Source organism: Colossoma macropomum, unplaced genomic scaffold, assembly GCF_904425465.1.
Source record: "Colossoma macropomum unplaced genomic scaffold, Colossoma_macropomum, whole genome shotgun sequence".
In the NCBI taxonomy this organism is placed as follows: Eukaryota; Metazoa; Chordata; class Actinopteri; order Characiformes; family Serrasalmidae; genus Colossoma; species Colossoma macropomum.
This window is the reverse complement of record NW_023494793.1, coordinates 19439702-19511790: the sequence shown is the minus strand read 5'-3', so window position 1 is coordinate 19511790 and position 72089 is coordinate 19439702. Positions and strand designations below refer to the sequence as shown.

Below are 72089 nucleotides of genomic sequence, written 5' to 3'. Positions count from 1 at the left end.
GAGAAGCATGGGGGGGCTAAATGATAGGTGACAGAAGATGAGAGGAAGAACGAGAACAAGCGGTGAACTGAATCAGTTTTATTTCCTTAAGTATGTTGTATATACAACAAATTTGTTTTGGTGAGAGCATTCATGAATGACGTAACGTAATAAGTATGCAAGATTATAAAAGGAGAAAATTTCTACATAATTAAATCACTGAGATGTAAACAAAGTCATTCCGATTGTATTAATGTGCCGTGGTTCATTGTAGAGAGACTTACTGACTGAGATGGGTTACAGTGGTGATGATAGGAACCAGGGGTCACGATGTGTACAGCTCCAATACAGACGTTTTATTTACTATCCAGAATGACCAGAATAACCTACTTATGTCTTCTGAGTTTTTATATGTGGTAAAACAGTGGTAAATTTTAGAAAAAGTTTTCTTTGGGTACTATTTTGCCTTAGAACACCCTGCATGTGCCTCTTTGCTCCATGCAAATATTAAAAAAGAAACCAGGCCAGAAGCTTAACTCAAAACAATGGTAAAACAATGTCTCAGGCATCAGACAACACACGTGTAACCATTTCATATTATAACTTTGTGTGAGGTAGGCTTTAGATCCCATGTGTCAAACACAAGGCCTATGGGATTTATCAGGCCCACCACACAATTCTATCCGGCCCACTAAAGTATTTTAATTTTCTATTAATATTACCCCATTTCACAATGTGCTGCACTACAGTCCCCAGTCTGCACTGCAACATAATGTGCTCCGACTCTCTTACCCCAACAACAGTCTATGAGACAGCGGTTACACCTCAATTCTACACAATTCTGTGCAATTCCACACCAGTCATATCACCAAAATGCATTTCAGCTGCAGTTCAACCAACATAAACATCTAACATTGGCTCAGCTGCTCAGAAATTGAGCCCAAGTCTAAATGAACCTGCAGCAAAGAAAGGATGCCAGGGGCTTACTTCAAGCAAATAGGTAGGTTTAAAGGACTGTTTTCTCTGGCCCACAGATGTGATCAGATTTTATAATATGACCGTTTTACTGGTTGAGTTTGACACCCCTGTTTTAGATGCATTAAGCTCCTCTGCTTCCTATCACCACCACTGTGAACATTTCTCTGAGACACAAAGTTTCTATAGAATTAAGCATTTCACATGAAGCCACTCTGAATGACTTTGTTGTAATTTAGTAAGATACAAGAAAATTCGCAAAACTGATGGAATTCCTTTTTAACAGATATTGACATAATGAGTTACAGGAAAATATAATAAAAATAAAAGTAAGAAAATGGGTATAATTGGCACTCAGTACTGCTATGTGTGTATTACAAGTGCTTCGGTAGCACAACAGAGGATCAGGTCTGATGGATGATAATAGGAAGTGTGTTTGTGTGTATGTGTATGTGTGTGTGTCTGTGTGTCTGTGTGTATGTTTCTTCTGCCTTTTTCCAGCTGGTAATAGTCTGGCAGAAGCCCCTCTCCCTTCCCCTCCCTCTGTCGCTCTTGTCCTCTCTGTCTCTCACTTAGAATAATCAGTGTGTGCGCCACCACTCAACACACTCAATGAAAAATAAACCACTTCAGACACACACATGCAGAGTCACGCACACACATGCAGACACTGTGATAAATACACCACTCCAAACTAACCTGTCACCCCTGAGGCTCTCAATGCACTGACCACTGTATTCATCTTGTTGAGAAATGGGAGAGAGAGAGAAAGAGAGAGAGAGAGAGAGAGAGAGTGTTGACTGCAGCCTGTACGTTTAACTGTTGAATGGTGATTTGATTGCCAAATGGCTCATCAAGATCTTTCAGCTGTGGCACATCAGATAAATGAACTCATTGTTCAGAAAATGTTCACAAACCTCATTTGCATCATCTGCACAGCACCATAGATTCTCATTTTAAATATAGCATGTTAAATAGGGACATGTTTTATTTAAGCAGTTTTCAAGTAAAACCATGGATGTGGGAAGATTAGAAACTCTCCAAGACAATAACTTTTCAGGAGAAGAAAAGGACATTTCTAACTTTAATATTAAAATACTTCAAAAGTTTACACTTATGAAATTCATTTCATATGTTTTTAAATAATTTCATTACAAGGTTTTAAAATACAGGCTCTGTAATCCAACTTCTAACTTCTCCTCAGCAAGAGGTCACAATGTCAAACTGAAATGCTACAAATGCAAAACTATAAATATCAGATGAAAAGAATGGTTAAGTAAGATATCACAGAATACATAAAGAGAACTTTAAATTATGTTTTCCATAAAAAGGTTGCTTTCTGAATTTCCATCAACTCCGTCAGACTTTTTTATAATCCTGAATAAATCAGTTGAGTAATCTCAACTATGACCCTGAGGACCCCTTTTCCATTTTCTCCATTTTGGTGGATGCAACAGTAGGACACATGGTCTGGTATTTTCTGATATTTTAATAAACAATCAATGTTAATATCCCTGCAGTTATAGCTTCAACATGTCAAAAGCTTTTTCCCGTTGTTATAATCGTAGCTAAGAATTGTGATACGTTTTTGTGGCGATGGTATATATATATATATGTGTGTGTGTGTGTGTGTGTGTGTGTGTGTGTATACTCACAAGTTACTTTATTAAGAGCTTCCTTTTCTCTTGGAACAGCATGAACCGAAGGTGCTGGAAACATCCCTTAGAGATTCTGGTCCATGTTGACAGGAATGTGTCACGTAATTGCTGCAGATTTATCAGCTGCACATTCATGCTGCAAAACTTCTGTTCTACCACATCCCAACGGTGCTTTATTGGATTCAGATCTGATGACTGGGGAGACCATTAAAGGGCACTGAACTCACTTGACTTGCGCTTTGTGATGCAGTGCATTACCATTCTGTACATAGCCATTAGAAGATGAGTAAACTGTGGCTATAAAAGGATGCACATACTCAGATATGCTGTATCATTCAAACAATACTTGATTGGCCCAAAGTGTGTAAACAAAGCATTCCCCACACCTTTACTGCATAACCACCAGCCTGACCTGTTGACATACACAAACATTTTGGGGGGCAGGGGCTCAAGGGGAAAAAGGACAACATGAACATGAATCACACTTCATAAACTAAAATTAATTTGATGTAAATGACAAAAATTTAAATCACTACGTCTGGCACCAGCAACCATGCCACAGTCAAAGTCACTTAGATCACATTTTCTCCATATGATGTTTCTGGTGTTTGATATGAACATTAAGATCTTGTATATATTACACTATTTCAAAATGCAAGCTCCTTTTACAATGTGTGTAATAATGTAGCGAAGTTAGAGACCACCCTTCATTTATTTAATATTCAGTCATAACAGCTAATAAGTAATTTTTTCAGAGTCAGGAAAACTAAATGTCCACTATTAACCTTTATTATAGCTTTCATTCTTTTCAGGAGTCTTGCTTTCAGTTTTCACAGAAATCTGCAGAGATGTTTTTTCAAAGTTCAGTCTTAGAAGTTGGTTACATTTTCTGCTTCCCACAGTCAAAGTTATTCCAAACACTTTCAATGATATTGAGTTCTGGACTCCAGAGTGGGTCAGTCCATTGTTCTGACAACACCAGCCGCTTCTTTATTTGATTTGCAATTTTTTATTCTTTTTTGTCTATTTTTGGACAGACAAAAAACACCTGTGGATCTTTCAGATTTGAAGCAAGAGTGGAGCTTGATTTTCTCCTCTCTTTCAAAGATGAAAGCTTTAAGTACTGTTTATCTGATGGGGGCAGTTATGGTGGACTATCGGGCCTAACACAATTGTTAGGAGACCCATTTTCTCTGTATTTTTACTTAAGGGCTGCTTTGACTGTAAATGAAATAAATAGTGGTGGTCTCTGACTTTTGCACAGTACTGTACATCTGGTATTATTTATGTCTGTAACCCCTTTATGTTCCATAACGTCCATCTGAAGTGTAAGGGAGTGACATAGAAGCAATCACAACTCTCTCTCTCTCTCTCTCTCTCTCTCTCTCTCTCTCTCTCTCTCTCTCTCTTTCTTTAATGTCAGCAGGGTCAGTGGTGAAATATGTGTATGCTTATGGATTTCACTCAGCTCTTTCAGCACTTTGCTACAGCATTGTTTCAGGAGCAGCTTATGGGCTTTCAGGCTTCTTGCCAACATAATGCATTCAAGCGCCAAAATAAAATATCAAGCCTAAAATGAATCTATGGCTATTGATGATGGATCTGGCAACCCGTGTTTTCACTTCAGGGAGTCACTTTGCAAGCCATCCAGAGCAGATATAAGTAAAAGGTCAGTCATTATGAGGGACTCGCCCAATTCTGCCCCAAACAATTATTCTCTCCCTCTCTCTGCACTCTCTCTCTCAGTTTTAGGACATTAAGGTCAGTCTCAGCTTCAGCCGAATTCATTGTAACTAGCTGACTTGTGTGTGTGCGTAGCCTTAGGCCATTATATTGCTGCAATATGAATAGCAGAGCAATTACTCAGGCCCAGATGGGTTGCCTTGCTCCTTAGAGAATGAGGCTATCCTGCCATAACCCTGTTTTGTTCACATACACTCATATACATATCACTACATGCACACCTGGGTGCATGCACAAGCAGTCATACATGTGTAGTGTTTGTGGTGAGAGAGGATTAATGCAAGAGAAATCAGATTAATATGATATTTCTGCAAAAGGCTCCATGTCCTTTAATGATGGGATGAACTCAGTACATGTAATTCATCATTTATAATAAACACACACACACACATAATTCTATTATTTATAATGATGCATGCAGCCCATTGTCTAATGTATAGAAACACTATACATGGCAAACACATACACATACAAATGGGTTTAACTATATTTCTGTGATCACGTTATTTATCTGTGCAGTAATTGTTTATTTGCTCAGAAAAGCATGACTATTATAATAAATGCAATTATATTAATAGAGTACTTGTTGATTTCATGTATGTCAATGTGTTTGTTTAACCATTTTCAAATCTCTCCTCATGGCAGCACAGTATTAATTGCAGTTATCATCCAAGGCTTTGGCAAATCAGTGTTTTATTAAGTTAAATAAAGTGTGCTGTTGGAGGAAGACATCCAGAGCCTCGTTCTTCTAACCAGCTCACATGATCTCAGTTTTGAAATTCTTGTAACTTTTTACTGTAGTTCTGTTTATTTGTAATTATTCTAAGGGTACATATAAGTTCTATTTAGTCTACTGTTATATAGTGTTTTTTTCTGGCAAAAACAATTTTTTGTTATGTAAAGCACAACATCTGATCGTCTGTAACAGTGTGCATTTTTCTTTTGAAAAGTCTATTCGATTTCTATCATTTCAATAGTACTAATTTCAGCTAACCCATCTCTTGGAGTCACTGTATGCACAATTGCATAATACTAGCAGCAGCCATCATACTTTACTAAGCAAAATTGAACGAGTCAATCAGATCATATGTACAACAAGCCAATGGAGCACATTCACCAAGGCAATCAGAGAAGGACTGCAAAATTTGATTGCCAGCAAGATTGCAGGAAGTAGCCAGTCACAGGACAGCATTCACATAGCCAATCAAAGTGCAGGATTCAAGTAGCACATCAAAGCACAGCAATCTAATTGCAGGATTCAGCTATCCACTCAAAGCACAGCATTCCAATTGCAGGGTCCATCTAAGTGCAGCATTTAAATAGCCAGTAGAATTGCAGCTTTCCAGGAGTCAATCAGAGCATAGCATTAAAACAGACAGTCAGATTCCAGTATTCAGCTAGCCAATCAGAGTCAAAACTTGCTTCGCCTTACATGTTATAATGTAAGTAGATATGTATGCACACGTACAGTCACATGCAAAAGTTTAGTGGGTAGGAACACACACATATATATATGTATGTGAATTACTTAGCAAATTTTAATGCACAATTACTTTTTATTTGCTGTATTTAACATATTGAAATAAAATACAGTGTGGCTTTTGCAAAAATTGTAAAGTATTTTATATTTTATGTTTTATTTTTTTCCCAAAAAGTTAAACTGAGCAAATACATAGTAGTTTTGCACTAAAGTTGTGCACCCTTTAGAGAATGTGTTAACTTATTTTCACTTACAAAAAATCACCAAAAAATGTCATTCGACCTGGGTGTTTGCTTAAGTCATTAGAAAATAAATAAATAAATAATAGATAAAGAAACTTAAATAAATAAACTTAAATAAATAAATAAACAAGCAAACAGAGCTGGTCTTCAGACAGCACTAGTGTTCACGAATAAGAGCTCAAATTACAGATGGAACTTTTAGCACACACTGTAGTTCTTGTTCTAGTCAGTTCTACAAGTCGCATAGACACGTCCCAGCCCAAGGGAAGCAGCCTGAACTCACTGACAAATTATTTTCTGATAAAAATATTCTTTTGCATCTGCATACCTCAGTGCTGCCAAACCCACTGAGAGAGCACAGACATACCAGAAATACAAGGCTATTTATACAGTGCATGAACGTCACCGTACAACATTTTCAGCTTGTCCCACAGTGATGTTTACTGTTCTAGTGAGGCAACACTTTTGAAACACATTTCCAAGTTTGGAGTAACAGAGATGATCCCTTAAAGAGGTTTACGGCTGCCAGATCAATAGAGAGTTGAAGGTAGTCTGAAAAGGAATGAAGAAAAAAAATGAGGAGGAGAGAAGATGAAGGTGTGCTTTGTGAGAAGTCTGGACAAGTGGTTAGTGTGCGTAAACCATATGAGACCAATATTAGGATATCTGCTAAAGGAGTGGACTTTAAGGAGTGGTCTTTCTCCTCAATGTCAGTTATTGCATTCTCCTCTTTAATAAGCCATGAAGTTAATTCCCAGTTGGAATTTGTTTTCTGCATCATTGAACTTGTAGCTGACAGCTGTTGAGCCTCTTATTATAAAGCCTAAAATAGTCCATTGTGACAAGCTCTCTGCAAACAACATCACCAAAAATAGAGATGAAAAGACAAGCTAAGCGATATTTTGTCTTACCTGACTGCACATGTTGGCACTAAACAATTTCTCTTTCATTTGTTGGCTCATGTTTTGCTATTTTGGCTGCTGAAGTATTTTAAACCTGTGTTTTAGGAACCTGTCAGAGTTCATAATGACAGATAATAAGACAGCCGCAAAGGAGAGCTGTGTTTTGTAACAGTCAGTTTTCACCAAGTGCCCCCAAGCAAGACTATTCATCGAGGAATTACAACAGATTAAAATGCGTACATTAAGAATCAACACATTAAGAGCATAATTTTGTAATGAAGAAACAATTAATGCAGATGGTTAAGAAAGTAATGGAAGAAGCAGTCCTCAGGCATGAGGCCCCAAATGTTTCTATCCAAAGCTGGGGCTGATTCAGTGATGAATAGAAGATGGAAAAAAAGAGCAAAAGAAGAGAAAGTGGGTACGATAGTGCCCTTCAGAGAGGCTCTAATGGAGCTTCTCAACGACTGCCAACAGACTCAGGACAGCAAGAACAAACAGTAAACACACACACATACACACAGACGCACACTGGACATATGGGATGGTTCTAATCGTCTGCCCAGTCATTTGCATTCGTCCATCCAGTCTGTCCAACGTGACCCCTCCCTCTCCCTACCCAAGCCGCATCCCCCTCTACTAGAACACCTGTTTGATTTCTCAGCGACAGATTAGCACTTTCCCTGACTGACGGAGAGAAACAGACAAAGGACTGTCATCCTCTTGCAGACATTCAGCACCACTTAAGCCCATCTCCACCATGGAGAAGCATTACTTAGATGGACTTAGTGGAGTTAGTAGACTTAGTCATTCAAACTGATCCAAGGCCAGTTAAGGAAAAAGAAATTGCATCAGAAATCAGTGCTGCAAGATCACCTGTCATTTGCATGTGCATAAAATATGTTACATTAACATCATTATTGCCAAAATAAGTCAAATGAAAAATATATTCATGTGGACATGATGCACATACTCAAACCAAGTAATTTCAATGCACCACTTTTTACAGTGAATCAGACATAAACTTAAGGGAAAAATAAAATAGAAGAGAATTGAATAAAGAAGGTGATGCAAATTTGGTCTGACAAGTGGGGACCACCCTTGAGAGGGTGTGGCCTACATAAAGAAATTTAAACATTAAAAATCTGAGAATTGATTATAAGTTGTTAATTTTTTTCATGAAATGTTTCTGAGGAGGCTACATGAACATAATCCACTTGCATTAGGAAAGAGAAAGTCAAAGGAAAGGAATTTCCAAAACTGGCGTTAAAAAAATGATTAAAAGATATAGAGAAAACGGGACTCCTAACAACTGTGCAAGGCCTGGTAGACTACCAAAACTGTCACCCTCAGAAAAACAGCAAAGCTTTCATCTTTGAGAGAGAGAAGAAAATCAAGCTCCACTCTTGATTCAGATCTGAAAAATCCACAGGTGTTTCTCTCCATCATTCTACTTTTTATTTGCTGTATTTAACATATTAAAAAATTACAGTGTGGCCTTTGCAAAAGTTGTGGAGTATTTTATATTTTATGTTTTATTTTTTTCCCAATAAGTTAAACTGAGCAAATACATAGGAGTTGTGCACTAAAGTTGAAAAAATCCACAGGTGTTTCTCTCTGTCCTTCTACTGTAAGAAGTCAATTCAACACCATGAGTCTGAAAGGATGTATAGCTGTCAAGAAACCATCACTGAGTAAACCATTTGCACTAAAACACCAAACCTGGACATCTGAGATGTGGACTAAGGTTTTATGGACTAATGAGTCTAAATTGTAATTGGGATTACTTGGATCGTGAGAAGCAGAAAACCAACCAACTCTAAGACATCCCTGCAGATTTCTTTGTAAAACAGTGATATCATTGGTATGAGAGATTTTTTAGAACAGTCATTCTCAGAAACGATATCAGTTCTATAACATATATACTTTTGTCAACAACCATCCCATGACCCCCCAAAATTCTGTTGAGTAATTTCAAGAAGTGAGAAGGACATGTCCCCCTCAACCCCCACCCCCCTCCAACCTTGTGCCAATGGAATTAGAAATAGAAAATTGATATATGAAATAAAGAAGAAGAAGAATGTACATCAATCTGAAGCACCTTTTTGTGATGCAAAGAACCCTTTAATCATGCAAAGGGTTTATTGAGTGTTTATTGTTCTGTATAGAACAATTTTCTTTACTAAAGAACCCTTGAAGAACCATGATTTTCAAGAGTGAATGTCAAGATTGTAACAATACAAGAACTGTTTTTGGTGCTATATAGAACCATTTTTTTTTCAAAAATGTTCCATATAGAACCATATACAACACATTCTCCATCAATCCAAAGAACAAATTCAACATGAAAAGAACGATTTAAACATGAAAAGGCTCTATATAGAATCCATATTTTAAACAGAACCATTCCTTTTACTAAAGAACCAACCTTTTTAAAGAGTGTACTAAAGGAGTGGAGAGTGCAGGTTTTTTGTTATTTGTTTTGCAAATAAAACAACAGAATGCAACAAATGTACATGACACAACAAGCTGAAACTTTATGAATCACAAAACGAAAGTTATGTATTACATCATAAAATCAAAACAAAAGTTTATCAGAAGTATTTGGTCAGGCACCCAATTCAAGTGGGTTTATAGTTGCTTCCCAAACACATAGAAATGAAAAGCTACAACCACTGAGCCCACCTCTATCCCTAACTTTATCCATCCCCACGTTTCATAAAAGTTGGCATTTGGGAGTTTTTACGAAATCCTTGCACCTCATTGTTTATAGCGGTTTCTCCCATAAGCCCATAAGCAGCACACATCAGTAGCTGAACTGTCTGAAAAGAATAGCATGTGTCACTTGGGGTTCGGTTGATCTCCTATAACCTCTAAGTTCCACATCACCACTTTAGCGTAAAGCTGCAGATTATTTGTGAGGAACATTATGACATACTTTTGCGCTGTTCTGAGTTTGAGTTTGTCACAGCCTCAGGGAACTTTACACAACAACTTCAGAATAACATTTTCATTCTCCTTCATGAGTTAAAGTGACCTGATTTTTTTTTTCCTTTCTCTCCGAGATGAAATGTTGTAAATCTTAATGAATATGCATGGCAGGGCTGAAAGTAAAAATGTTTAGCATATTCATGTTTATTCAAAGGTTCATTTTCCATTTGACTTCCTCTTCGAATGAATTTTTTACACAACAAGAAATTGAAACATTTTATGCACCATAATGTGAAATTTAAATACATTAATTAAATTACCATAGGTCTATGATACTCTACGTATCTTGGCCCCCACTAATCCTCTTGACTAATGTACACTGGCATTTCAACCAGGAAGAAAGCAGCTGGTGGAGCTTCTTGAGAGCACGCAGCCTCTTCTGTGTTGTTCAGTCTCTACAGTGGAGTATGATAAGTCGTATGCAAAAGTTTGACTGCCCTGGTCAGATTTCATGTTTTGCTGATGTTCTAAATGAAAATAAGTTAACACATCTTCTAATTTTCTGCAAATTTTAGTGCACAATGATTTTTTTTTGCAAAGTTTAACATACTGGCAACATAAAACCATACAATATAAAATGTGGCATAACGTTTGCAATTTTTAGCAAAAAGAATGCTGTAGGCTGATTTGCTGATTTGCTGGATGTATATAAATATGTTTATTTTTGTGACATCACAAAAACAAAGATGGTTCTTCAAGGGTTCTTTAGTAAAGAAAATGGTTCTATTTGGGACCATGAGTGGTTCTTTGCATGGTGAAATGGTTCTTCAGATTGATGGAGAAGGTTTTGTATAAAACAGGGTTCTGCTATTGTTACAACACCTATTAGTTTCATAATAGTTACTGAATAACATACAGTAGTTAAATCTTACAATTGATAACTGTATAATAAGCCTGCAGATTAATAGGTTCGGCTTGTAAACAATCTTACAAAATTACAGTACACAAGTATTGCAGTGTAGCGTGTTTACTTTCTAGTTGAGTATTCAGCGAGCTTCTGTCTCCTGCTTGTTTATGTGGTGATGCAGCTCCGCAGACAGGCTGAGTAACAGGTGTTTATAAATCTAGACCTCACAGGAAGCCTCGTCTCTGCCAGCTTCAGCGGGCCACTCAAGCAGAAAGCCAGCATGGTGGAAAATCGCTGTCTGGCGCTTCGCTACCTTCAAAGACCAGTCAGGATGTTCTCTTGTCACCAATAGCAACCATGAGGTACTTCTCTTCCCTCTTCCAGTGTTACTGTATAAATACTGTTAAAATACTGTAAATCTAAAATACACTGTAAATGCTCTGACAAATTATTATGCATAATGATGCTGTTATGAAAGTAATGTTTTGGAAGCTAAGGGCTCATAGGCTTTACTGTATAGCTGCCTTGACATATTTTACTAAAATCCATCACAAACTCCATTGTCTATAGGTACTTGTTCCAATTACACTCAGTCTAGGCTAAATTGGATCGGGCTGAGTGCATGACAGAATTACAGTACTGTGCAAAAGTAAAAGAGACAATCTTTCATATATATTTAAATTCAGGCAAAATGGCTACTGAATACAAGTTATTCATTGTTCACAGTCAGGAAAAAAAACAGAAAACATATATTACACATAAAATTCTAAACAAGACTGAACAACTAAAAATAACATGAGTTTTTCAGTATTTAATGTGTTCACATGCTTTCAGTTATGCAAAGGAAACTGCACCTCCAAAGTTCAGCCTTAGAATTTAGTTTCATTTTCTGCTACTCTGGGGTGGTCAGTCTATTTTTCTGATAACACAAACAGCATTTTTGTTTGATTTTCAAATTCCCTTTTCTCAGAAACAGCTTCTGGACAGTGCCTCTGAGAGAGGCCCATAGTGTTGAATTGTATTCTGACAGTGGAAGGATGGACAGAAACACCCGTGGATGCTTTCAGACCCAAAGCAGGAGTGGACTTTGATTTGTTCCTATCTCTCAAAGATGAAAGCTCTAAATACTGTTTATGTGGGGGTGACAGTTTTGGTGGTCTTCCAGGTCTTGGTTGTTAGGACTTCCATTTTTTCTATATTTTCTTTAGATTATTTTAACCTCAGTTTTGGAAACATTTCCATTGACTTTCTCCTTCTTTATGCAAGTGGATTGCCTTGTAAATGAAGGGTGGTCTTTGACTTTTGCACAGAAAACCATATTTTAATATACATAGGTTTGTATAGTATATATCAATATAGCTGTATACCACAGCCTACCCTAAAACAACCGGAGAGCTCCATATACTGTCAATGTGTGTGTGTGTGTGTGTGTGTGTGTGTGTGTGTGTATGTGTGTGTGTGTGTGTGTGTATATGTGTATGTGATGCTGTCTCTGAGAGAGAGCTTTTTGCTGCCAGCATTTTTCAGCTTTGTAACTATTGTGCATCATTTGGTTTGAAAGGGCTGCAGGCTACATTATTTATACAACCCACAGCACCAAAGAGACATCGCAGGCTTAACACGCAACCCCTCTCCCTCTCTCTCTCTCTCTCTCTCTCTCTCTCTCTCTCTCTCTCTCTCTCTCTCTTCCCTTGGAACCGGCTGTCTTTAACACTTTAACAAAAATCGCTTCATCAGTGTGGTCAGAGATAGAACATAATATCATTTAATCTGAGTAACTCAGCCCACAGAGGTACCCAGAACTCCTCTCTTATTTGCTGATCCTGAATCAATGATAAGGCAAGCTGCTCTGAGAAAACACAAAAACAGAGGTCGGCAATACAACAATTTAATTGTAATTGTCATAAATTATGTCATGATCAGGGACAAGTTACTGGCTGGGCCACTGGGGCCTTTGACTGCCAGGGCATTTGGGGATTCAGGGGGCTTCAGACCACATGGCTTGAGTGGGCTCAAACACTTGGGACAATCCACTGCAGATTGTATCAACACTATATTATAAACATTAGATGAATGAGTAGCTATTGAATACACAGAAATGACTAATACACGTAATAAATGAAGAAATCTTATCTGTTTTAAGGCCAGTTTTCAAATTTTAGTATTTACCTGTCCGCGTTAGTAAGTTTACTTCTGTTTTTGCATTATCACTTGGTTTGACTTGAAAGAAAATGAGAAGAAATGATACACAAAAACTGTTACGATGTAAACACAAACACAAACGTGAAATATTATTTAATCTTATATTTGGGTCTTTTGTTTTTTCTTTTGTGGATTGTTGGAGAGTGCAGGGGCCTCCAAAGACCCTTGTGCCAAGGGGCCTCGCAAGACCAGGATCGATCCCTTGTCACAATACACTTTTCTGAGTATATCTTGAGTATGGTCAGTACTTCTAGGACACTGAACAGTTGCATGTATCAAAGGAAAGAGATTAAGACCAAGTCTATAGAGCCTATAAACAACAACAACCAGTATAGAGTAATTGTAGTAACAAGTTTCTTATTAGGTGTTAGCTTTTTATGTCATATTTTCATAATTTATTCTATATGATTGTTTGATTTTTCCTCCAGCTTCTTCTTTTCATTCAAAAATCATTGTACTCATTCTATATTTAGTCTATCACAACTTGCAAAAGCAAATATTGTGCTTGCCTACCCTTAGTACCTCATAAATGTGGTATTAAGTATGTCCAGTAAGTACAGACACTGAAATAAATCCATTGTTAAAATGATGGTGAATGTGACCCTGAAGCAGGAAGGAAATGATGGAGGGGAAGGCAGGGGGTCTGGGTTGGCACCGGTCACATATGTTAATAAACACATCATATAGCTCGCTGACAGTAGAGGTGACTCCGCCCATGATATAAAACCCAAAAGGTGAAGCTACCTCTGAAAGTCACCATGGTGACGATGATGATGATGCACTGCATTCTGCTGGCTCTGATCCAAATGGACTCTCTCCATCCCGCCATTATTAAAAAGCACCCGGTGTCCTTTCCAGACGCCCGACTCTGAGAATAAATCAGAAAATATGGAAGAGACAAAGAGATGAAGGGATAGACAGAGAAGTAGAGGCTGGCCCCCTACTCCATGTCACCTTTTTGGGCTGAGTGGATTGATTTCCGGAAGAGTATTTTTTGTTGATATGCTCAATGTTTTCCACAAAACTCAGCAGATGAGCTCCTCCATTAATTTGACCTCTTATAAGCAGCACAATACTTACAAACTGAGTTGAGTTTATTTGGTTTGGCTCATTTTGAGTTTTTGTCACTTAATTTGGCTGTCCAGCAATAAATATGATGTACAGTCTCACAGTAAGAACCTTTATTGTTGGGTTTTACAGGGAAGACTGAGGTTATTCTCAATGGGTCTCTTGAGATTTCACCTGGACTTTTATAGTTTATAGTGTCCAGGGCCATGGGTTACACGAGAGGAGGCTTGTGTCAACCTTGGATGAAACATGGTTGTATTGCTTGGTTAAAGCCACAAACAGATTCACAATCTGTCATGCTGCATCTGGCACTCAGTAACATAAAGGAACAGATTTAAAAGCTCTGAAGGGTTGTTTTACGTATGCATTTTTGCAAACAGTGAAACAAAATCGCTACAAATTTAACTCACATTCGTGTGGCTGATGTAGGAAAATAAAGCATTTTGACAAAGAAGGAGCAGCACCAGGGAGCATACTGGAAAATGGTGTGCTTTTTATTTAGCAGCTTGCTCATTTTATAGTACTGTTGGAGTGCACTTGGTGGCTAGCCATAGAACTGGCCCACCCAGAAAACAGCAAGGGGGAGATAATTCCAGCTGAACACTCAATAAAACACTCCCAGTCTCACTGACTAGTTAAACAGACACACATACATCACCATGGTGCATAAAGTAAATGCTAACATGGGCTTAATTCAGCTAGATTATCGGTTGTAGACTATTACAGGGCTATGTACAGGCTTAAAGGGTACACAAGTGACCTGAACATACTAATTCACCACTCAACCACCACAGTATTTAACCTAGATGTATTATTGTTAGCATGATAATTTACATCACAATGCTTTTCTGATTATGTCATGGCTATCATCATTATTACTAAAAGATAGATTTAGACCAATAAGAGTTTCATATTTTATCCTTTTAATTTGACCAATTCATTGATTTTTCTTGTTTCTTCTTAAATATTGGATTTTTGCAAATGTTAAACAAACATATAATGTACGCTTGTTTTTTTCATGGCCTTTTTAAAATGTTTTACTGATGCATTTTGTTTGTTTCATCTTGTTCCCAAACTTTACACACACAAAAAAAAAACAAAATATATTGATACATATTGTATATTGTCTTCATGAATAATGATGTTAGTGGAAATATGTCATAAATGTGAAGTAAACAGGACTGGCTTCACAAATTCCTAATTGTTAGAAATCATTATTCACAAGCATGATTACTGAGAGTCATCTTACCCAGAATGATCTTACCAAGAACCGTGTTACACCATCTTACCCAGAACCACGACTGTATTCCAAGCAGTTGCATCACACCACTGAGTGTCTCCTTCCTTTCCCAGGGAGCGTTTGCATGTGCTCTGGCTTTCCCGCTTGACCTTTAAAGAAATTTGTGAAAATGTTCAATTCGTTGAAAGAGGACCTCGCTTCAGTGAATAAGTTGGCATGGCAAATCATTACTGCCGGCTTAAACTCTCTTCTGAGTTTTTTCAGTCAGTAACTAGGATTTGCTGGCCAGTAATCCATTGCTGTCTGTTCACATTCTGGCAAGATTAACCCACTTTCCCTCGTGCTTAGTTACCTAACATGCCTGTCATTATGTCATTAAAGAAAACAGTCCAACCAGCATGCAGTGAGGTATGACCCCAAACACAGTATCAAACCATGACTATTAGAGCTAGGCCTTCAGTTCTAACATTAAATGTCCAAACTAAAAAACACCTTCACAATAATGCTAATTTCTGCTAGCGCTCATAAGAGATTCTAGTGGTATGTGAGCACTGAGCAAATGCCAATACACGTGAACCTTTTTGTCTATTCTAGATTAAACATGGACATTTGAAACTTGGAAAAATACATTCTATGCTTTATATGAATCTCGCAACAGAAATCAGTTAAGTACATTTAACAGTTTTACAGTTACTCAATAAAGAGCTCTGGAACAGACTTGCCACTGTTTTCTATTTCTAACATCTGACAGAACCCCATTGGTAAGGCTACTACTTGTTTTCATAGTCAGTGACCCATCCAGGACTTCCAGTAGGCCTAGAGATGTTCTCACAAAACTGGTCCCACCCACTGTAAATCAAAACATGATTGGTTGATTCCACTGCCAGTTCCTAATTAGGTAAGAGTTAATGTGACACATCAGGCTTTCAGTGCAGCTCCTGAAGGCCTAACCAATGGGAAAGCTCATATGGTGTGCTTAAGCAGATACCACAGAGGAAAAACCCCTTTGTTTCCAAACAAAACTTAACAATGACGTAAGAGACATGACAATACTTTTCAATTGTAAATGTAAGTATAATGTTTCCATTAAATAATTAACAAAAATTACAGGCACGTGTTCTTAAGTTCCCAGGAATCACAAGGCCTTGTGGTTCCCCACAGCCTACATTAGTCTCTATTCTCCAAAAGCAAACCAAACAGCCCTGCTGGTGTTGACACTCAAATTGAGGTGAACTGGGAATGATAGCCATCTGTGTAGTGATGTAAGGTAACTTCAGAACCTTTTCATAATTCAGGTCACATACACACACACACACACACACACACACACACACACAGCCCACTAAATGTGCCTGAGCGAAGATGAACTCAATGAGAAAAGCACAGTGGTCAGCAGAAAGTGAATGGGCCTATGCTACGCTAATGCGCTTCGCTAACGCTAATGTTGCATTCTCCAGATGTGCCTGTCCTCAAGGTCGTCTCTACCTGCTAATAAAGCATGATTAGCATTCAGGCTGCCTCCGGCTAATGGCTAAGGAGAATCTTTCATGCTTGCTTTTTCTGAGAAACATGTTTGTACTAATTAGGGTGCACATTATGAAGGTACAGTGATGTGATTTCAGACTACTTAAAATGTTAGGCTTGCTATATGGTCCACATAGCATTAAGTAGGCTGTGTAGGTCAGCTAGCCTACTAGCTATTCACTGTTCTGCTCCATTCCTTTTCCACACACACAAAGCAGAATCTGTGGCCCTAAATTGTGGGCATTCACTCAGAAACTGCAGTAACAGCCTTCACCTCTCACCTCTGCAGTCTAGCACATAGCATACATTCACAATCAGGTATGAAATACAACCAGACAGCTGCTCACTTCCTCTGTTTCCTCATCATGCCTCTATTCTGTCTCTAATCCTTCACACTGGGAATGCTGTTAAGCACAACCATGAGCCTCAGGGTCTCTGCTGTTTATCTCACGTACACACACAAACACATAGGTACTCGAAAGGTAGCCTCCCCATGAACATTCGCAAACACAAACACAAAGCAGCAAGCTTCTGGCCACTTAAGGGACTAATTCTGGAATGAACTACTCCACCAGCATGACAGTAGCATGTTTTATTTAAGATGCCCAAGCCATAGCTCAGAGCAGACAGAAACGAGCTGTTCCTGGACCTCTTCTGCCTCCACACATTTCTAATCCCAGTCTTATTAACCCTGCATGCAGGCCAGAGGTTCACTTGGCCTCTTTACAAGCCCCTGCTCAGCTCGATAAGAAGTTACTGAATGAAACAGCCACATTCTTTCTCTTTCTCAGCTATTCTGTTTCCTTTTCTGTCTTTAACTGAATGTCCAGCATTTGAGGACATTCTAAAATGGCCCATATCCCACATTTTTCTTGTCCTTTATTTTTTTCTTTGTTTGTGTTTATGTACCACAACAATCATTTTACATGACCATTTTCTAACTTCTCTTTAGCTCTTAGAATAAAATAGATTATTTTTATTACTGTGCCTTTAGGATTGATATATGTAAATGATCTCTGTTCTGATTGGCAGTGCTGTATTGTGTCTCATTCAAAAAGCAGTCTGGGTTGAAACACTCCTTATAACATCAGCGTGAGTGGGTGGGGCTAAACTGCTGTAGGCTGAGCATTTGGATATATGTAAATGCATTATTTTTTGGGACATCACATACACAATTCATTCAAAATATATGGACTGGGGGATAAACGTTATGAAACTCTGACAATGTTTACATGCTACATCGAACTTTTTCATTTCAAAAAAGTGAGGAAAATTTGGTTACCCATGATACACTTTAAGCACTCAAGCTATTTCAAGAGTAAAAAAAGACCACATCCCATTTGGTAGAAGGTTTTGTGTGTTCTCACATGAAAATATCAAAGGAGAAACCTTTCTTGATTTTTTCGATGTGGGTATCATTGCCCTTCTGGCCAGTCATGCACATTCAGGTATAGATGTTTCAGTCTCTATAAAAACACCACAAATAATCTGGATAATCATTAAACAGATGAACTCCATGTAGACTTTGCAGTTGTTCAACAGAGTGCTGTTTCTCTGACGTTCTTGCTGAAAGCCCAACTGGAACAGTCTGGTCTCTGCACAACATAATGGAGTAATAATGAGCTCAATACAAAACCCTAACACAGTATCGCTCCCTCCCCTTCTGTGTCGCACCATAAGTGGTTCCCATATGTGGTACTGTAAACCTTCACAACATAAAGGTTCCCGGGGGAGCTGTGCTGACCTTTGCTGAACCTCTCCAGCACAATAGATGGGAGGAAATATTTACACACACCAAACTGAACTAACTACACTTTACAGGCAGAATCAAGAGCACCATGTTAAAGTGTTATTGATAAGTAACATTAACTTGGGCTGTTAAATCGGTAGTAACTGCAGTAAGTGCTATTTGTTGTAGCCTCATTTAGTGCAATTATGGTATACTTTACACCTATTTGTTCATATTTACTTACATGTTAGTTTTACTATATGTTTACAGATGTAGTAAATGATGCTGTGAAGTTTTCGTAAGTCAGTCAAATATACAATATCATACACACTGATTGTCAACCTCATTCACTGCCAGCTCAGTGTGTGCTCTGTGCACATACTCAATATCATCATTCTGAACCTCGTTGTCATTCGATTGTTCCACAGCCCAGACTGGGCCCAGACTTGTGGCCTATAATTTCATTTTATATGAAGATCGGTGAGTAGTTAGCAGAATCCATATTCCTCCCGACACTTTTCTCTCTTTCATTAAGCCACACTTAATTAATAAAAAAAGGGAAATTACATTTCTATTGACACTGAGCTGGACTGAGTGCATGGATCTGCATTAAAGGGTGGGGTGGGGGGGTGTTAGTGTTGTTGAGGTGTTGCTCAGAGCAGATGGGCCTCGCAGCAGCGTTTTTTGGGGGACCCCTCGCCCCTCGACAGGGCCGCTGGAGTCCCACACTAGCGGGCTGAGGGGAGCCAGGTGGCCACGGCCCCTCGGACCAGCTGGGAGAGTGATGGGCCATCTGACATTCAGGGAGAAAATGATACACTTTCCCCAACACACACTTTGCATGTCAATACCTCCACGGTACAATAAAACACAGAGAGAGAGAGGGAGGCCAATCAAGGAATAGAGCTAATTATCGTGGCAGTCTGCTCTTTTTTCTGTTTTTTTTTTTGTGCACTCGAGAGCACAGTGCCAAGAGGATAATGAGATAACAGACCCAAAATGTACACGAACAATGCCTGCAGTAAAATGCTATAGAGCAAATGGGGCATGTATACTGTCACCAAAGAAGAACAGCAGTTGAGCTTTGTTTGGGGAAAAAAAAACAAGTTTGTATACAGTGCTGTGCCATTAAATACGAGTTATTCATTATTTTTTAGCATTTTGAGAAACTTGCTTTCAGTTTCTGAAAGACATCTGCAGGGATATTTTCCCACACATTCAAAGTTAAATCTTTCTGCATCTCAGGATCCACGTAATCCCAAATATAGATTTAGACTCGTCAGTCCATAAAACCTTACTCCACATCCCAGATGCCGTTTCTGTGTTCAAGTGCAGATGTTCTTCTTTTTTGTCTATTTCCTTTTCTCAGTAATATCTTCTTGACAGCTACACATCCTTTCAGACCCATAGCACTGCGTTGTCTTCTCACACTGGAAAGATGGACAGAAACACCTGTGGATGTTTTCAGATCTGAAGTAAGAGTGGAGCTTGATTTTCTGTTCTCTCTCAAAGATGAAAGCTTTAAGTGCTGTTTATCTGATGGGGACAGTTAATCAGATGGTAACCAGGTCTTGCACGGTTGTTAGGAGTCCCATTTTCTCTGTATATTTTAATCATTTTTTGAACTCCAGTTTTGGAAACTTTTCAGACCTCATGAAAAATAAATAACTTTAACTCTGCACAATATCCCTTGACGCAGCATGTGTACTTTTTTCAGTTGTCAAATAAAATAAAATGTTTATTAATAGAGAGTTTGACTGGTGTCAGTTTGTGATGTAGTGTGATTGAGTATGTTGAGATTGAGTATGTTGAGATTGAGTATGTTGAGATTGAGGGGGGGGCGGACAGACACTCTTTTAGCTCGTTAGCCACGATGCAGCAGTGATTGTGGAAAAAGCTCAGTGCCTCCTGGGATCCAGCCTACAGTGAGAAAGAGGCATCTGCATGACCTTTTCACCTTTAAGATTACTGTGGGTCGGGGGTAATTGAGGCATCTCTTCTTTTTTCTCTCTTTTTAAACTCCACGTTAGGGTCAGCCAGGCGTTCCCGAGTGACCAAGAGCCAGGGTCAGCAGCTGACATCCTCTCTCTCTGCCTCTCTCTCTCTCTCCCTCATCTCTCTTGCATGGACCCCCTCCCACCTGTTATTTGAGAACACAATGGGTATGGATGAAAACACACGAAGGATCTGAAAATGACTCATTCACAAAGATCGCTGCTCTTGAATTGGTGTCAGCTATATTATTATGGGTTACTTGCGGCTTGTCAGGTTTTTGTTTGTTTGTCTGTTTTGTTTTGTTTTTTAGCAACACTTCAGTCCTATCAAGCATATTACCAGTAGTTTTTGTTGTAATATCTTATACATGCTGTCATAATTTCACTGCTGTCCAACATTCTATTTAACCCTTTTATACTGTTAAGTAACTGACATCATGGCATAATCATTCAGTTGTGCAAATGTCAGCATAACGTGTTTCATCTTAGATGAAGTTCACACAATATATAGCCTTTTCTGTTATTCTGTAAGTGCCATTAGGACATCATCACTCTTCAGGAACCTCTTTCTAACAGTTCTAGATAAACTAGACAGCACATTTTTTTTTGGAAAAGCACACATCTCCATCAAAATGTATTTTATCAACATAAAACAATTCATTGTGAGAAACTGAGGGAGATTTTTCTCAAATTTTGATCATAAAAAAATGTCAAAAATAAAAATATATTTATCTCAGCATATTTAGTCAGTTTGCATCCACTTGTGTAAACTAGCAATTTGAAGGCTTAGGCTTTTACAGGTTTATTCCCAACCTTACTCTGCAGGAAATTACAGAAGGATATTCTAGTAGACTGCTCATAGCTGAATTTATGATATATTTTGTAGTACAAAACAACTGTTTTATAATAACAGTGCATGATGATTTCTTTTTTTAAAAAATATCATTTCAGTAATCAGCTCTAGAAAATCTCTTCTGTTGTGCCTTCATGTTTTAATTCTGACATCCAAAAGCCAAATCTTTTCATTTTTGTTTTTTTTTATTTGCAAATGTATGCACCTCATTTGCATATCTAAAATGTATTTTTATGCAAAAAAATCAATACATAAAATACTTGTAAGAAGCAATCAGCTGGCAAAGATTCATTCAGATCTAACTGTTTTGTAGTGTTTTGCCTTAATGCAAAAGCACACTGACCAACAAACACAAAAGCTATGATGAGGTTGGATTGTCTGTTCTGGTCATTCTAAAGACATTCAAATTTGGGTGTTTGTTGCAGAATGTTTGGTCGGCGTGTTCTGGCCTTTACAGTTCCCTTTCCTCTCCTTCCACCCCCACTTGCCCTGAGTCAGTGGGGCCTCACGTCTTTGTCCATGTGGCTGGACTCAGCAGAGCAGAGGGGAAGGCGATGGAGAGCAGCTGCTGACTGGACACCTAAGAACAGTTCCCATCGAGGCCCGTCAGCAGGAACAGCAGTGATTGCTGTGGCATGCTAATGCCTAAAGCAGGGCAGTGAGAGATGGGGCCTGGGGGTGGACTAAGGAGAGGACCCTCAGCTACATGCACACATGCATGCACAAAAAATGGTATTCTGAATGGTTTAGGTTTGGCATTCAGATATTTGTGCTCATATTGACCTCGTTCACTGAAGCAGACTGTCCCCTCCACAGGCTGAAATTCCATTCACTGTCTCAGTGGTACTTCCTAGCATGCTAAAAGACACAAACCCAGCTAGGCCAAAACTGCATCCAGCTTGTCACGGCCTCACAGGCCATAAGACACTTGTAGAGTGCTTCTATAGACACTTCAGCTGGAAAACACTAGTTTTATATCACAGCCTTTGTACAGGTTTGTTAACAAGAATCTAACGTTGTGCAAAGTCTTCCACAGAAAGGTGATTTTTAGTTTTTATATATATTTTTATTTTTTAACAATTTAATAAAGTATTTAATAAATTAAATACTTGTCTGTAAATGTCATCTAGAAGCTGCCCCTGTAAAATAGCACAGTGCTCTAAGTATTAGACAGACCAAGTCTGTAATATGCCTACTTGTAAGATCAACAATACATGGAGAATTAAGTGATTATCTGTCGCCATCTAGTGGTAGTGTTTGTTCATTTGTTTAATAAATTCAGGGTCACCGCCGATGCAAAGGACTTACAATGCAGAATCAATGATTAAGTATAAGTGTTCATACTATCACATTCGTACTGAAGTGTTCAAAATAAATTACAGAGCTTCGAAATCATGTTAATCATTACTGCACTCTAAATATTATGATGCTCTAAATTGTAATGTCTGTAACAGAAGAGTGCTAATTGATCATGGACTCAGAATTGTGAAATGTGATAACATTACAATAAACAGACATAAGTGCAAAATAGTAATTATAAAAATGTAATTCTGGAATTTAAAAAAAAACAAAACAAAAAAAAACACATTAACAATAAAGCCCCCACAATGTAGTGCATTGCTAAATAAGAAATTCAGCAAGAGAAATCCAGAGAAAATCCAAAAACTTAGTATCATTCTGTTATTTACTGTCAAAATAACATTTTTCATTATGCTAACTTCAGTGTAGTGCAATTCAATTTCAGTACAATTCAGTATAGTCACACCAGCAGCCACTTTCATAAAACACTAAGTATTTTTACTTAAGTTAACTGCTTAAAAAGGTACATTTAAAAGCTACACATTTAAATTTAAATTTTGTAATTGTCAAAAAAACTTGTGCTTAAATGTGCTTAAAATAAACATCAGGTCTAAAACTTACAATTACATATTTTTTCACGTTCCATTTAAACATTTCCTTGGAAAGATTTTACGCAGCTCACTTAAGGTAAAGGGAAAACTTAAAGGGGAATTCCTTTTTTTGTTTTGGTTTTTTTTCCTGCACAGTTAAATGGTTAGGATACAAACCAAGTCATTCAGAGCAGTGTGATGTAAAACCTCCTTTCACAGTGTTCACAGTGATTGTGATATGAACCAGATGGCTCTAGAGCTCAATGTCTCTACAAACTCCCTCACAGAAAGTTATAACATGAAATGGTTATGAATGCACTGCCAGATGCCCGAGACATTGTTTTACAAGACTTTTGACAAGACTTTGGCCTAAAACATAGTTTTGAAAAATCCATTCATGGTGGAAAAGACAAAAAAAAGCAAAATACAACTTAAAGAAAGCTAATTTTCCAGATTTATCACTATTTTACCATTATCAACACAACATATAAAACTCAGAAGGCACATTTAGGCTCACTTGTCATACTGACTAAAAATATAATGGCTGTTTTTGTTATACACATCGCAACCCCTGGTTCCTATCACCACTGTAAAGAAATCTGAGACTGTGAGTTTCTCTACAAGGAGCCATTTTACATAAAATTTTGAAAAATTGTGGAATTCCCCTTTAAGGCTAAAATGTACTTGTTTTATCCAAGTGACTGCTAGTTCTACAAACATGTTTTTCATTTACACGGCAGCAAAAAGCAACATGTAGCCTACTGTCTAGTTGGGGATCAGCATACGTTATTCGAATGAATCTTAACATGATTCATAACTAGAGATGTGCTGATTTAGGGTTATTGGCTAAAACTTACTTTTTGTTTTCTAGACTGCATGTTTGCTTCAGCTGAGCTGAAATTTTAAAATTTGGATGTAGTATCAGAAGTCATTCTTTCACAACTGAGAACCTTGATGGAGATTCAAACTTCATGATCAGAAATGCTGGAAAGTCCATACATGTCCATACATGAATTTTGGATTCATGGCAAAGACATATGTTTTAATGCCAATACGGTAAAACAGGAGTGTACAAAGTGAAGTACTAGATTAGCATTGATCATTCATCGGCTGTACTTGTCCTTACCACATGGTGGCACTGTTCCTGACACCACATGAGTTGATCATAATGGGCACTTGGTGTTGCAGATATCCCCTGACTGAAACAGATGATAAATGTTGACCAGAGGAAACATTATGAGGGAGCCCACCAGCGAGCCAAGCTGCACTGCAGCTCCACACCACACGAGGGCATTGTGGCTCTGGTCCCTTAGAATGACACCCACCATCACCTTCACATACGACAGCAGACCGGTGAAGAAAACCCATGACAGCACCTAAGAGAGATGCAAGACATGTGCTTGGGTGATGCAGTGCTCACACACTACAATGTACAACGTTAACAGCAAAGAGCACTTTTTTAAGGCAGCAACAAAATGTATTTAGACCTCCCACTCAAATCATGCACAACTGACTAACCATGAACAGTCAGCCATCCCATATTTAGTTGTGAACGAGATCACCGCTACAGTGCAGCACTACTATGTTAAATTCCAGATTTTTGGGTTGGCTGTATCTTGATAGAGCTGTCTTAATAAAAAGTAAACCTACACAATGAGAATGGATTGATTTCTCACAAGATATTGTGAAGGTAATCCCTAAATAAGTTAGGACCAACAACACCCAGTGACTTACGATTATAGCTTCTCCAACTGGTGAACCTTGCAGTAATGGACAGGGACTCATGGCTGCCATGGCCATGTTGTACCCACCAAAGCCAGTACCCAGCAGGCACAGAATACCTAAGAACACCAGTGAGCTAAAAAAGAAAATCACATACATACATCATAGCAAATAGCTTTGTGTCAGTCAAATCCTTATCAGTTAAACGTAAGGGATTCCTACAGATGCTACACCGCAAAAAATACATCTAAATCTAGTCAATATATCATCACTGTCATTCAGAAACCTTGTATCTCCATTTTTGTTGCTTTTACTTTTTTGCATAATTTGAAAACTCTTACCCTTTACATCAGTGGTCTCCAACTCTGGTCCTGGAGATCTACCTTCCTGCAGGGCCTAGTTCCAACCACAATTTGCCACACCTGCTCCAGCTAATCAATCTCTTTCCAAGTCCCTGATTGGCTGGATCAGATGCAGTAGAGTTAAGTAATGGGTGGGGCAGCTTACTGGATAGAGGTTGGAACTAAACTCAGCAGGAAGGTAGCTCTCCAGGACCAGGGCTGGAGACCACTGCTTTACATTGTGTTAAGGTGTCATGATGAATGGACCAATAGAAATCTCTTTATGTTAACCTCCGTTATAAGTTGATGATGTTTTTTATTTGTCTTGTAAAGTTACCATTTTGGAAATAAGACATTTTGTTCTGACAGTGACAACACTTGCCAAGATATTTTCTAAACTGTAACTGGAATGTTTTTGTAATGTGTTTATGGTATACCGTTTGGGAGCGAACATGGCGATAATACAGGCCAAAGGGTTGGCAACTGATGCCAGAGCAGCTGACAGATGATAAGCCATATTTCCATAGGGCATGCAGGAGTATGTCTGCACTGATGGCAGCAGACCATTGGTTGCACCATTCACCCACACCACCATTAAGTAGATGAACGCCAGCTCGCAACGAGAGTAGAATGGCTTCACCACCAGTGGTCTAGACTGGTCTTTCAAGTCATCCTCTTGAGTCTTTGTCTTTGGATTTGGATTGCTCACTGCAGGGTTATCCAGACCCCCAGAGACTGAATCTACAGTGCCTGATTTGGGCACCAGACATTCAGTGGAAAGTTCATAGGTTCGGGGAACCCGGTTTAGCATTGCGAAAGCAACAAGGCTCACTACCATCATGACTACCAGAAAGGAGAAGAAGACTTCAGTGGAGAAGTTGGGAGGGAGATACTGAGTCTCCACTGCAAAGCTTTCATCCCCAGGCTGTGAGAGGTTACCCGATGTTTGAGAGACGTTGACACATTTGAACATCCCAGCCCCTTGTCCCAGAGCTACTAGCCCAGGCACAAAGCCACTCAGTCCTTCACCAATGAAGTAGGTGGTGATATATTTGGCAGGGAGCTGCATCATAAAGGGCAGGAAAGTGACGGAGGACGTGCAGTCCACCAGGGCGAGGAAGAACGTGAGGACGAAGAAGGCTGTGCTTCTCGGTGCCCCGAGGAACACAGTGGTGTTCCTCCAAAACACTGTCAGGAGGATGCATGCCACCACACCGATGGTCAGCACAACACAGATCGCCACATTCTCACGCAGTCGGCCTGGGCACAGCTTGTGAGCGATGGTCACCAGGAGGGGGCCGAGATTGGCCAGCTGAATTATGACTGTAAGGTAGGAGGGCAAGTCCCACGCTTCTGGCAGAACGTTTACAATTAGTGGTAACTCCACCCACAGTCCATTAATGGCCACCCAGGATCCCAGGCCGAAAGCACAGGCCAGTAGATGGATATACAAAGACATGGTGGATAACAGAGTCCAGTCCTAGTCAGACAGCAATGAGGTTTCAAGAATATCTGACCAATCCAGCGTAGAAGATCACTGTTTTGCCTCTGTCGTCCTTCCGTCCACCCTAGAGAAAGAACAGGGAAATAAATAATAAGAGCAACTCCTGGAGGATTTCGGCAAGAATAGAAACAATTGAAGAAGGAGAAAAAAGGATCCCTATGGACGCTGCGCAGATGCTTATGCTGCTGTTAATGCAGAGCAAGCTGAAGTAGAAACTGCTAAGCTTAGTGAAAAGAAAGAGATAGATGACTTCTATAATTAGAACAAGAAAGGCAGAGCTGGAGTTACTCTCAGCAGGTGTTATCTGCATGCAAGCTTATCTGTTTTTTGTAAGTTTACTAATGGTGAAACAGCCATAAAAAAGAACGTATGCAATAAAAGAGCCCTAGCAAAAATGTGTCTGGCACTGTTTGAACCTCTGTTGAAACTGTGAATTTGTTTTAGAGTAATAACTATTCTGATTAGTGCCATATTACAGTAAAGGGGTCTGTTGGTTTATTTTGTTCACCAGTTTCTAAAGAAGCTAGAGGACAGAGATGCCATTCTTTTTTAAAAACATTACAGCTGGGCTCATTCTTTGAGAGAACATTACTTGATCTTTGCACATATAAAACAAAGATGAGATAAAATAAAATAGTTTAAGCCATATAATAATCTCTGTTTATACACTACAATAAAAGGTGGAAAGGAGCCATTATATTTACAGTCCAGTGAATTTCATGTTTGTTTCTTTTCACTACTTTGTCTGCTGCCTGTTGGGACACATAATACCTCAATTAATTTTTAATTCATTTAGATGCATTGGATTTGTGCTCTGGGAAGATACAATGTGTCCTTGATGGTGTTATGTGCCAGTACTAAGACTAAGCAGTGCCTCTTGCTCCAAATAGATGATTAATCCTTGTTTAAAACAATTCAGTTCAGCAAATTTTAAGAACTCCAACCAGGGCCATGTCATCTGCTTCTTTGTAATATGTTCAAAACTAGGGGAAAGTTCGCAGGCCTCAGATGCCACATTACTGAAGTTAAAGGTGTCAAAAGTGTGTATTTTCCATGACTAATTAACCAGAGTCACTTTCTGCAGTGATGCAGTAAGAGTTCTAAAGAGCTGGGTACACTGTGTGTCTCAAAGTGAAGCAGTTAGTATGCAAGACAATAAAACATCAGGTGGTATTTTGTCTTAAAATGTGTTAATAACTTCTGTCATTTTGTGTTTGTGTGTATGTGACAGAGAGAGAGAGATCGTTATATAACAAAGTCCACAAAATTGTCAGACTGAGCAACTACAGTTTCCTTGTTTTTAAATACATGGTGGATGATGGGCCTTAAACCTGTACTGCACATTCTACATCCAGTGGCTGTTCATTTTACCTTCAAATTTGCCATTTTATTCAGAACTGACATATTTGATGGATTTGTACATTTAATTCTTTTTTGTGATTTTAACAATTTTGACCCTGTTCGTATGTAAGGGTAAATAGTAACTATTCCGTTAAATATAATTTCGATTATTCTTTAACTATTTTCAAATGTTACTACTTTTACTTGTATTGTTATTTGTATGTTTGTGAGGAAAATAATCTTACTCAATTTCAGTTTCTCACATTTAGTTTATACCTCTTTTTTGGGGGACTAATAAAATTGTGTTCTGTTGGCTTTGCACCTGAATTCCTTTGCTCATGATCATGCCTCCCACTTTAGATCTTTAGGTCTTTTTTATACATTTACAGTTACGTTTATGTGCTTGGCAGGTGCTTAATCATGTTGCAGAGGTAAGAAAATGTAGTGTTAGGAGTCTAGCCCAAGGACTCTTATGATATATACAACCCCATTTCCAAAAACCTTGTAAATAAAAACAAAATGCATTGATGTGCAAATCATTTAAACCTTATATTTCATTGAAAATAAGACTAAAACAACAAATCAAATGTTGAAACTGAGAAATTTTATTGTTTTTTGAAAAATATATGCCCATTTTGAATTTGATGCCAACAACACAGTCCAAAAAAGTTGGGACGGGGGCAAATGTTATGAGTGGGTGACAGGTCTGGACTGCAGCCAGGCCAGTTTAGCACCCAGACCCTTTTACTACAGAGCAATGCTGCTGTAATACATGCAGAATGTGGTTTTATATTGTCTTGCTGAAATAAGCAAGGCCTTCTCTGTGAAAGACATCATCAGGATGGCAGCATATATTGCCAAAACATGTATATATCATTCAACATTAATGGTGCCTTTACAGATGTGCACATCACCCATGCTATGCGCACTAATGCACCCCATACCATCAAGGACACTGACTTTTGAACTCTGCACTGATTACAAGCTGAGGGGTCTTTAGACCGGAGGACAAAGTGTCGAATGATTTCCAAAAATAATTTCAAATGTTGATTCATTAGACCACAGGACACTTTTTCACTTCATCTCAGTCCATTTTAAATGCGCTCAGGCCCAGAGAAGGTGGCAGCGTTTCTGGATCCTGTTTATATATGGTTTCTTCTTTGCGTTTTAGAGTTTTAACTTGCATTTGTGGATGCAGTGACGTACTGTTTTCACAGACAGTGGTTCTCAGAAGTGTTTCTGAGCCAATGCAGTGATTACCACTACAGAACCATGTCTGTTTTTAATGCAGTGCTGCCTGAGGACCCAAAGATCACAGCCAGCAAATACTCTTTTTTGGCCTTGTCCCTTGCATACAGAGATTTCTCCAGATTCTCTGAATCTTTTAATGATATTATGTAGCATTGATGATGAAAAGCAAAAGTTCTTTGCTATTTTACGTTGAGAAACGTTATTCTTGAATTGTTGCACTATTTGATCGTGCAGTCTTTCACAGAGTGGTGAAGCCCTCCTCATCTTTACTTCTGAAAGACTCAGCCTCAGAAACAAAACTGAACAGTGTCACTGGTGAGATTTGGTTAAGAAAGATAGTTTCCTTCTCAGTGATGTCAGCAAGAATCATTTTCAGTTAGACCAAAGGCCTTGAAGGCTCCTGAATGGTCACCTTTCACCCAATTATATGATGATGGAAGTACCAAGTCCTGCACCTTCAGCCATCACCATCAGCCTCTCTGGGATGCTTTTTTTATACCCAATCATCTTACTGACCTGTTGCCAATTAACCACCAGGTGGTTTTTTAGCATTACACAACTTTACCAGCCTTTTGTTGTTTCTGTCCCAACTTTTTTGGAACAAATTAAAAAATATTTTTTTCATACATTCATACATACATACATTTTTCAAAAACAACAATACAATTTTTTTCAGTTTCAACATTTGATTCGTTGTCTTTGTATTATTTTCAGTGAAATATAGGGTTTAAATGATTTGCACACCATTGGATTTTGGAACTTTTTTGGAAATGGGGTTTTATAATATACAATCTGTAGCATCCCACCACTGGCCGCACCGCTGTAGGAGTGCCGGATGCACGCCCACGTAAAGCAGCCACACATCGAGGCTTAACTACAAGAAAGTGACCTGTGCCTGCCATTCAGTAGCGCTGATCAGTGCTTTTCCTCTATAAAGTATTGCATATTTTTATACAGCAGGAGTGCATGTATAAGATAAAATTATATTTGGAAACTCATATTGGCTACGTTGGTATATGTTCACAGGAGATAGGCACCCTGTGGTCTCCTTCAGCAAGGTACTGGCCAGATAAGCCAAAAGCTTAAAAATTCCTTCAGGTACACATTAAATGAGTCACCAATTGATTTTTTTGGTCTTGGTCAGCTTGACTAGCCTGCCTCATGTCATTTGTTAAACCTAGTACAAATGTGACAGACAACAACCAGACAGTAAAAAACAATAGCACTGGTTTAAACATTGAAATCAGGTAAATTCTGTATTACCTACAGAAATGACCCTGGAAGTCTTTTGATTTTAATTTCTTTAAATATATGCTCAACAAGGTGATCAGCTTAGCTTCTAGTGCATTTTAGAAATATATCCAGAATCTGAATGTGAATCTTATAAGAGTAAAAGATCATACTCATATTCATTATAGTAAATTATGTGCTGATTGCATTTGGTTGTGACTAAACAAATATTAAAAGGAACAAAATAAAAACCACTTCCTTTCCCATGTGTGAGTTGTCTCGAGGCAGAACCCATGGTCATATTCAGGAGCATATCTGGCCTTTGTACACACTGATTTGTGAACCACTCATAACTTTTGTTCAAAGATAACCAAGCATGACATTGCTATTCAGAAGTTCAATAAGGCACAATGAAATTCCCACTACTACTCACGGTTTGAGTCAGTCAAGGGAAACAATCAATTTCACTTCCTCGCTCCACTCATCAGACACGTGTAGCCCAGGAGAGCTGAACAGAACTCAGCACGTCAGTGGCTCTAGCGGTTTCTGTGTGATATCACACAAAAGCTCACCTCTGTTGAACCTTAACTCCAGTAAGAGGGTGGTAACCAAAGGATCATAATGTAGCACCCGCATGACTCAAAATCAGGACTGAGCAGTGTCAAATTAACATCTTGGTGTTCTGCTTTGTTGACCCTGAGTGGTTCCAGTATGTTGGCTAAAATAGCTGATCCAACATTACAATTCAAATACATTATAATACAGACTTTTACGGGCTCGGAAACAAAACTGAACAGTGCCACTGGTGAGATTTGGTCAAGAAAGACAGTGTCCTTCTTAGTGACGTCAGCAAAAATCACTCTCATTCAGACCAAAGGTCCTGAAGGTTCCCAAATGGTCACTTTTCACCCAATGATATGATGATGAAAGTATCAAGTCCTGCACCTTCAGCCATCATCATGTCTAGGAGGACAGCTTGGCAATGGATAAAAAGTTCTTATATCACAGTGTCCTTCTCAAGGAACATGTCACAGGCCTCACAGAGACACAAAAGCCAAAGAGCTGTTATCCCAAGGGATAAGAAATATATTCTTAAGCTAAAATATTATATTTTAAAAATATTCAAATCTGAATATGGGGTATAATCCATATATCTTCACTGTGAATGTCTGACAAATACTGAACGTTCAACATCAGTCTAACTTTATATCAGTATACAGGTCATATCACTTTTTGCAGGTAAGGTATGATCATTGTTGTTACAACATAATTAATCAGATGTGTATGAACACTGTTTACAGAGCTATTGATTTTTTTCCATAGCTATATATATATTTTAAAGGGAAACGATAAAATATGTATTTAAAAACACCAAAATGGTTTGGAGGAAAACAAATGCATGTGCATAGATATAGGCACGGTCTAGAAGTGCATGCATTCCCATTGGAAGTTTGTTCTCTGTTTTCTGGTATTAATACAAAAAGAAAGGTATGTTATGTTACCCAAACCACAGAAGAAAAGCTATGCATCACTCTCTGTGGTCGTACTGTTGTGAATATGTAAGTCTTCAATGGCTAACATATGCCATTCAAGTTATTAGTGGTGAAAGGATGAATATAAAAAATAAATACTGTGGTGACTTCCCTTACATTAGCCTTGTGGCTCTACTGCAAAACCAAAGAAGCAAACTTAAGACACCAAACAGGTCTTGGCCAATTTGCCTAAGGAAAAAATTCCGTAATTTTAGTGAGCTTTTCTTTTAAAGTGCTTAAATTTTGTGTGGTGTGTGGTTTCCAGTAGACAGAGAGCATGCAGGGGTTTGAGTTACAGGAATGTTCCTGTACACAAGACCTAAGTCTGCCTCCTGGTGGACAGTCTACAGCTGTAAAGGAAATTGTTATGATGCACCTGAACTTTGACCATGTTGTTCGGTCATGTTGCTCTGTTGTCCATGGTTGACCAACAAATATACCAATCAAGCAGGGACCATAGTCACCCAGTCATCCACTGGAATTTAACACTAGCACAAGAACATGTGAAGACCAACAAGTAGAAAAAACTTCCCATCAATCTATAAATGCCATAGATCCTGCCATAGATAGATAATCTATATCCTGGTTGAACACAGTTCTTTATCTCAGTTAATAAACCTGGAGTAATAATAGCTCAGTGAACAAAGTACTAGAAATGTACCACTGGTCATGGTGTGATAACATGGTGTGTTTATCCAGGCACTGATGTTTCACGTGAATAAATGATGCTATCAGTGAACTGTTTTAAATTTGATGTAGTATGGAAACACTACCAGTCTTTATATGGAAACTAACCTTCACAAACAGCCCCTTTTCAATTTATTGTTTTTAAGATGTCCAAGCCCCCCACTTTAGCCCAATTTAGCTAACCCTTTCACACAGAAGATATAAGGATTGTTTCAGCCTGTATCAGGCAACCAATCAAAAGAGAGGTAATTTACATAATCAGTCCTAGAGACACAGGGACAAAAATAACTTGTTCAATTGTTTAAATGATAAAAAGAGGTTGGAAAATAGTCATGTAAAAACTAATCGTGACTGTTTTTGATATAAGAATCCCACACAAATGTCATAATTCATCTGGGAAAAAAAATGTAACAAGAAAAATGTACGAAATGGTCCCTTTAAATGTGCCCTACTACACCGTCAAGGTCAAAACAACCCTAAAATGTGTCATGTTGGAGTTGGATTACATCGCAATTAACCTCTCAGAGCCATTTAAAATGAGTGCAGAGGAACCTACAATAAGAAGATGAAAAAGAAAATTAGTTCATTCGAGTGCTTTTTGCAACTGTTTTTGTTGGTACAATACTGTGCAAAAGTCAGAGACCACCCTTCCTTTACAGTGAAAACAGCCATAAAAAGACATAAAAATTAATTTAACAGAAAGTTACACAGAAGTTTCAACAACTGAACATAATAGTGTGTCTACCCTTTGTCTTTATTACAGCTTCAATTGTTTTTGAGAGACCTTTTTCCAACCTTCCAAAGTTGGCTGCATTTTCTGCTCCTCATGATCCAGACAATCCCAAACACATTCAGTGATGTTGAGGTCTGGGTTGTCAGTCCACTGCTCTGAGAATGGCTTCTTTGTTTGATTTGCACTTTTTCATTGTTTTTGTTTCCTTTTCTCTTTAATGGCTTCTTGACAGCTACACATTCTTTCAGACCCATAGTGCTCAGTTGTCTTCCCACAGTGGAAGGAATGGAGAGAAGCTTGTGCATTTTTCAGGTCTAAAGAAAAAAAAATGTGCAGAACAATCAGCCTCCAGGAGCAGCAGGTCTTGCGCAGTTGTGTCTCATTTTCTCCCTGTACCTCATTTTCTTTCTGTATCTCTGTATCTTTTGTATTTTTTACACACCAGCTTTGGAAAATTCTGTTTTATTTTTCATTCATTTTCCTTTGAACTTCCCTTTCCTTATGCAAGTGGATTATTCTATATCTGAGCTCCTCAGAAGGATCTATTGAAAAATGAATACTTTGTACTTATTGGCCATTTTGACTGGAAATTAAATAAATCAGTGGTGGTATCTAACATTCACACAGTACTATACATCAGTACTATTCATTTAAAACTTAAAGACAAAATATTTCATTTTTTATTTTTGGCTTCTCTAAAGAGCTGATTGATTGAATTTCTTTTGTTTACATCCTGTGGACACTCGCAAATGGTGTTACCACTAGCCATAATGATTGGTGACTGATTCTGCTGCTAATTCTGAATGCAAATACCAAGACTTGACTATCAAACATCTATGATGACACTCCAAGGCTTAAAGCTGAACAAGGTCATTCTCCAGCCAGGTAAGACTTTTGATATGGAAATGACAAAACACACAAAACCACAGGGCACACGCAATAAGATTATTTATGTTATTGTACAATCTGAATTTGTAACAAACAATAATAAAAAAAAGATTAGTAGGATGTACAGTATTCAAATGACCTGATCTAAGACAAACCAGAGAAACAATCACTCATCTTCTGTGGTCCACTCAAGTTCAAAAAATGAGCAAATGGAGCCATAATGTGGCTTGAGCTGAGGCATGAGTTCTTTCCAGATGGTGTATGTATTTTAGAGAGAGAGGCAGAAAGAGAGAGAGAGAGAATAAGAATGAGAGAGAGAACAGAGAGGGTATGTGCATTAATGAATTCAAGGACGACAGAGATGACTAGAAGGTGAGCAGAGACAGGAATGAAAGAATGAATACAAATGAGAAGATAAAAAAAAATAGTGAAAGACGGACAGACGGAGGATGTGTGTGCATTTGCAGTACAGTACAGTCTCAGTTGGTGTATATTTGTCCCTCAGGCGGCTGCGGTAGCTTCATATTCTCTTTGCACATCATGAGCCGTCTAAGCTCCTGCAGCACCACTCGGATACTGTAGGAGTTCTGCCACTTTGCCAAGGACGACACCGCCCTCGTGTCCACCTAAACACACATAAAACATACAAGCATTTTACATTCATTCATGCACACTTCACATATTTACATGTTACCCTCAAGGAACAAACCAGTTTATTTACATACGGACCCTACAGACGACCAATCATTTATTTAATTTCCTGTCAAAACAGCTACTAAGGTATTCTCTATTTTTCCAGAAGATTTTTCAAACAGTCTGAAAGGATGTGTAGCTGTCAAGAAGTCATTAATGAGAAAAGGAAACAGACAAAAGGAAGAAAATTTGCAAAACAAACAAAGCTGCTGGTGTTTTCAGAACTGACCACCCCAGAGTCCAAATCTGAATCCGAATCACTGAATGTGTCGCAAATTTTCTTCCTTTGTCTGTTTCCTTTTCTCATGGGATTACTTGGATCATGAGAAGCAGAAAATACAACCAACTTCTAAGACTGACCTTTAAAAGTGTGGAAAAATGTCTCTGCAGATTTCTTTTAAAAATTGCAAGCAAGTCTTTCAATAAATATTGAAGCTGTAATGAAAGCAAAGGGTGGACACACTAGATACCGATAAATTTACTTTTAGCTGTTGAAGCTTCTGCGTAATTTTCTGTTAAATATTTATTTTCTCCTTTTTCTGACACTGAAAAATGAATAACTTAATGGCAGTTTTGACAGAAGTGTCATTGTTGCACAGTACTGCACATATTAAATAAATGAATTGTTGTCATTGATTCTTTGCACAGTCCGGCACATATTCTCTCTCTGAATTATCCCTTTACTGCAAATTTAATCAAACGGCAAGAATGTTTGCTGTTGGTTGTTTACATTGGAGCTACGAGACTAATGTAGCTAACAAGTAATGCAATCTTATCTAAACTGATTAGCATTGTGCAAATATGGACAAAAACATGCTGTACAGCTAAAACAGTCGTAGTAGTCATAAAGCCTTACTTTTTCTGTACTGTACAGAGTCAGAAACCACCTAAGCAAATCTTTCTGAAATATCTGAGGCAGGTATGTGATGATTCAGGATGCTAATTAGTGTACATAGGCATCCTTTATTTGATAGCTACATTACGTGGCCATAAGTATGTGGACACCCCTCCTAATTATTGAGTTCAGGTGTTTCCATCATACCAATTGTCATACTGAAAAGCTCAGTAACTAAGAACATGGCACAGTCATCAGATGCCACCATTGCCACAAGTCAGTGAAATTTGTGCACTGATCTGTTCCGGTCAACTGTAAGTGCGATTACTGTGAAATGGAAGCGTCTAGGAGCAACAACAGCTCAGGCCAGAGTGGTAGACCACCTGCATACAAGCCTATGATCACTAGGTGCAATGCCAAGCGTTGGAATGCTGTAAAGCACCCCACCACTGGACTCTCGAGCAGTGGAAACTGGAGTGATAAATCATGCTTCGCAGTGAAGAGATGTTAATGCTATAACATACAAAGACATTTTTACAGTGGCTGAGACGACCCAACAAACTTAAAATAAAAAAAACAAGCTGCAAAAGCAGAAAATGCTTTCATCAAAATGACTACCATGACACATGACCTTCAGAAGTGCAGCAGAGTAAGTCACACTGCAACGGAAATGTTTATGGAGTAGTAGTACAGCTATGACGCCTCACCTAACAAGCCAGACTTGTCAGCCTCCGCAGTCTTATCAAGCTTATCAAATTTTGTCAGTGATTTTCCATCACAGATATTCCATTTCCTTTCAGAATCTTCCAGAAAGTTTTCTGTTTGTTGCGTTGTGGCTCACTTCCGTTTTGTTGTGACTGTCTTTGTAGCGGTTGTGAAGTAGCATGTGTTTTCAATATTTGCAGCATGTTTGTGAAATGCAGTCCAGGTGTAGTCATGTTGATGAAAGTGTTTTCTGAATTTGCATTACGTTTATGCAACAAGGTTTAATTGTACTGTGCACTGGATTCTGTCAGCCATCATATTTTTTAGACAATTATATGCTTCCAACTTTGTGGCAGCAGTTTGGAGAAGGACTTGTCCTGTTGCAGCATGGCTGTGCCCCTCTGCACAAAGTGAGATCCATAAAGACATGGTTTGCTGAGTTGACGTGGAGGAACTCCAGTGGCCGGCACAGAGCCCTGACCTCAACCCACCTGAACACCTTTAGGATGAACTGGAACATCGACCGAGAGGCAGGCCTTCTCATCCAACATACATGCCAGACTTCACAAATGCTCTTTTTACAAAATGGGCACAAATTCCCACAGACACACTCCAAAATCTTGTGGAAAGCCTTCCCAGAAGCGTGGAGGCTGTTTTAGCTGAAAAATGGGGGAGGGGGGCAACTCCATATTAATGCTCATGGTTTTGAATAAGATGCCTACAAGCTCATATAGGTGTGAGGGTCAGGGGTACACACATCGTGGCCATATAGGGTACATCAGCCTTGTATTTCCAGTGCAAAATTACGCAAGCAAATGTCAGACCATATACTTGCTTATCAACTTTATTTGGAGTAAGGTGAAAATTGTTTACATATTATTTACATGTTTAACAAACTATTGCTTTGAACTGTCTGTCTAGAACTGCTCCAATATGTATGCTAATATTCTGTATGGCAACAATACCAACAACAGATGTTGTTGGTATAAGATGTTATTCTTAAGAAAGACACTAAGAGCTGTAAACTCACCACGCCATTGGAGTTGTGTACTCCATTCAAGTTTATCTTTGTCACGAATCGCACAAATGGAGGCGTTTCTGGATATCTGGGACCACATTCAACTCGCAGGCTGTACATCCTGTTCTCGTAGATGGTCTACCAATTAGAAAAGACAGATCAAGATTTAAATACAACACCAATAAGAGCAAATATACAGTTCGGAGAGTTAAGCTGTAAACACAGTGCTCCTATCAGAGAACCACATATGCTTACGCACTTCTCAATACATTTATTTTTGTTCTTTTTTTAATCCACCGTATTTCATTTTTATTAAAACAAGTTACTGACTTGTGATCTTTTATTGAAAGGCACACAAATACTTTTTACTCAAAAATGTTCACAAAACTATCTTGCCTTTGTGTTCAGACTTATTACAAAAGGTTTGATTTGGCAGATCAGACAGACAAAATAAATGCAGAAATATCAAAAGAAAGTTATAGATGACAGATAAAAAGCTAACATTTCCATTTTAAGCCTTCACAAAGACAAAACAGACATGTGCTTCCTTTGTCTAATCCAAGTCAGTTTGCTGTCGTACAATGACTTGGATTTTAACAGTTCTGGTCATGGCATACAGGAAATATCTGACTGACATAAAGGATGTGACTCATTCCTGAGAAAGCAGATGACACTGAGCATTCCTCTCACAAGCCTGTCTGATGAGTTTAATGTGTCAGAGGTCTGAGAGAACACAAAACACGACTGAAAATGGGCAAGAACTGTGAATTCTTCGTTTAATAAACAGTTCAGTGTTAAGTAGGTGTATGCGTATGGCTGGGTGCTGTTAAGATTTTTCAGTATAAATATCTGTACCAATACCTTGACTTCGATATCAATTCCTAAATTATACTTTTTTGATACCTTCTTTTAAATAACAGAGTAAAAAGAGTGGGTGTGTCTTAAAGCAGACTAATCAAAGGTACTGAACTCCGACTCTCAGTCCTACACGTGAGTGGCTGAAATAAGTCAAGACCTCAACATAATGAAATATCTAAGGATGCTTTCACACCTACCTTGTCTGGTGTGGACTTTTTCTTTAATTCGGTTTGTTTTGACAGATGTGAACACTCCACCCGTACTTGGGTGCACCTTAAACCACATAACGGTGGTCCGCCAAAAACGGCAGGTCTCAATCCGCTTACAAGTGAACCCTGATGTGTGTGTTGCCTGTGGTGGCCTGATGATAACGCCTCTCACAATGATCGAGCAATAGTGCATATAGACATAGAGATACATACATTTTGTATTAGCCCTCATCTGGCCCATCATCATCATCAAAGGTCTATTAGAAATTTTTGGGTGGTGCACCACTCTCAATCTAGCAGCAACACTGACGTGTGTAAAACAATCAATTCTGCTGTACTTAATAAACTTGTACAGTGCCACACACTACCACGTCAACATCACTGCTGTGTTGAGAAATGACAAATAATAAGGTCAAACAGTGGAAATTATGCAAATTACGCATGACAACAAATGGACCACGCGTTCTAATCGTATACCTATATAGAGTACTGTGCAAAAGTCAGAGACCACCCTTTCATTTATTTTAATTCCAATTATTAAGTACAAGTTATTCATTTTTCAGTGTCAGAAAAAAGTAGAAGACATACAGTTAACAGAAAATTTAGTGTTTCCACCCTAAATATATCTACTTCATGGCTGTTTTAATGGCTGTTTTGACTCGGAATAAAATAAATGAAGGGTGGTCTCTGAGTTGTGCACAAAACTACTGGAATATAAAGTGACTTTATAAGGTAGGTGGACCTCATAAAGTGGACATAGAGTGGAAGTGCAAGGTGTTTACAATATAGTGTGTGTGTTACCCGTGGTGGGCCAATGATCATGCCTCTCCAGCGTGTGAGGGTCATGTCTTCGTCATCCTCCAGCCCCCAGCTCACCGTTCCATCACCCACTCCCTTCTGGCCCTCCTCCAACTCCTCCAGCAGACGGAAGTTCCGTGGCACCTTCACGCCTGGGCACACAAAACCACATACAACCACAACACTGTAGGTTACGCCCTTGCTGACAATACATAACATACACAAAATACTCACATGCACAAATCCAGCCAATATTATCAAACAACTTCTGCTCTCTCAAGAGGTCCACCCCAGTTCAGAGATCCACTTCATCAATACACAGATTAACAGTCAACCAGCACCCACAGGTTCACTGGCGCACAGATTCAGACTGAGATTCTAAGATGACTATCTTAGATGAAAATTACAATCCTGGTTAGCAGGGTTCAGGTTTTAGCAGGCAGTGTTTCCTGTTCTTGGCAGTTAAAGGCCATCTAGTTGCAATTCAACTGTTCAAGAAGGCTTAACCTGTGACATTCACCGGTATCATTTCAAAACTGGCCACAGCTTGTGACCATCACATTCAGGATGAGGATGCACCCATCAGTTATCAATCTGATGCACAGAGGCCTGGTCGTGGGCTTAAAATATGACTACAGGCTAATGCAGAATCTCTCCTAACAGTGTAGGTTAGTATGAACTGAGTGACTCCAAGAATTATTAAATCAGCTGATGATTTTGCATTTGCTTCATGCAGATTTTTAAGTCCAGTGCTAAAATGCTTGATGAGTTGGCTCCATTATTGAATGCATACAGGCAAGAAATGCTGAGTAAGACTGTGAAACAGAGTGGCCTGTAAGAAATCGCTGAGTCACACTATATTAACAGAATCACTGAACTAAGTTTAGGATTTTTTCTCTCCCATTACAATGTGAACCCCATTATAAACAAACATCTGGAAGATCTGAGGTTTAATAAAAATCTTGGAAGCTAAATGTTTCAAGTGAGGCTTTTGACTAGCGCTTCTGCAGTAAATACCACTGTTATTTAAAAAGACACTCCAGCCAATATGAAAAATTTAACCATTGCTACATCTGTTGTAAATGTGTATATTTGCATGCTATGTAGTGCCGCAATAGTCTCTAGAGTGAGGATTTTCCATGTTAAAGTTTAGGAAAACAAACTTCTGATGATGTATCTTGAAGGTGGGAGGAACTTGTGCTTTGAGGTGTATGGATGAGGGTGGACTGTTTACATTAGTTTTTCAATGGCTGGCTAACATAGAAGGAAGCCAGATAGCTAATGTTTCTGCTAGGAAGTTGAATATCATGACTGTATTTTTAGCCTATACATCTGGTATGTTAGCAGTCAGGATTTCTGTATGGCATTAGGGAACTCTCAATGGTCGTATGATGTATTTGTGTAATGCATGCTGGGTATTGTAGTGAAAGAAAATGAACAGCCAGAAATACAAAAAGGATGCACAGCCTGAATTCTGTCTAGTCAGTGAGGCTCGGGAATGCAAGGCTGCGCTACAGAATATTGCATAACATGACAAATGACATATTAAATGCTAGTAGTAGGCCGGAATGCCACTTTTACTGAAAACTTCATTCATTTACAACATACAACCTCATGGCATCCAAATAATCTTTTAAAACACGTGCTGCAAATTCAGAAAGGATTTAAAATACACCAGTCGTCTGTCTGGATGTAATACTACCCCCAATAATAACACAGACAGCGTGGTCTTTGTCTTCGATTATTTACACTGCCTGAATGATGCTGCAGCGACGGTATAATGTGCAGCTATAGCGTGTTATTAGTTAACGAAAAATACTTGTTATCACACGAGAGAAAACGGTAAATGAATCACAAAAACATCGAATATATCGTACAGCAGCACAGTCTGAGAGCAGCCGGGTTGGGCTTTATTTTGTCTATCAGCAATGCATAGGTGACAAAGCAGCTGGCAGCTCAATACATCCACCAGTCTGACTGAGCCACGCTTACACAGCCGTTCAAACTACATAACTGCATTGCAGCCACCGAGCTGAGGTAAATTTCTTATTTAATCCTTTCTGGAAATGCCTTTTCATACGATGTCAGTTAAATAATCTCAGACTCAGTATGCCGAGAGCTACTTCAACATGCTGCGGTAGCCGGTAGCACAGCGGTGTGCTGGCCAGCTGAACTGCCCTTAACTTAAGCCTTAAAACTTGGCTGAACTGATAGGCAGCTATAGCCTCCGAGTCCTGATCGGCAACTGTTGAACAAACTCATAAAATGCTTAAAAAGCTAGCTGTAAAACGAGGGAGATGACTTACCTGATCCGGCGGCGACCGCCATCTTGTGAGTAAACAGTGAATTAGCGACGTCCGACTCGTGAATCGTTCTTTTGAACCGGTTCTTTTTAAATCAATCGGTCGAACCGACTTACGAGTCCAACTGAACTTTTTGTAGCGTTACTTAATGTTTACATCCGTGTTTGAGGCCGAAAACGTCGAAAAGATATTTTAAATTCATTTTAAAATGAAACCTCATAAATTTATAGCATAAAAGACTAGCTTGTGACATATTAAGAACACCCTCTCTTTGAATCGCTTCACATTTTGTCTTTGTAGGGTGTAGCTGTTTTGTCTTCCTGTTTCATGCTACGTGTATTCTAGCCCTGCGCTCAGAAAAACGGGTTCAACCCCTTTAGTCAGTAGAAAAGGCGAGTGAAATCAGACCAATTCACTGAAAGCCGTGCCACTGAATATGAGTAGAAAAGAACTGACTTAAATTGTAAATAAATGAATCGCTGAATCGAACGTCCGATTAATTGAAACTTTATGTTCAAAAGAATCGGTTCTAGAAATTGAATCGATCTTCACTACAGAGAATGTGTGTGTGCACGACAAAGGGTTAGTTTACTCAGATTGTGGAGATTTAAAATATATAGATTTAATGCAATTTATTAGATTTTTGTCAAAGTATTGAGCATTGAATGGTCTAAAAACACTATTATAAAATTACGTCATCCTTAATTTATTTGCACCTACCAATCACCAGTCTTACTCCACAGTAAATTTAACCACATCAGACCATGAGAGTTCTGATAGTTTATTAATTTCATTATAAATATAATATATACATGGTAACATTAAAGTCTTCCTAATGGGAGACAACAGAAAGGCATCGAGGCATTGTTTTTGATATTTAAGTAGACCACCACAAAATCCACTCCCACCAAACCCATATGAGAAATGTCAACCCAGAACAAAAGTTAATCTACGTTAACTTGATCTGAGACTTTGAGGTGTGAGGCAACGTCAAATAAGACAGTGCTGAAGACGTACAGAGCCTGCAGTTAACTTCTGCTCTCTGTGATTCAACTTGAGAGACAACACAACGTTCGACAGGCCATGTACAATCAAATGGCCGATTAATGCTGCTGCAACAATTCAGCACAATCGATTCAGAAGCAGACAATTTATGTATGAATAATGTTATCCCAAGGGACTAGATGGAGAAAGACACTATCCCACTGCAGAGTGTTCCATTTAAATAAGCATGAGTCTGAAAGCCTGAGCACCGTCACCTAATCAATCACCCAACACACCTAAAGCCACATTCAGTGATAAAATTAGCCCCTTTAGTACACCATAATAACAATAGTAACATAGTAACAGTGTTCCTCAAACGTGTACACAATGTTATGACACTTCATAAGCAAATTCCTAAAGTCCTTACAGGTTAAAAGTCCCACACGAGAGCTTTACAGTCTACCAGACTGCAGCACAAAAGGTCACAAATCGTTTATGCACCAACACGACTGAAGGAGGGTTCCATCTACTACAGGTAAAGAGAAAAAATGCAAGTGTAATGTTTGATTTGTCCACTGTTTTAAAAAATTGGGAGCTTATGGAGCATAGATTGTGTCCGGACCATCACTGATGATGGCCTAAAGCCTAGGAATGCAGTAGCACTGGTTAAACCATAATTAAAAGTCAGCTTTATTACTGTAATTAACAAGCTGCAAAAATCAGTAAAGCTGTTGATCCTCCTTTCAAGGGAAATTCTACCGATTTGTCAAAATGTCTGCATAATTAAATGGTCAAGATGTATACAAAGTCATTTAAAGTTGTTTGATATGAAATGTGCCATTCTAGAGAAACTTACAGAGCCAGAATTGATAATGATAGGAACCAGACATCTGAAGGGTTTGATGCTTTTAAAAGCTACCTCAAAGAATGCTATGACATTAAATGGTTACCAATGTTGTCTGATGCCTGAGGCATTGTTTTATAATGATTTTACCAATTAATTTTGGCCTCAAATGTATTTTTAAAAGCAGAGAGGTATATGCAAGGTACTGTAAGGCAAAATAGTTACCATTACTAACATTACACATAAAAACTCAAACACATTTAAGTTCACTTGTCAATTTGGATAGCAAATAAAATGGTTACAGTTTTGTTCAAGATGTCACAATCTCTTGTTCCCATCACCACCACTGTAAAGAAATTTGACTTGGCAAGCTTGTCTACAATGAACCATTTCACATTAAGATGCACTGATGTAGCTTACATCTTGAGGATTGAATTATACAGAAATTGTTAAAAATTGGCAGAATTCCCCCTGTAAGCGTGGAGAACAAAATGAGGGATGTCTCAGAGAGGTACGTAATCTAGGAATCTTACACTGGAGCTGAAACAAATGTTTAATTACACTGATTACAAAATGGAGCTCCAGATTACCACAGATTTAGACATATTTTATGTACACTGAGAATATTCCTTTTTTCTTTAAGAAACAAATATATTTCTGTGAGAATCATGGAATTCCACCTCCTTCAGCTCTCCTTGGCTTAAAGAAATATTAGCCTAAATACACTACAGCATGACAAGTAGGTTAAATCATCTCAAATCAGCATCAAATTATGAAAGGCCACACTTTATCAACCTTAATTTACAAACTCACATTCCACTCAAACACTCATTAGGAAACATGACCCAAAAATGTAAAAGGAACAAAAGAGCATATCTCAGGATTCAATGTACACATCATATCATATCACAAATCATTTTTCTTTAAGTGGTAAAGAAATTAAAAAATGTAAAAATAGAAACTGTTGGCAATTGTTCTTACGCCTTGTGTGATTTGACACATTTGGAGTAAAGAATGACCTTTAAAAGTATTGACCTAAGACATGTCCTAATACTTTTCTATGTTGACCTATAACTGAAAAAAAAACTGCAACATTTCCTTATTTCCTTTTACAGTGCTTTAGAAGCTTATGACATAATATTTCACTCCCGCCTTAATCCCTGTTTTGGTCATTTTGGATTGACCGTAGTTGTTTTACGTTTTGGCTTCCCAGGGGTAAAGACAAAAAAAACATTAAGTGAGGAAAAGACTGGATTTCCAAAAGGCTAGACACAACTTGGTAAGGCTACTCCACATAGAACATTCCGTTTAAGTACAGGATTTACAGCTGGCAGGAAGGATAAATGGCACATTTAACAACAAGGTATAAAAAAAGCAATCAGTTCTAGAAATTTAAGTACAAAATCTTTTTCATGTAACATAGTTAGATATCTTTCTATACACAAATCACTTGCTATAGATCTTCCGACCTCTTTCAAGTAATGATCATTGTGAGGATCGTGTTAAGGAGGATTTATCAGCATGGCCACCACTAGCTAATAATATATGTACACAAATCTCTGGAAAAATACTAGATTTATCTGTAGGTTTAAACTTTTCTAATTCAAGCAAAGCAATGTGGTCTCTTCATGGTAAATACTACCCTATCAGAGACATTTGTTTTGTGCACAGGTTATACAACTTACTTCTTATTCTGATAGGCAAACATATTGTGGCTCTTAAAGTTTTAAATAATCTAAACATAATCAGTGGAATAAGATGAGTAACTATTTATCTTGATTGATTTTGATGACATTCAGTAAGACATAGTAATTACAACATAATAACGTGACATGATTAGTATTCTCATGGTCGTTTTATACACATTCAGCAGTTACAAAGCCGTTATTAATGACTTTATAACTGGCTGTCTGGTTTGTTATGACAAATGGTACGCAGCTTTAGAGTTACTGAAAACCTTAAATGCTGTTATAACAGCTTGTGACTAAACATGCTCAAACTGACCTAAACGTCTGTATTCCTCAAAAAGAGTCATTAGTAATGCATCTACACACAGTACTGTGCACCCTGCATTTATTTCATTTCCAGTCAAAATGGCCATTAAGTACAAGTAATTAATTTTTAGGAGATATATCTGAGGAGATATAAGATAATCCACTTCCATACAGGGACAATCAAAGGAAAATAAGTGAAAGTTTCCAAAACTAGAAGACCTGATTGACCAATTAATTGCAACCAACCTTTAAAACTGAATTTCAGAGGTATGGAAAAATCTCCCTATAGATTTCTTTAAAAAACTCCCAAAATAAATGGAAGCTGTATTTAAGGAAAAGGAGTGGATGCACGAAATACTGAAAAATATGACATTAAATTTAGTGTTTTCTACTTTTTCTTTTTACTTTGACCCTGAAAATGAATAATTCCTACTTAATTGTCATTTTGACTGGAAATTAAATAAACCGTTGCACAGTATTGTATATGTCTGGGCACCTAAAAAACTAGTAAAGCTATGAAAAAAAAAAATTAAATTAAAACGTAACTGACCAGCCATGCTTAGCTATGTGTAGCAATTCAAGACAAAAACATCTCTTTATACAACTGAGCCTGCAAAAGTCTTTCCTAAGCATTAACCTAAGCTATGAATTGTTTTTCACTGTCTTTTTAGTTTCGAGTACAGCTAAGACCACTAGTTCCTACCATGATGCACAGATGGCTAAATCAAATTCCAGCCTAGACCACAAGTAACAAGTTTCACTTTGTCTTTTTCATGTTTGGTTGTTTTTACAGCACCTATGAATAGGTAGAACAGCCAGAACGTTAGTGATGGAGAAAGTGGTTGTGCAAAAAAAGCGCTTCCTTAATGATTGATACTTGCTTCGGATGTGGATGTGTGTGTATGTCCTGTGTGTAACCATGAGGCAAAACGTATTGTAACATGTAACAGAAAAGTGTGTGATTAGAAGGCATAGGCCAAAAGGCTTTGTATGGAGTGTATGTGGAGTGTAAAGTGTAGTTTGTGAAGTGTATTGTGTAAATAATGGAGTGCAAAGTGCACAATGTGGAGTGTATGTGTGAGCAAAATGTTTCTTCTGCATGTACTGCATAAGTAAGGCGGACCTAGGAAAAGACTGCATATGCGACTGCTATGTCCGTTCAGACACCAGCGACAGGTGAAGACACTAAGTTCCAGCCCTCTTTCAGAACGAGCCATGATGTCCTTACAAAGAGACCTATAGTGTTTGGGGGAGAAAAAAAGAGGCAGATTGCTCCCCTTTGCTTGAAGTTTGTGTAGACAGGCCCAGTCCCACAGTTTACCAACCGACAGAGCTTGTTAGCAATGAGACCAGCCAGTCTGCAGAGATGTGTGAGCAGTTTTAAAAAAAAACCCAACAAACCCCCCCCCCAAAACAAAGGCATCCATTTGAACTGGAGCTCACTTCTGTTCAAGTATTTCAATTTGGATTTTTCCATTTTTTGCGCTTTGAGAAAGTTATATACATTTTTGTTGCAGGGTCAAGTTTTTCAACAGGGCTTTTTTTTGGACGCTTTATACCCCTAAGGGGGTAAAATGGCTTCATGGTTTCTCTGTGCAGGAAAAGGGTGAAAACGGGTAAATATAAAACAGATTGGAGAGCAAACCGCTGTTGCTGGATAAGAAGTGCGGAGCAGTATTGCTTTCAAACCTTCTGTTAATTTTTCTCTCTTCCTTTCATCTCTCTGTGGGCTTGGAGCTTTTCTGTTGTTTATTGGTGTTCACTCAGTCCCCAGCAAGGGTGGCAAGTTCTTATCTCCTCCACTGCTCAGGGAGACAGATGGGAGCTAAATGAAGAGGAGATGGAGGCTGGTCCCCTGTGCAGAGGTGTGAGGTAGGAGAGGGGTCTGGCACCAGTTAGAGAGAGGTTACTGGGTTTTCTGAGCCCATTTCAGATCATCCGATCTGGGTTTCTCTCCTGTCAGGCCCTGGATGATGTCCTCCAGATTCCTCCAGAAACCAAACTTCTCCAGTGGATAGTTTAACCAGCCTGCACATACACACAAACAACATAATTTAAGGGACAACCCAACAGTGTGGTTTACATCATAAGGCTGAATTTTTTTAAATTCTGATTCTTTTTGTTCATGACAAGTCAGTCATGGACAATTCCACCCATTCACTAGGTCACCCATCACTGTGTGTGTGGTACTAACCGATGCTACCGAGCTGGAAGGGTGAAAGCACATGAAATGTCACAGAATCTTTCCAAAGTGCCACTAATGCATAGTAATTGGACAGCTCAACACACTTGGAGCAGAATGCCAACTGCCACTTCTGTTACACCAGCTAACAGACATCCGAATTGGCTTGTTTAAAAATGAATCGTTTTTCATTGAAACTGCAATTTGAAGTAGTGCAATTTTTAATTTTAGCTTCTATTAGCTTAGCTTACATAATTATTGTCTTTTTAACCCAATAACGCAGAGCTTGTGAACAGTGTCTGTGTCTGTAGATAAATTGACCTATCAGAAGCAACCAAACACACAAGTACTGTTTACAAGACCACACAACAACAACAAACTGACAGTGTGACACACTATGTTCAACGTTCAGGCCACAAGCAAGAAAAAGCGGATTTACTGGTCTTCTTGGCCAAAATAACAGGCCTAGACCTTCATTTATAGAAAATAATTGCCTTTAAATTGCACTTACAACAAAAAATAACTCAATTAGATATTTTCCTCAAATTATTCAGCTCTACTTGCAAACAGTGAGTGAAGGTGCAAGGAGGAGGGCCATCCTACCCACTCAGAGAGAGCAAGGCCAACTATGCTGTCTTGGACAGCATCACCAGGGACCAAACTCACATTCGATGATAAGGCCAATGCTTAGATGGCTGCAAAACTCAGAAATCATTTTTTTTCATTCAAATTTGATCCTTTAACCATTATATTTCACATTCGTGTCTAAGATGCTGTTTACACTTTGCATGTTTTTTGTGACTGCAATTGACCACATGAAAAGCCAGGTGTAAACACACTCAGGAATTTCGGAGGTGGTCAGAGACGGATCTTGACCACATTAAACTTAAGTTTAATTACATAACCTCTCTTATGTAACTTAGAAACCATGTTTTCAGTAGTTTACCGGAAGTAAAACTGAAATAACGTATGTACTGATGTAAGCACAGTAAAGTAAATTCAGATCTCATCTGGTCACACCATGTACGCATTTCAGTGAAGTGTTATGCTCTGCTGTTTGGGTGTTTGACTGGGATGTAAAAAGTGTAATGGAATCCAAACAAAGTACATACAGACATGACCTAGGCATAAAACACATGTTAATGCAAGGTGCAAGCAAGCTATAAGTGAACTGAATTTTTAAATCTGTCTAAAAATGTCCACATGGGAAGATGCAGCACAACAGTGATATCTGCATGCAGTGAAGAGTGATGTTTAACAAAAAATACAAACAAACATGAATTTCTGTCATGCAATCTAGGATGACATATAAAAGTGGTTCAAATCTGATTTGAAAAGGTCTGTTTCACATTTACAGATCTATGCCACTTCAACCCTGTGATGTAAACACAGTCTAAAGCTACATCGTTTGCAAGGCAGAATGAAACTGTGAGGATGCATAGGTGTGCAAGTGTTATGTACCTGTGGTAATGCAGAAGTAGGTCTCATGAGGTGATACGTGGTGAACTCGGTGGTGTTTGCGAGGGAGGATGATGTGGCAGTCCTGGAGTAACGTGACCCAGCGTGGCAGGCCAAAATAAGTATGAGACCACTTATGGATCTGATTAGTCAACGTCACAAAGATGGCCAGCGCATACACATAGCAGTACCAGGGGTAGATATGATAAATCTCCACTGGAAAGAGTGAGAGATAGATGAAAACATTAGGAGTTAATTCAAGTAAGTCTCTGATTAAAATGTCACAAGTTAAGAAATATGTTCTTTTCAACAAACACTTAAAAGTTATAGTTTTAGCCAGTTAAAAAAAGGATGTTGTAATTTCATTGGAATCACTTCTCACTGTTCTACTGAAAGTGTGGATTCTAATCTTTCCATCTAAAGCAAATGTTTTAATTAGATACAGAATATATTTAGGATAAACCTACTGTTGTGCATACCAAACCAAACTGAAAAAGTCAAAAGTGCACACTTAAACCTGTTGATGCATAATGTCAACTGAATAAATGTAATTATGTAATTAATGATGTAATTACACTTAAATAGTATAGCAATATGACAGTGAATGACAAGGCTTGGAACAGGTGTCTCACGGTTGCTCTGCTGTCTTACCTGGTGTTAGCGTGTGAAAGTTGAAGGCCATGTTGGCCAGAGGGACGATAGTCAGCATACAGTTATCACCATTTGTCTCAATGAAATCGTGCCGCGTGATAGCTGTGGGATCAATGTGGTGTTCCCTAAATGGCCGGATAAATGCCTTGGGGAGGAGAGGAAAGGCAGTGTCAGCACACAGAGACCTGCAAACCTGCTCCCCAAAGCCCACACAGCATCTCACTAACACAAACACTAGACCGTCTCTCTCCACTCCTCCAGCCAAAGGCTCAGCACTAAGATTAACTGTATGAACTGAGAATTTAGCAGTTGTTGTTTTATTTTTTAAAAGCTTAGTTTACAGCTGTCATTACATTTCCCATGTGCGATCCTAGCAATGTAGAGGTGAGTTGATAATGTGGGGGGAGAAAAGTAAAGTCATGTCAGTGCAAACCATACCTTTCCAAAGATGGGCAGATCCACAGATCCCCATGTGTCAGCCCCCCAGTGGACCAGTCCAGATGCAAAGTCTGCAGTTAAGATTCCGCCCACTGTGTGCACACAATGCATAAATACTGAAATTAATACAGATACACATGAATGCAATAAATAAATAAATAAATAAATAAATAAATACATGAAAATAACATCCAATCACAAGGATCTTTTTGATAAAAGCACCTGATCCTCAATCTTTTATATAAGAGCATCCCTTTAAGAGAGGTTGATCTAATGTCCATTTATGACAGACTGCTGTTTTGTCTATATTTAAAATGGCTATAAATAGGATAAGTTTAATCAGATTCTTTTTATATACACATAATTTTAACACTGTTGTGAATTTAGTCCAGCTGTACAAACGCACAGCAGTAAAACATTTACACATCATATAAATAGAACTACTGCATATTTCATCAATGCAAAATTATGTCAAAAATGCACAACCTTAACTCCCACCAAACAAATCTCTCATACTATGAAGACAGCTGAGGCTCTGACTGAAAACTCTAAATATAAACCCAACTCGAGTTTCAGTCTGCTTGCTTATATGCACACACACATTTGCTGAGTCATAGCTGGTCATCAATACAGAACAGACTAGCTGTTTGTTTGTCCATTGTGTGTGTGTGTGTGTGTGTGGTACTAACCGATTCCCAGGAGGATGTACCAGACATGGCCCAGGTGGAAGTAGGCGAGGAGGTAAAAGAAATTAAAGGCCATGAGCGTAAAACAGAGAACAACACTGATCCATTCCTGACACCTCTTACCTAATAGGAGGAGAGAGAGAAAGAGAGAAGAAAGTAAAACAGTTATCTCTGTATCACAAAGTCAGCAAAATTGATCCATTCTCCCGCAACAATCGTGTTGTTTTGAATCAGCTGTTGCTAGGGTTGGACAGGCTTTACAGAGTGCTAGCAAAAATTTCACTCAGCCTGAAGAGAAATTGTAGCACACAACTCAGTTTTTTTGCCAAAATACCTACGTTTGTGCAAAAAAAATCACTGTTAGGACAGATCAGGTATATATTTTTTTTTGTCATATAATCAAACTAACTTTGGCATGGCCACAAACTTGCCACTGCCATTGTACAACATTGTCTGGTTCAGTAGCGTAGCATTGCATTTTATACTGGAAACTAGTGATGGCACAATCATTTTATTTCCTGGTACCAAGATTAGTGGTATAATGGTTCGGTGCCAAATTATCCCCAACATTTTACTGTGTTTAAGCAATAACAAAGGCAATAGGTTGCGTATAGCTGCAAGCAGCAATCTGGTGGGTTCAAGAACACATCAGCACTATGAGCCCTTAAGCAGTTTGATCCAACAATGCCTAACAAGCCCTAATGCAATCTGGGCCTTATTTACAGAGAGTTGAAAAATGCACGGAAGTCAGAATTTATCAAAAGGCCTTAAAATGCCATAATTGTTGAGATGTGGTCTTTAAATATGATGCATGCTTAATTTCATATGTACTGATGTACTGAGCTTTGCAGAACATAGCAAAGACTGTCAACACAGATGTCAAAAATACATGACTAATGTTCAAATTTCTGACATACTTGTTTTTGCAAAGTGGTTTCATTCCCAAAGTTTAATTTTTTGATATGCATGCCATAATGAGGCCAGTGCTCCCATAAGGGGCCTTCTTGGCATAAAGGAGCTAATTGAAAGGGAGTCAGAATTTGTCAAAAGGTCTCCATATGTTATGATTACTGATCAGGAGCCTGCAACAAAGAGGTTCATTGAGTTTTGTTCAGATTGTCCTTTTGACCTTTGTATAATAGGCTGCAGTCTTTGTATGAATTAGTCAAAATACCAGACAAGGAGTCCAATTTCTGAAATAACATGCAATTACAAAGTTATTCAGGGCACAGAACTGAATCAAATGACACTAACTGTTTATCTGTAGACTGCAAAATAAAACATTGTAATAACATTCTATTGAGTTTTAAGGCCCTTAAGGAAAATTTGGACCAAAATTTAAACACTTCATTAGAGTCTGTATACTTGTGTTTCAAATTTTGAAATGATCAGACCAACTCCTGATGAGTTATTGCAATTTAAGTTAGAAATGCCACAGCCACAATAATTAATTGATAAAGAAAGATTATGACGAGTAAAAAAAGGCAAAAAAGTTTCAGTAATTATTTACCTAGGCCATGGAGTATTTCAAGACCAATTTTAAACAGCTGGGATCAAAACCCAGTAACTAGTTCGAAAAGTATAATTTTTAAAGGGTTATCAATAGCAAAACATTTGTAGCCAAATTATTTGAAACTTCACTGGTTGTTAGAAAATGCCTACAAAGACTCACCACTCAAGTTTCATGATGATTGGTTAATGTTAAATCTGTCAAATGCCTGCTGAAAGCTAACTGGCTGATGGTGGCCATAAATCTGACTGCATCAAGTTGTCCTTGAATATTCACTTAGTTAGTTAGTCTGTCTCAGAGATGTGCCTGCAAAATTCCAGCTTGATAGGGTGTACGGCTGCTAAGAAACAGCATTCTCGAGTTATACAATTTTAAAGTAATTATGAATTATTCCAGTTAATTAGAATATGGCAGTCATATTGCTTACAAAAGTCAACATGTTTATCATAATTATTGAGGTTCAGGATCTTGAGATTATTTTATAGCAGTTACATGAGGATTGACCTAGGACTAGTTTGCAAAAGTAGCTTTTGCATATTATGCAAAAGGCGGAGCTAAATTGTCCAAATTGCTAATTAGTTTGTCTTGAGCCAAGGAATCGGGGAATAAATATTCTGTCTCTAAAAATTTTGCTATAGAAGTTATGAGGCAAAATACATTTGGCGTTACTTCACTTGATGTTTGATACCTCTACCTCTTGATATTTACATTTTTATTCCAGTTGATGTTTTGTTCTACTTGCTGATGTTTCCATTTATTTGACCTGTTTTTGTTTTTACAATGTCTTGCAATAATTTTGTAAAAGAGGAACTTTTATTTAGTAACTCTGAACAAAAGACTGCTACATTTCCTTATTAGTTCAAATAGGATTTTAGACAATGTTCTATAAAGGTCATCCAACCTAGAGATAGTTGCTGCAAAATTAAGTGCTTGTGTTTAGAGCACTATGTCTATTTTCCTATTGCAAAATATATCATGAATAGTGGAGGGAGACAGAGACAGAGAGAGAGAGAGGGAGACTTACTCACACCCAAAAGCCAGCTTAAATGTCCTTCCTTTGTGTTTGCATCAGCATATTTCGCTAACAAGTTTACATACAAACACGTGCCTCATATTCATGTAAGCATAGCTCTTCATGAGTGTGAGGAAAGGGCGTGTGCTATGCGTGTGTGTGTGTGTGTCTGATGGGCCAATAACTTGCCCTCAGACTCTATAATTAAATTTCTGTGGCATTTCTTTCCTTTTCCCCACTCAGATCACTAAATAAGAGGGTTATTTGCATCTACTGTAGATGTACAAAGAGCCATTCACAACCAAACAGCGAAAACACTCTGAGGTCACTGTGTGTGTGTCCCACTGGTGCTCTCAAGCCAACTGAGAGTATATTAATCAATACATTAATCAAATGTCATACATCAACCATGTCTTTGTTGATTGACTGCATCTGGGGTAACTGATAAAATGTGTTAATTCGATTTTTTTACTAATACATAATGTTTAACCAATGCTTTTGGTTGAAAAGGCTAATATAATTTCTGATAAGTAATTTTACATTCAATTTGAGCATCGTTTATGAATTGTATGCATGAGAGCACAAAAGTGAAGCTTGTACCGGGTTTTTTGGAGTCGACTCTCGACTCCTACCGCTGGAGTCAATGGAGCTGACTTCTCGACTCCACTTAATTTTAATCAATAGCGCCAGAGCTGTTGATAAAGGGATACAGCAGATAATAAACCATCCTAAATGTAGTTTACTGCATTATCACAACTAGGATATTCAGTCACATGACACTGTGCTACGTTAGGCTACAAAAGCCTCTCTTTTTAAAGGTCATGTTAAGCGTAGCCTCAAACTATAACCTACAAATGTGTTTATTAGCTGTTAGCCTATGCCGTTTACTTGTTAGTCCCATGACAAAAAAGCTTAACATGTGTACGCTACCGTCTTTATGTTTATTGTTTTTTAAACTAAAGCTAGTGCCAGTTAAGCCCCATATGTTTGTTAACTGGGGCTACCAATATGTGGTAAATGTAAGCAGATCACGTTACTAACATATCTATTATGTCAGGCTTTCCTTTTTTGTCATTCATTATAAAATGCAGAGCTATATATGACGTCTTTATGCATCACGTTTGTGATTATAGGTTTATTGGTTGATGCTTAATCACAGATATAATTGTCAGTTATCAGTCAAAGGAATTTGCCATAATTCATGCTCCTATTCAAAGGAAAAGAATGAAAAACAAAGCTTTTGCCCTTGCATTCCAGGGTTGGAAACACATTGCTTCTCACTACCTCCAGGCATACACCTTTGCATGACAACTCACATCTTCTGCATCAGGACGCCTGGCAACCGAACATACAACAAAACAGGCTTATGAAAGATTATGCTGCTTAAGTGGTGGTTTGATGTTTCACCTTCAGACAGTGCTGTTGAACAGCCAAGATATGTTTGCTTCGTCAGGTTTGCACTGTAGCTATGAAGCTAATATGGCTAAGGTGTGGAAGCTTATAACCACATCAAAGAGCACTTTGTAAACTGCATCATCACACACTTGCCCCAAACTGTGTTGAGCTGTTAGGTAATCCCAAACAGACTAAAAAAATTGGAAATTCACACGTCAACATAGCTAATGGTTTCAGGTTTGTGACATGCTTCATTCCACTTTTATAGATAAAAGTATGACATACAGTGTCAGAAACCATTTGAGATTACTTAACAAACTGAGGCAAGTGTAAGGATATATGCATGCTGTTTGAACAATGCTAAATGGTGGTGTTTATGCTTGTATTTGCTAGTGAGCTGTCTTAGCCTTTTAACTCCAGTGCAAAACTAAAGAAGCAAACTTTGGTCACCAAAGATATATTGGCTAACTCGCTACTTTTGAGATTAGAGAGGCACCGGAATAAGGCCATTTAAATTTTTTGACTGAAAATGGTCAAAAATGGCACTTCCAGTTTTCAGTGCATTCCTAATCCCAAGTATAGCCAGTCAGACAAGATATAAGAGCTCATGAACAGCTTAAAAGACCTTGCCTTTGAATGTTAATGAAAATGAGAAACTACTGGCACTTAAACACAGTATCGATATCGCTAATGGGGATGCCGATACCTATGACTGACACCACGAAGGAATTTATGACGCATGCACACGCGCCAGAAGACAGAACTTCACAACACGGCGTAATGATAGCCTTAGCTCAATTTAGCCTTTAGCATAGCTGCCTGCTAGCCGGGCCTCTTCGTGAACCTCTGCCGGTCAGATGTATGACTCACGTCTTGCCGTTTCAACCAAGCTAGAAAAGCGCTTAAAATCACTGATACTGACAGCGTGAATGACAGTGATATTTACTGAACTGACACTCAGAGATGCAGCACGAGTGAACAAGACACACATGTGAGACAAATGACTTGAAAAATCTGGATGTGAAACAACATTAAGCTCTGTTTTTCAGTCAGAGAAGCTGCTGTGTGCTGATGTGTAAACACCACAGGTTAATCTGTGTACGGTTTAGTTCTGTTTTTAACTGTTTTGCACAGTAAAGAAATTTTACATTTTACAAGTTGTTAGAAGCAGAAAGTCGGCGCGAGCATGCCAACGCCATCTGTAGACTTAGTTTCTGATATGATGAGAGAAATTCACAAACGACAGAGCCAATGCACAAACTGTAACTAAAAATGAAATTCAATACCTTAAGTGACAAACCATTCTCTGTTGTCATGGTCAATGGATTTTGTGGTACATACAGTGGCCAACATACTGTAATACTTTTAGAAAGTTTATTTTATGTAAACAGTTTTATTTACTGACATTTTTTTCAGTTTCAGCCAAGTGTGAATATCTCAGCCTGTTGTGCTGTATAAGGGCTGAAGTTAAATTTTGCAGATTTTTTCCCCTGATAACACTGGTCTAATGTTTCAAGGATGTGTTCCACTTGGAAGAGAGCATATGCTGCATTACTATGTATGAGGAAGAATGAGTAATGTGTATCTGCCAAAAAAAAAAACAAAGATTTTCCACAAATAAAGATGGCACGATATCACTTTTTCCGTTTCGATAATGATACCGATATAGAAACCTTCAGTAAAGGCTGATTTTATTTATTTCTTTATTTACTTACTCACTCACTCACTCACTCACTTAAAACTACTAAATTTCCACAGCTGTGACATTACATTCTCTGCACACAAAAGAATGTAATGTAAATGTAGTTACATCTGATAACTAGTTGGGCCTGTCACATTATTGCCTGATCGCAATTGTTTGAGCTGATAACAATTATTTTACCTGATTGCAGTCATTTTCCACAGCTGTTAGCCTTCACAGTTGTATGTTTTTACATTGCAGCAAACAAAACATAAATTAGGTTCATGCTCATCATTTGTGATACAAATGCATGTAAATAAAAGAGAGTAGAAAATGTATTTCTTGAGATGCATTGTGGGTCTTACAAAAACCAAAAAAGTTCTATCTTCTGACTAATAGTAGACCACCTTCAGGAGGCAGCTGTGAGTACTGTTTGTTTATTTGTGTTTGTCTTCATTTGGGAGCTACTAAGTATCAACAGCTGTCTGAAACAGAAGTTCTTAGGACTGAAGTGCTTTTGAGTACTAAACAATGCATTGTAACCAGTAATTCATAAAGACGTACACAGTGGCAGGCTAGCACAGAGAAGCTTGGCCTACTTCATGGGACTACAGCTAAGCTCCACACTTCATACCTCAGCTACGTAGTCACAGTGCTTGCTTTGTCTTGTCCAGTAATTTACATATAATATTAATATTATTATTATTTCATTTATACACTGTTTACTCTCAGTAGTAATCTTAGTCCACCATACAACCTCAGTGCTGTACTCTTATACTGCAACTGAGCGCCAGTTACTCCTCTACAAATGGATTACTCTTTTTCGTTTGTCATATGTTTAGGACAAAGACGTCTATTCATTAGATGCCACACTGCACAGATGCCAAAGTTTAAACTGAACCACTTTCTTCATCATCACTGACACTACTGCATAGGACAGGAACTTAAGTCACCTGGTGCAAGATGTGTGCTGCAATACCACAGAACGTAGCTTGTTCAGCATTGATTTGATCAATGTGGCTTTGCATCAGTTAAAAAGAAGGAAGGGCCAGCATGAAAAACAATGCTAATGAAGTGCTTGTAAAACAAGTTTGTAGTTCCCCATCAACAGACTTCATGTAAAAGTACCTGATACTGGCAGCGACCAGTGATTCTTGAAGAAGACCAGTGAGCACAGGACTGTTAAATATATGAACTACAAGCATTCGTATGTTATTGGTTGGTTATTCACTGTACTATACATTACACACATACACCTGGTCACTGAACACCTGCATGGTAAAGTATGGTCCATACTGGTCAATCTGCTCGAATCTATTCTACAAAACTACCAAAAGTTACAGAACCAAAATAGTACACAACAGTGTTGACAGCAAATTAGGTGCAGATGTTCAAAGCGTTTAATGCCTCTAAAACACACCTGTCAAAGTTATTACATTAAAAGTAGTTACAAATACATTGCCTGATGTCTAATGTGTTGTTTTATGGGAAATTTGAGATCAGGTGTTGGCCTAAAACTTTTTTCTTAAAAACATACTTTCATGGTGTAGAGGTTTAGCAGGCTGGTGTACGGAAAAATCGAACCCAAATAATACACATAATAATAATAATAATAATAATAATAATAATAAAGTATTCTTAAAAATAATTAAAATAATGACAATAATAAAGTAATAGTAATGTAATAATAATAAATATAATAATTAAATTGTAAAGTAATCTGAATTGGTAAGTTTCTCTACAATGAACAATTTCACATCAAACCACTCTGCATGACTTCTCCAGGTCGAAGTTATGCAAAAAAATTTGAAAAATCGGTTGTATTGGCCTTTAAACGCCTTCTGGAGCTCCACATCCTCACACGTACCAATATCGACATGTCCTGTTTGTGGTTAAACTCTGGTTAAAAGTAGGTCATTTCATCATTTGTACTGTGCTCCCTACATCTTACTGGCATTAGTCTATACGGAAGCTTAATTAATGTCAGCGGACAGTATTTTCGTGGTTCCCTTTTCATTTCTAACATATTCCAACTCGCCTGTCATTAAAACCTGTCCAGGTCAGTAGACTGGGCTGAAAAAAAAACTGAACTCATAGAAACAGGCTGCACAGATCCTTATGACTTATACCTGCGCATCATCTCATACCAGTCTTAGCAAAAACAACAGATTTTCCAAAAAAGCACAAAGCTGCTTTAGAAGCTGTGTTACGAAAGACATTTTCCACCAAAGATACTGAGTGATGTGGACACTGGAAACATACTCGACCCGCCCAGAATGATCATACGCGGGTGACATTTACTGTGGTTATGGCTGCACGCCCGCATTACTCAATTCTGGCTCAAACATGAACATAATTGAATATCACTATCTCCAGCATTCATTCACAAAGCCACATTTCACTCTGCTATCCCAGTTAATCGTTGTCTGTGTCGTGCTGTGCTCTAACTACAGACTAAAATAATGTGAACTCACTACAAACACACTGTGGTTTCAGCGGCACCATATGCGGTCTCCATTCTCTCACCGCCCGTTGTGTTTATTACAAAGTGAACGCTCAAAGTTTTGCTGTGCCATTTTTTGTCTCCGGCCGAAACTCGTGACCCATAATGCTAGCGAGCTAGCTCATTTTGAGCGGCTCCAACCCCGCTAGCAGCAGCAGCAGCAGCAGCAGGATGACAACCGGCTAGCAGGCAGGCTAAGCGGCGCCAGGCGGAGCCCGAATTCCACAGACACGCGCTCTCACCTGGGGAATATAACTTGGCGAGCTCTTGCGCCCCGGCGTGCTGGGGGCCCCACCTAGCCGAAGAGCGGACCGCGCCGTTCGGCTCGGTTTTCTGAAAGTCCTCCCCGGCTCCGTTTTCGTTCGGGATGCTCGCCATGTTCACTCCGGGTTCAGCCCTCTCCTCTCTCCGCTCACACACACACAGCCAGCCACACACGGCCACGCCTTCAACCACAGACCACGCCTCTTTGCAATCACGTTTACTGTTTAGCCAATCACCAACGAGACAAAACTTTCATGACAGGTCAGTGAGCCAATGAGATCGCAGAGAGAGCCCACGCACTTCCTGACCCCACCCGTCTGCGACCAATCAGAAAACAGCTTTAGGTGACTATGATTTATCCTGCGATAAGGGTGTAGCCCACTACACTCCAGCGCCTTTTCAAAATATAAAACCAGTTCTACTTAGAAAGAACCTGGAGAAGACATGAAGGTGCTACAGGTGGAGTGATGTGGAGCTACAAGGGTAATATAACAGATGTCACCCAGTGTCATAGACGTCCATTACATTTTTAGCTAACGTTACACTCTTAAAAACATGTTTATTCGGTAAAGGCAGTGGTTCTGTTTAGAACCACGAGTTCTATTCAAAACCATTTCATGCTTAAATGTTTCTCTGCATGGTGAAATTTGTCTTCAGATTGATGGAGAATGTGTTGTGTATGGTTCTACACAGAACCTTTCCGGAAATGGTCCAATATAGTATCAAAGAGGGTTCTCCTGCCGTTACCAGCTTGACATCTTAACAATAGAGGAACCCTTTTTGGTGTTATACAGGACCGTTTTCAAAAAAGGTTCTATATAGAACCATATACAACACATTCTCCATCAATCTGAAGAATCATTTCACCAAGCAAAGAATTATTCAAACGTGAAATGATTCAATATATAGAACTCATGGCTCTGAATAGCACTATTCCCTTTACTAAAGAACCCTTGAAGAACCATCTTTTTAAGTGTGTACGCCTCGTTGCTTTAGTGCAAAACTAAAGAAGGAAATTTTGGACACCAAACGTCTTAACAAGGCTTGATCGACTACATATGTGATAAGGAGAAATTATGCAAAAGTGATTTTTTTTTTTAAATCTCACAAATAATCAGTAGCCATTCATTTTAGGTGCAACAGTATGACTTATATGTATCATTTATGGTAAGCCATCTTGCCATTTTAAAAAATGTTTCCTGTCATAATCTTTAGTGTCATGTATAAAAGGCATCACTAATAATAAACGCATTGACAGATTGAAATCATTTGCAAATGATTTGTAACTTCTATGACAGATGACAGCCATAAAGGGTTTTACAAATAAGAGACATGGTGTGGAGGCCCAACTTCTGCTGCATAGACTAAAAGCCTCCACTAGATGGCAGTACAGTAACTGTCTTTTAGAGGACATTCAAACTCAGTTGACTGGAGTTGACAGCCGCTGCAGTGCTCTGAGACCTATAGTAAACACTGACTGCTTATATATATTCACTACGCAGTCTCATTAAATATTAATGCACATAAGAGTTAGAAATATGGTGAAATAGAGAATTTGATAAACTAGGGCAGTGATGTCTAACTCTGGTCCTGGAGGCCTGGAGTTCGGCACAGTGTTTGTCCTGTTCAAATACACTTCAATTCATCGGTTAATTTCTCGGTTTAGTCAGTGTATCTGAGCAGGGAAATCAACTGGACCTGTGCTATGGATCATTTATACTATGTCACAGAATAGCTTGGTTAGTTCATTTATTCATTGTTTACCACTTAGTAACTGGTTGTTCTCACTCAGTTTCATATACCCTGGTAAAATTCGAATGGACTTGTACTTTCCTGATTATTTTCATACATTTACTTTTCCTCATGTACATTAGTATGTATAATATTTAGTTACTAATACTTTTCTCTGTTTCATTTTGTGAAGTTGCTATCAGCTTTGTGATTAGTCACTCATCTCACTATGAAGCTGTATCATTTGATTTTAGAATAAAAGAAGCCCAAAAAAGGAGGATAGCAGCTGACAAGCTTCAGTTCCCATGCTGATAGAAGCTGGATGTGCTAAGAAATTCCATTGCAGTTCTGAAAGTTATTCAGTACTTAAGTTTTTTATCTGGTACTTTTGTACTTATTTTTGGAAAGGTACTTTTTCTGGAAAGGCACTTTTACTTTTATATGAGTTATTATTTTATTGCAGTAACAGTATTTTTATTAGAGTAGAGGTCAAAACCACTTTACACACCTTTGTACTTAGATTATTTAACCTGGTAGGTGAGGTGGAGGTTGGTATAGTGTAGTGGTGGTTGGTATAGTGTAGTGGGTAACACCTCTGCCTTCTACACTGTAGACTGGGGTTCAAACCCCACCTTGGTAAACACTCTACACTATACCAATAAGAGTCCTTGGGCAAGACTCCTAACACTACCTTCGCCTACCTGTGTAAAAGATCACACTGTAAGTCGCTCTGGATAAGAGCGTCTGCCAAATGCCATAAATGTAAATGTAAATGGAGGTTCCTCTGTCTTTGTATAACATAAGTCAAAATCTGTGCTTACAATTGAACTGTCTAAGCCAATGTTTCTTAGTTCTGCTTCTCAAATCTCTTGATATTTTAGCACTTTCTCTGCTCTAACATACCTGATTAAACTAAACAACTTATAAATAAACCTGTTAACATGTGATCTGGATGTGTAATAGCAAGGAAAACACCTAACTGTATGCTCCAGAACCTCAAATAGGGGGTGTATTAGAGCAGTGGAAAGAGCACAGTGCTGAAGATCTGACTTTGACAAGATTCAAGACTAGTTCCAGTTTATTGTGTGTCTTGCTGTCTGCTTAACATCTTAAAATGTCCCGTTTCTCTTGAAAAGTGGTATCTTAGACATTTTGAGCACCTGAAACTTTCCTTTTGTATGTTATACAGGGGGGATTCAGGTCTAATGGGCCATCAGGTATGAGGGCACTCAAGGAAACTCTTGTTTATTCCAGGTTTAGCTGATGCTTAATAGTGTATTATTTCCAAATGAGCAAGATTAGATTGTAAATAGACTAATTCAATTACAGAAGTACTTAATATGGATATTGAATAAAGTAATTGGTTTCAAGCATTATTGGCCACCATTTACAGCAACATTATTTTGGGCTTATTTGATGCTTAAGCAGTATTTTTATTAAATGAGCAAAACTAGAATGTAAATAGACTGAAACTGGATAAGAGAATTGGCTTCGGGTATTTTGGCGCATCAGGTAGGATGCCCCTCAAGAAAACTCTTGTTTATCTCAATTTCAGCTGACGCTTAGTAGTGTATTATTTCTAAATGAACAAAATTATACTGCACATAGGCTAATTCAATTAAACTGTGTTTTAGAAGGAAATTGAATAACATAATGAAAGGGTTGGCTGCAGGTATTTTTTGGCATCAGGTAATGGGGCAATTAAAGAAACGTGTATTCCAATTTCAGTGACCCTCAGCAGAGTTTTCTGTTTAAATGAGCAAAACTAGAAAGTGAACATATTAATTAAACTACAGGATAAATTTTTAGAGGGGAATTGAATAAAAGAATAAAGTAATTGGCTTCAGGTATTATGGAGTATCAGGTAAAGTGGCACTATAGGAAACTCCTATTTATTCCAGTTTCAAATGATGCTTAGTAGGCATTCATTCTAAATGAGCAAAAGTAGACTCTAAATAGACTTCCTCATTGACAAAGTAAGTTTTTTGGAGGAAAATTGAATAAAATATTTAGCTTCAGTTTTTACAGAGCAATAGGTAAGTGGGCACTTGAAAAAACTCTTCTTTCCTCCAGTTTCAACTAATGTTCTAAAGTGTATGCTTTCTGAATGAGCAAAATTGACAGTGAATAGGCTAACTCATTTACAAAGTACATTTTTAGAGGGGAATTGAATGAGAGTATGAGAGAACTGGCTTCATTTATTATGGAGTAACTGCTGGGATAGGATCCAGCTCCCCCCGTGACCCAGAAGGATAAGCAGCTTAGAAAATGTGTGTGTGTGTGCATGTGTGTGTGTCTGTGTGTGTGTGCGTGTGTGTGTGTGTTATGGAGTATCAGGTAAAGTGGCACTAGAAGAAACTCATTTATTCCAGTTTCAAATAATGCTAAGTAGTTAATTCTTTCAGAATGAGCAAAATTAGACAGTGAATAGACTAAATCAATTACCAAAGTAAACGTAGAGGGACACTAAACAAGAGTATACAAGTATTGGCTTTCAGTATTATGGGCCAGGTAAGGAGGGGTACTTATTTCAACTGATCTCTATTAGAGTATTCTTTACAAAAGAGCTGAAGTAGACTGTGACTGGTCTAATTCAATTACAATTTTTTTTAGAGGGGAATTGAATAAGAGAGGGTGCAGTTTCAACCGTTTCAACTGCTGCTTAGTTGTATTCTTTCTAAATGAGCAGCAGACTGTGAATAGGCTAAAGGCACTACTGATTTTTGTGGGAATTAGAGAAATGACTTTTATCACTCATGGGCTATGACCCATATGATTCATCCCACTGTCTCATGATCTCTTGTCCTGCAGGCCATTTTTATGCTGTAGGATGTATATCTGAAATTAGATTGTTTGTTTGTGAGGGTCTGGTTAAATGGGCACGGAAACTTTTCTCCTGTGTGTGCGCGTGTGTGTGCTGTAGAGGGGGGAACATCACTCAGAGTACACACAGCCACACCATCAGGTTTAGGCCGGTTTGCACTCGTCGCTCAGAAGTTCACGTCAGCCGAGGCTCCGCCCCCTTCGTGAAGCGGATATAAACACGAGGTTGCAAACATGGGAACTGACAGCGACGCATTCCTCCACACACATACACACACACGCACGGCCAGCCCGGACACATCTGAGCACCGTATAGTCACCGCTGACGTTTGAAGTAGAGGTATTTATGTGTGTTTATAGTCGCGCACAGTGTGTGACCGTTGGTTCCCCCACACGCTCGTGACTTGTAAAAGCTCGTCAGGGCACTCAGCCCCTGATTTCTCCGGCTCCTGGCTGTTGAGATCCATGGAAGTGGCCGGCATCTACGAACGGGACTGCTTTGCTTTGCACCCGGGCAACACGTACGACGACGCGTACCGGCACCTGGCCGACGGCTCCATGACGAAGTTGGGCATCTCGGAGCACGAGAAGGCGATCGACATCAGCATCTACGTGGACGCCCCTTTCCTCCAGCACTACCAGCAGCACCAGCCGCCCCTGAGCCACGAGCTCCTCTTCCCGGACTACTCGACCGAGGACGCCAAGGCGACGGCAGCCGCGGCGGCGGAGCGCGAGGGCCGCGCTGAGCGCGAGCACGAGCGCGCCGCGCACCGGCTCGACTACGCCGAGCTGAACGAGACGCGGCTGGACGCCGTGCTGGGCGCGGACTTCCTGGGCCGCTGCTGGCGGAGCGGCGACGAGGGGCGCATGGACGGCGGCGCGTATCTGCGCGCGGCGGCGGCTTACCAGGCGGCGGGCAGTGCAGTCGGCGGTAGCCTAGGCGACGTGTCCGCCGCGTCGTCCTCATGCTCGAGCCCGCCGGGCACTCCGGGTCCCGCGCCCCAGACGAGCTCCTCCAAAGGCGGCAAGGCGACGCCCGCTCCCTCCGGCAAGGGCAAGAAGCGGCTGGACAAGGACAGCGACGAGTACCGGCTGCGGCGCGAGCGCAACAACCTGGCCGTGCGCAAGAGCCGCGACAAGGCCAAGAGGCGCAACATGGAGACGCAGCACAAGGTGCTCGAGCTCGCCGCCGAGAACGACCGGCTGCAGAAGCGCGTGGAACAGCTGTCGCGCGAGCTCGCTACGCTGCGCAACCTGCTGTCCGCCACCGGACAGTGCTGACCCGGGCGTCACAGTGTCCACTTTGCTCTGAACTCTTGAGAACAGCTCGACCGTAGAGGGCAGTTTTCCAAAACGGACTCGTGATGAACCATTTGTTTGTTTGTTTTATTTTTGGTTTTATTTTTTTCACGAATAATATTAATAATAATGTTTACAAGCGCGAGACAGCATGCGAAAATGGACAACGGCGCGCGCACGGGATTGCGCAACACTCTCCTCGTGCTTGGGGACTCTTTTTTATGTCACTTTTTGGTGTCCTGTTTGTTGATGTGTTTTTTGGTCTGTACAGTATTTTTGTACGGGTGGGATAAGAAAAAATCTCTGTTATTTAAAATACCCTGTGTTTTTTTCCCCCATATCTGGGGCAGTGGCTGTCAAGGGAAGAGTTGTACTGCAGAGGTATGATGCAACTCATTGTAACAGTATTGGCAATGCAATGAAGTAGTCTGCTAAAGAGAATAAGGGTACAAATGTTCTATTGCTATATAATATTTTATTGGATTAAATGATTTTTACACCTTTGAACCTTGGCTCTAATTGCATCTGTTTGCTGTTTGCCTCCTAATCACAGACACACCCCCTTCTCTGCTGTCTACAAAGAGCTGTCAGCTTAGGACACAGACACTTCAGCTAGATCATTGTAGATCACACTGAATGTGAGCAAATGCAGATGTTTTGGGGTTTAGTTTGAAGAATTTCTTATTCTGATTGAGCTGAAATATTTATAGGCACGACGAAGGGCTTGGATGAAAAAATAATGCGACAGATTCTTCCGTAATGTCCACTTACTGCACAGTAATATTTTTGCAGCAGATTTTAACACACTCCCCTCAAAAGTACCAACGTATGTAATGCTATGAAATAATCTATATGCTTGAACATGATTATATTGGCGTATAGTGCCTGATGAAAAATAATATGTAAGAATATTTAGAACGTTATGTTCTTACTGAAGACTTTGCAGGTATGGAAGACTTCGTGGAGGCTTTTTACTGGTTTGTCCTTTGTCCACCTCGACCAGCAGTAAAGCAGATTTATCTAAAGCACACAGACAGTGTCAACAGTCTATGAGTTCAGTGCTCTAGGGTCAAGGCTGGATCAATGTCCATCTGCTAAGAGCCCCCAAAACAACCCATTGTGCTGCACTCAGTTCTACTATCTGTTCACAGCCATACAGGTGGCCATAAGAACATTTCAGTAATTATAGCTCTTTGAAAACAAAAGAGGGAAAAAACAAAACAGCATGTGCTTTCTAGGAAACATACACCATAACGGGTGTCAAAACATTTATAAGGTGTTCTATAGGTGTTTTATAAGGAGTGTTTAGATACAAACAGCTAAGAGAGATTGACATAACCTCTTTTAGTCATCCCAGCCAGAAGTGTAATTTAATATATAGTGTATATATACGTGTGTGTGTGTGGTGTGTGTGTGTGTGTGTGTGTGTGTGTAAAAAGATTTCTTCCAAGTAATTCTGGAGCATTTATATTGATCCATTCTACATGAAATGTTCCCACAATGTAAAGGGCAGCTGGTGTTTATAAATGATGTAAAAAAAAAGTATAAATATAACGCCTCTATATAACCACTAATACTATATCACTGAGCATACAGTCTCAGGCACTGAAGGGTTAATTGTCCAAATCACTTCTTTCATCATATTTCTGACACACAAAGTCAGTGCTAGGCTTATTAAGCACATAATTTGAGAGTCTTAGCCGTCATTAAAGAGCCACACCTGTGGAGTCAGCGCCATAGGCCTCAATAAACCCCTCCATTACAATGCGAGTCATAAACTGATTCTCAGTCAAGACCACAAGCTTCCAGTGTAAAATAAACAAACCTGAACTGAACTTCCTCAAGAACTGGTGCTGTAACAGCTTGATACAATCTTTAAAAAAAACACCATACATTGCATCACGCTGCAATAAACAGCATCCATGAGAAACATGATTGTGAAAAACGACACTCTATGGTGAGTTAGGTTGTGTTTGGACATCAAGTGGGTTGAATCTGTTTATTCTGGGGGGTTGCCATGTTCGCCATGTCGTGAATCTGACTCAACAGGTATGGGACTCTTTAGAGCTGAAGGGGTGGAAGCCCACCTGGGTGTGTATATGTGAGTGTGTGAGAGTGAGAGAGAGAGAGAGAAGAGAGAAAAGTGGAAGAAAGAAACCTGACAGACAGGTGCTGACTGGTCAGAGAGGTGGAAGAAGAGGTCATCACCATGACAGTGGAGGGTGGGAGAGTGAGAAAGGGGAGTGAGGGGGGGTGAATCTGAGGAGTGTGTATGCGTGTGTGTGTGTGTATGTACCTTGTTACAGAATTTTATATTATAGTATCTACAGCCGCCTCTGCTGGATTTTCTTTTGCCAGAAGCAACCAAAAAAAAAGAAAAAGCTTCTAGCTGCTTCTTAAACATGCTATAAAATATTAACAGTATTAACAGCAGCACAAGTGTACACATAGTTGATGTGTTTTGTGTGTGTGTGTGTATGTGTATGTATACATACATATTTGGATTCTTACATATATTTATTTCATGCAGAACATTACAATTACACTGAAACACTTATTATATACTTCTTATATACTTATTATAATACATATGAGACATTACTATGAGACATAATTATTACATATAGCTTCTTATGTATGTTTACATAACCATCATTCTCAGTACTGCAGTGACACTGACGTGGTGGTGGTGTGTTAATGTGTGTTGCGCTGGTACGAGTGGATCAGACACAGCAGTGCTGCTGGAGTTTTTAAACACTTCAGTGTCACTGCTGGACTGAGAATAGTCCACAGTCCCAAAAATATCCAGCCAACAGCGTCCTGTGGACAGCATCCTGTGACCACTGATGAAGGTCTAGAGGATTATTAACACAAACTGTGCAGCAACAGATGAGCTACTGTCTCTGACTTTACATCTGGACCAACATTACAGTAGGAGTGTCTAATAAAGTGGACAGTGAGTGGACACAGTGTTTAAAAATTCTAGCAGCGCTGCTGTGTCTGATCCACTCGTACCAGTACAACACAGACTAAAGTATGCATATGGAACACATCATAATTACACATATCTATCTATCTATCTATCTTTTTTTTTTTTCATGTTTGAGAGTACGGCCATGGTGAACCTTCTGCAGACCTGGGGAAATGCTGTTGTTTTGAGTACAGAACATTTCACAACACTTCCCATTCTGAAGGAGGAGCGCAGGGTCGCTGCGTGTTGCTCAATACTTCCAACTTCCTTCTCCTTCAAAGTGGGTCTATTTTTTTTTGTTGCCCAACTTTCACAAGCTCTACTTGAGTACAGTTACTACACTGAGCCAACAATCAGACATTTATAGCTCTAAAACAGTAACAGCCACTACTACAGGCTATGTTGTCAGAAACATCTCACAGAAAATGAATGAGAAGACAGAAAGAACTCACAGAATAAAGTTAGAATGAACTGAATGCATGTTCCTGACAGTTACTGTATTTAGAGATATCTGTACATTTCTCTTAGATTTCCCCAATAGTTCAGAATCACACATTATTTCATTTGTTCCAAAACCCATTTCACTAAACTGTTTGATACAGCATTTTTAGTGTAGTACTGTACATATAACCAACAAAACCACAACAAATACTTTATTCTCCATCTATGTTGCCCCACATTTGAAGTCACTTTTTAGCTATAAACTAGCACACAGGTGACCTGAGGTTAGTGCAGTTTTCACTTTAGTGAAAAAAGGAAGCTGGGAAACCCATGTAGTCTGAGCGTGTCATACTGACATAGGCATGATCAATGGCTCCATCACAGCAGTGAAATGAGACACCGCTTTTTCTTGTCTTCCCACAACCGATGCTCTTTTATTAATGATGTCCATGTCATCGCTGTCAGATTAAAAACTCAGAACTAGTGCATTTCATTTTTGTTTGAACATACCAGCTTCTCTTTATATTGTGTGAAAAGGTTCATTTCCAGTAGAAATGGCCCAAAATGACTTGGAATAAAACTGTGTTATACTAACTTACATTGAAAGTTAAAAAATGGTTTCCTTCTTCTAAAAAGTTGCCATTTTTGAGATGCAATGGAAGCTAAACTACAATTCAACATAGATGTTCAAAGACTTCCAAGTGCTGCAACTGTGTATAAAGGATCTGCCCCCTCCTCCCAACTGAGTGCGAAAGTTGGAGAGCTGAAGTGGGACACTACTTCTTCATTTAAATGCATTATCAATAGTCTATTATCAAAGGCTAAAACACACAATGGTAATATTTTAAATCACTATTAATACTTATTCATTTTAAGGTCAAATGCTTAACAAAACTACTCCGTTTATATTTATCATCAGCTTTCATGATGCATTTTATTTTAAAAATGATATCAGTCAAATGGATTTATTCATACTCAGTACACATAAAGCAACATCTAAACAACATTTATTCATATTCAGCAAACATAGAGCAACTTTAGTATAAATATGTGACCTTTGTATCTTTGTTACACATTAACTGACAAAAGTAACACACTGCAGCGCCAAGAAGCTTAACTGTCCCTTTTAATCTGAACTCACTCTGTCTACAGTGTTCTGGTACATTAAGAGTTAACACTGAACCAGACCCCGCCCACTATTGTCACGTGCTCCATATCCGTGTCCTAGAACGCTCAGTACTAGCGAGCGTGGGGTTTTCCCACACGTTCCCTCTGACGCCATCCCTCCAGTCTCCGCCTACATTCCAAAGTCCCGCCCCCTTTTGTCCCCAAGCACAGTTTACCGGCAGCGGCGGGGCGTGTGTCCGTAACCGGGCTGTTGCGCAATGTCTCCTGCCAAACAAAAGCAAAGTGTCCTAAAGACTGCTCCGGCTGAGTTCATCCCTGCTTCCCAAGAGCGCTACACTGCAGGCCTACGAGCCGAGAAACACATTCCCTACATGGGCAATTCCTGTGGCCTTTTTTTTTTCCTAGGAATGCTGCTCACAGTTAGCACCAGCACAGCACGGTAAACGTTTCAAGGGAACTTAGTAGAACAGGATGCTCACACTTCCCATAAGCATATCTTAGCGTGGGTGTCATTCATTAAAAAGTACTTTATCAAAATACCATTCACTGAACTAATTCAAACCTTTATTTTTAACCACTTCTTTGCCTCCAGTGTGCAGTTAGCTGTTCTAGAAAGTTCTGCGTCCTTCTTTTTCACCATAGCCCATGTTAATGTTGAAGTGTATGTAGCTGTATAGAAAGAGCTGTGACAAGATTTTATTAAAAAAGCAGCAGATAATGTAAATGCAGAGTAGATACATGGATCAAAACATAAGGTTATTTGTAACTCCAGTGCTTTAGCTGTTAATCCTGAGTAAAACAGTAATCTCACGCAGCCGTTTCTACTCTTATACCGCGTGATTTCCTGTGTTAAGGGGAAGTGCGTCGATTTTGCAAAATGTCTGCACAATTCAGTCGTTAAGATGTAAACAAAGTCATTTGGAGTGGTTTGATGTGAAATGGAGCATCCCTGTTAACAAGAGGATCGTTAGCCACTGTTGGCCCACTGATGGCAAAGCCCACTGGCGGTCCACTGGCATTTTGTTCAGCGTTTTCTAGGTGGCCCACCAGTGTTTAAGCAGAGTATTAGACAAAATTCCACTTATCATCACTCATTTTCCAAAACGTAGCAAAACATTCATTTAAAGGGAAACGGTGGTGCGTTGAACAACCTGTTGTATTAACCAAGCTTTGCAACTATGGCAGCTGAGAAGGCCATTCTTGGCTTTCTTCTTGATAGATTTCCAAACCCTGATGAAATGGGTTTAAATATGTATTACTTATTTAAGTACTTTAATACGTCTTCAGTTGTTGTGTACACCAAGCTGCAGCAGTTGCATTTGTAGAGAACCTTATTAGAAGCCATTGTGTGCACTGCCTTTTTAGTATGGCAGGATTTTTATGCACATCACTGCTGATTGGGTAACACTTCTGATACATCCATCAAATGAGAGAAAATACCATTTCAGTGAAACATGTCGTTCAATCCAGAAACCATAGCAAAATGGTGCACAATGTTTTGGGCTTGAATGTGCCCCAGGGGTCCCGAAGTCTACAACGCAAATATAGCCATTTCCAAAACAACCAGTGAACCTACATGTCTTCTGAGTTTTTAATAACACTAAAATAGTGTAAACAATAATGTAGCGTTCATCACTGTTAAAAGAGACGCAGCTTTTTCAAGAGTCCTGGTGCTTTATTTTCCACCTGTTTTCAGCCACAGCTATGCCGTACATAAACAAGTATTTTTTCTTTAACAGCTTGTTTGCTACCCAGCTCATATCTCTCTCTCAGCTCACTGCTCCACACACACATCCCCGTAGGGAAAGCAGTCCTTAGCAGAATAACCCAGTGAATAAACACTAGAGAACAAATAACCTAAAATTAACATGTAAACATTTCTTATTCTTTTGGGACAATTTTGCCTTTTAACAACTTTAAATACATTACAAACATATTTTAGGCCAAAACAGTGTTTCAGGTAACAGGCTGTGTTTTTGTAACCAATTTTTTGTAATCGCTTTATGTGAGGTAGCTTGTAGCACTTCAGGTGTCTGGTTCCCATCACCACCACTGTGAGCAATTCTGACTCGGTAAGTTTCTCTAGAGTGTTTCACATCAAACAAATAACTTTGTTTACATCTAAATGAC

The 72089-nt window shown here is 38.9% G+C and overlaps 4 protein-coding genes across 6 annotated transcripts; 1 reads left to right on the top strand and 3 right to left on the bottom strand.

Moving 5' to 3' along the window:
* Positions 1 to 15409: 15409 nt before the first annotated feature.
* Positions 15410 to 26838, bottom strand: slc52a3 (solute carrier family 52 member 3). 3 transcript variants are annotated; one of them, XR_005007642.1, is made up of 5 exons: positions 25817 to 26838; positions 25051 to 25174; positions 24443 to 24692; positions 20538 to 20720; positions 15410 to 15476 (listed from the first exon to the last, which is right to left on the bottom strand). XR_005007642.1 is itself a non-coding variant. In XM_036578750.1 (4 exons), exons 1-3 carry the CDS (start codon positions 26836 to 26838, stop codon positions 24480 to 24482), a joined length of 1359 nt encoding a protein of 452 aa, XP_036434643.1. In that variant the 3' UTR covers positions 20192 to 20720; positions 24443 to 24479. The 3 variants fall into 3 exon arrangements, 2 of the variants coding, with proteins under 2 accessions (XP_036434643.1, XP_036434642.1); XM_036578750.1 differs by lacking the exon at positions 15410 to 15476 and having other exon boundaries at positions 20192 to 20720; XM_036578749.1 differs by lacking the exons at positions 15410 to 15476; positions 20538 to 20720 and having other exon boundaries at positions 22563 to 24692.
* A 7750-nt stretch (positions 26839 to 34588) lies between these two features.
* Positions 34589 to 42095, bottom strand: LOC118813421 (ubiquitin-conjugating enzyme E2 variant 1-like). Its single transcript, XM_036578747.1, has 4 exons — positions 41968 to 42095; positions 39665 to 39813; positions 37809 to 37934; positions 34589 to 35171 (listed from the first exon to the last, which is right to left on the bottom strand). Exons 1-4 carry the CDS (start codon positions 41987 to 41989, stop codon positions 35025 to 35027), a joined length of 444 nt encoding a protein of 147 aa, XP_036434640.1. The 5' UTR covers positions 41990 to 42095; the 3' UTR covers positions 34589 to 35024.
* Positions 42096 to 44676: 2581 nt separating this feature from the next.
* On the bottom strand, positions 44677 to 59712 carry peds1 (plasmanylethanolamine desaturase 1). Its single transcript, XM_036578746.1, has 6 exons — positions 59545 to 59712; positions 51205 to 51324; positions 50516 to 50607; positions 50078 to 50222; positions 49430 to 49642; positions 44677 to 47814 (listed from the first exon to the last, which is right to left on the bottom strand). Exons 1-6 carry the CDS (start codon positions 59678 to 59680, stop codon positions 47693 to 47695), a joined length of 828 nt encoding a protein of 275 aa, XP_036434639.1. The 5' UTR covers positions 59681 to 59712; the 3' UTR covers positions 44677 to 47692.
* Positions 59713 to 64340: 4628 nt separating this feature from the next.
* On the top strand, positions 64341 to 65926 carry cebpb (CCAAT enhancer binding protein beta). The gene has a single exon (XM_036578745.1). The coding sequence runs from the start codon at positions 64586 to 64588 to the stop codon at positions 65399 to 65401; it is 816 nt and encodes a 271-aa protein (XP_036434638.1). The 5' UTR covers positions 64341 to 64585; the 3' UTR covers positions 65402 to 65926.
* Positions 65927 to 72089: the final 6163 nt, after the last annotated feature.

Coding starts and splice junctions, on each gene's coding strand:
- slc52a3 (XM_036578750.1), bottom strand. CDS start 26,838: ATGTCTTTGTATATCCATCTACTGGCCTGTGCTTTCGGCCTGGGATCC. Junction 25,175..25,816: donor GCCATGTTCGCTCCCAAACG/GTATACCATAAA, acceptor TTTCTTTTTTAG/CTCACTGGTGTTCTTAGGTA. Junction 24,693..25,050: donor CAGTTGGAGAAGCTATAATC/GTAAGTCACTGG, acceptor CATCTCTCTTAG/GTGCTGTCATGGGTTTTCTT.
- LOC118813421 (XM_036578747.1), bottom strand. CDS start 41,989: ATGGCGGTCGCCGCCGGATCAG. Junction 37,935..39,664: donor TGATCATTGGCCCACCACGG/GTAACACACACA, acceptor TCTAATTGGTAG/ACCATCTACGAGAACAGGAT. Junction 35,172..37,808: donor TACACAACTCCAATGGCGTG/GTGAGTTTACAG, acceptor ATGTGTGTTTAG/GTGGACACGAGGGCGGTGTC.
- peds1 (XM_036578746.1), bottom strand. CDS start 59,680: ATGGCGAGCATCCCGAACGAAAACGGAGCCGGGGAGGACTTTCAGAAA. Junction 50,223..50,515: donor ATCTGCCCATCTTTGGAAAG/GTATGGTTTGCA, acceptor CTCCTCCCCAAG/GCATTTATCCGGCCATTTAG. Junction 49,643..50,077: donor CTTTCACACGCTAACACCAG/GTAAGACAGCAG, acceptor CACTCTTTCCAG/TGGAGATTTATCATATCTAC.
- cebpb (XM_036578745.1), top strand. CDS start 64,586: ATGGAAGTGGCCGGCATCTACGAACGGGACTGCTTTGCTTTGCACCCG.